This window comes from Silene latifolia, chromosome 10, assembly GCF_048544455.1.
Source record: "Silene latifolia isolate original U9 population chromosome 10, ASM4854445v1, whole genome shotgun sequence".
Classification (NCBI taxonomy): domain Eukaryota; kingdom Viridiplantae; phylum Streptophyta; class Magnoliopsida; order Caryophyllales; family Caryophyllaceae; genus Silene; species Silene latifolia.
This window is the reverse complement of record NC_133535.1, coordinates 58,950,679-59,019,600: the sequence shown is the minus strand read 5'-3', so window position 1 is coordinate 59,019,600 and position 68,922 is coordinate 58,950,679. Positions and strand designations below refer to the sequence as shown.

At 39.1% G+C, this 68,922-nt stretch overlaps 1 protein-coding gene across 2 annotated transcripts; it reads right to left on the bottom strand.

Moving 5' to 3' along the window:
- Nucleotides 1-11,573: 11,573 nt before the first annotated feature.
- On the bottom strand, nt 11,574-43,248 carry LOC141605646 (uncharacterized). Of its 2 annotated transcripts, none has more exons than XM_074424526.1 (18): nt 42,686-43,248; nt 31,825-31,904; nt 30,015-30,065; nt 28,574-29,092; nt 28,187-28,435; nt 27,666-27,731; nt 26,243-26,422; nt 25,872-25,923; nt 25,510-25,791; nt 24,570-24,680; nt 23,339-23,530; nt 22,523-22,798; nt 19,250-19,870; nt 18,699-19,171; nt 18,534-18,594; nt 18,355-18,423; nt 17,312-17,888; nt 11,574-12,113 (listed from the first exon to the last, which is right to left on the bottom strand). In XM_074424526.1, the coding sequence occupies exons 1-17, from the start codon at nt 42,953-42,955 to the stop codon at nt 17,802-17,804; spliced, it is 3,639 nt and encodes a 1,212-aa protein (XP_074280627.1). In that variant the 5' UTR covers nt 42,956-43,248; the 3' UTR covers nt 11,574-12,113; nt 17,312-17,801. The 2 variants fall into 2 exon arrangements, with proteins under 2 accessions (XP_074280627.1, XP_074280626.1); XM_074424525.1 differs by having other exon boundaries at nt 28,187-28,441; nt 42,686-43,195.
- Nucleotides 43,249-68,922: the final 25,674 nt, after the last annotated feature.

Here is a 68,922-nt window from a genome sequence, read left to right as displayed (position 1 = left end):
GCACCCACAACAAGAAATATTATGACAATGACATGATGATGCAAACAAGTTTTTGAACGAAATAAAGCTGTAACAGTGCTACTCGATCGAGTTCGTAAGGCACTCGATCGAGCTGGACTTACTCGATCGAGTTCATCAGCTACTCGATCGAGTAGACTGAGATCATAATACTCCTCAGGTGTCACACCTGCAGTTACTCGATCGAGTAGCCACAAGTCATATATCCCCCAATTCGTCACTTGTAAGATTCAAGACAACAAATATACGAGTCGGAAACATGTTCCCGACAACAAAATCCTGCACAAATGTCTAAAAATCATCTAAAATACAGCCTTATGGCCGAATTACAAACCCAAGTCAAACAAAAGTACCAACCAAAACAAATACTATCAACTACAAATCCATGAAACGATACAGAAACAAAAGGAGTATCATCACTCAATTGCCTGCTCATCCATCACCTCGTCTCCACCACCACCACCTCCCGACATGCCTGCTCCAGCTACATCCTAACCTGCGACTCCACCAACGCCTGCATCGGCTCCCACCCGCCATGGTGCCAAGCAACCATAGGGGTAACTCATAGGCTCTCCCCAAGTAGACTGCTCCACGCCAAAGGAGTGAAAGACTCCGCTGTCGTCCCCAACGCCCCTCCACCACACCGGCTGAGCTGCCTCGGTCCTGATGCCCTGCACATATGCCATCTCGTGGAGGTTCCGGAGTGTCAAGGTCGCGGACACCCTCTCCGTGAGATCACTCACTCTCATCTCGGGGCTGAAGTAGGAAGGGTAACCGGGAAACTGGTACCGTGGAGGCACAGGCTGCTCTGACTGGGTCTCAGCCACCCTCTCCCTCACCCGACGTGGTCCTCTCCCCACCCTGGGCTGCCTATCCTCAGGTCTCTGATCCTCCTTCATTGGCTCAGGCATCACGTCCAAGATATCTGGGTCAATAAGGTAAAGCTGACTCTCAGGAACCTCCTCCTCCTCATCATCAGAATTGGCAGCCACCACCGCTGCCGGTAAAGGCTCGGTCACAGGAACGTGCTGGGGAGCAGGTATCCGCATCCAACTCATCCCCTAAACTCTCCATGCTAACCCACCACCCTCCAACTTCCTCAACCACTTGGTGTCAAGAAAGTACTCTTGGTCCAAGGTAGGCACCGCCGGGGTCAAGGGTGTATAGGCCGAGGAGGCCTCAAAGGTGGCCAGCCTCTCCGCCAACCGAGTGGCAATGGTACCACAACTCATAAAACGAGTGTCAGAAGTGGCCATCAAGGCTAAGCTGGCACACACTATATCTGGGCCACTGAAGGTGACTCTCTGGGCTCGGGTGGGGTTAAGGTACGCCGCAAGCAACATCACCTCGTGTGAGTTAAGCTTACTCCCATCTTTCCGCTCATAAAGCACACAGGTCAAAGCACGGAGAAAGATCTTTAAGATGACATGTTTAACATCATTAATCAACATGTTGCTAGAAGTGGGGGCGGGTTTGCCGGTAAAGCAAGGCATAAGGCTACTAGCTCCACACTCAGTCGGGATGTTACTAAGAGCGCCCTTTGCAGGTCTAGCAAGGCCGAGGTGGGTGGTAAACATGTCCATGGTCAGAAAGAAACTGGTATTCATGAGGCGGAACTCGACGGTCTGTTCCACCGCATCATACTTGAAAGAACTCATGAACTCTAGAGTCAAAAAAGCATAAGAGTGTTTCCGGAGACGGTACAACCCGGTCATGCCCAAGGTCTCAAAAATGTGTCTCACGTCAGTCTCAATCTCCAGGTCAGTCAAGAGAGTGGTGTCAATGCAACGGGTGGGTCTCATACGACGTCTATGCAACGCAACAAAAGCATCTCTTTGCGTAAAGTCCGCAAAGACAACAGAAGGGTACTCAGGTACTGCTGGGAGCGTAGGTCCCCCACTCCCCTCACCTACCTCGGGCTCAGAAGCCCTCCCCCTCTTACTTTGGCGGGTTCCGACAGTTGGTCTCGGCATCTGTTTCAACACATAAATTTGATATACAAACAACACTTACTTGAAATCATATAAACTTCCATATATATGCATAGAAAATATTTACTATGTACACACTTTCACCAAACAATCCGGAAATTGCGAGTATAAACTCTCAAATTGTCATCAGACGGTCTCTACAACTAACAAATTATGACAAGTATGGCATCAATTAATAACCCAACTACAAAATTTAAAGATTGATTAAACTTTAAAAATAGCTTCACAAATAGACAAATTTCATAAGAATGTGGGACGAATTTCAGTTTGGGGCACTTTTAAGACGGAGTTTCAAAGCAAAATTTTGAGTAAAAACCATCAAAATCAACACTAAACATGATGCCCATAACATACGTTACCCAATTTTCCCCCTTTCATTTGCAAAAGACAATCAAAATTCAATTTAAAATTCCAAACCCTAGAAATTTCGGTACATACATTCCCCCAAATTGATTCTATTTTTGTATATCTAGCATCAATACTCAACAAATTAAAGCAAATAGATCATGTTACAACAATTACAAGTAAGATTTTTATGTATATAAACCGAATTTTTTTTTCAACAAACACCAACTATTATACATGTTTTAATCAATTAAAAACATAAAAAGAGATGAATATTATCACCTTGAATGATTAGCAACTAAGGAGGATGAATTAAGCAAAGAAAACACCAAGATTCAAGCACCAAAACACAAGGATGAGAGCAACTTAGAGAGAGATATGTAGAGGAATTAGGGTTTAGATGAATGAAGAAATAAGAAGAAAAGAATAGAGAAGAAGGGTTATGAATCCCGCAAATCCTCGGGTACTGTTCACTTACTCGATCGAGTAAGTAGGTTACTCGATCGAGTGGCCTCTACTCGATCGATTTGAAGCTACTCGGTCGAGTTTCCGCTGGCAAATCCAACTTTTCGATGTTATAGCTTCCTAACTAGATCGAATGAGGTCTACTCGATGGAGTAGATACCCTTACTTGGTCGGGCAAGATTAAGAATAAGGTCAACAGTTACGAGTTTGGTTAACGGTTTCTGCAAAACAACAACTCGTGTCGATTCCAAAATAAATTCGGAAATCGTCACAGATTATTTTATTCATCCACAACGCATTATTTCTACTCAAATGTAACGCAACGGTTTCATTCAACCAAGATACATATTACCTCATTTTATAACGAACATTACGTGAAACGTTTGACCACACTATTAGTTTATTCATGTATACATTCAACACATTATTTTACTTCTAATCATACATTTGTAACTTCAACAATACAATTTATACTTATGCTATCGTAGTCATTCATCTAACATTAGACCATCATTTATCATCCAAGTTTGCTAACAAATTAACCATGTCACAACAAATTACCAACTAAATTACTCAACTTAACTATGCCATATAATAAGAGTACTCAACAAATAATCTTTTGCAATTCTAATGATCACTTGACAAGCTCTACCACCCGACATAAACTTACCATCCCTTGACGTACTCACACGCATACCAAGACATACGACTCCTCAGTATCACACATTCAAGACTTGCAATTTTTCTTTATAAGCTAGAACGCATAGAAAAATTTAGAAAACATTACTATCGCCACATCACACAACACTGTCACGCACTATAAACACTTCACCACTTCCACTACTTCCTTACACACTTCTACTCAACCACAAACTTACACAGTTCCTCATCACAGTTACACCTGCTAACATTCATAGAGACTCTATCACAGACATTTCTAACGTAACCACAATACACACTAGGCACATAATTCCCGACTCGATATCCCCACAACCGGTGACTGGCTTAAGCACAATGCGGCCATGATTTTGAAATGAGGGCGCCTACTCACCCAAAATCTAGCATCAGCTGGGGCTCCCAAGATACATACACCAGGTTCATTTTATTAGACTCTCTACGTTCATTAGGTTCATTTGTTACAGGTTCCGAAATCGTCACTCTGATACCACTTTGTAACACCCCCATATACCAAGGAGCCTTGACAAGACCTTCTCTAGCATATAAAGGCGTTACCATCTCGGTTGCCCGAGGACAGTAATAATCAAATGTCGATAAAAGAACAATTTATATTACAAGTGATTACTAACAACAGACGATATAGAAAGATACAACTCAAAACCACTATCTACTATGTGAACTACCTCTGTCGTGACTCATGATAGACTCAACCCTCCAAGGACCCAGCTATGATACAAACGACAACTTGCTAAGACTGAATGCTCACCATAGTGGATCACGGCAGACACAACAGAAGCAAACAACAAAACAAAACCACATAAGGTCAGTAACTGAGGTAATGAACATACAAAACAGACAAACACAAGCACAATAATACACACACCACATCTTCTCCAACCAACCACCATCACTGACTGTCCACTGGACCAGCCCTGCCAGTGGGGGGCCGCAGTTGTTCCCACCTAAGCCCCGCTCATCTATCCGAGCGATAACTCATGTCCATTAATGTGCACATCCCCTCCCGTGGCGGGTTCCACGGAGGGCGAACTACGAGCGTGAAGCCACTCCCACAAGTGACGCCACTCAGCCGAGGACGCACCTCGAGAACCACAGACAAACAATCACAATCAACTGTACCACAACAACGATTATCAAAACAACACAAGTCCAACCAATTACCACAACCAATCATGGATACTGACACTAAACCAACCAAACAACATCAACAGACTCTCTAGATAATCAACAGTACTGAGTAGGCGAACCTACCTTTAGCGAATCGCAGCGATCCCGCATCCAACCAAAAGATACCAATCAACCAAGCAAACCACCTATACCAACAGTACAATCATCTATCACTATTACTACCAACCTAACTGAAAACAACGATGACGATGATGATGACGATAACATACCTATACATAGAAAACCGGCGTCAAGATCGCTACACGACTCAAGCATCCCATCCCCATGGTGTAAGCATCCTCAAGGACCTCAAGAGAAAGGATTATGGTGAAGGAGAAAGGAAGGTGACGGCATCCAGGTTTAGAAAGAAGGTGCGAAAATGATTTGAGGTTTCACGATTATCGATTTATAATTCCCCGCTGCAAACCCGTTACTCGATCGAGTAACTAACTTACTCGATCGAGTGACCTTTACTCGATCGAGCTCCCAAGCTACTCGATCGAGTAGCCTCAGCTAGATCGAGTAACGCACAAACCAAAGCTCACATCGTCACCAGACATCATTTGTAAGATTCCCGAAGGTCATGATAGGTGTCTAAGGTCGGTCAACGTCGGTCAATGGGTCCCTAAAAGGATGGGTATTACATTAACAATGTTATTAATATTATTATTATTAATTAATATTCATGTTCATATTAATAATAATATTAGTAGTAGTATTAATTATATTAATATGAATATTATTGATTTTAATAACCATAATATTCATAATAATAACAATAATGAGGATGATTAATTAATAATAAATTAATAATAATAATAATAATAATAATAATAATAATAATAATAATAATAATAATAATAATAATAATAATAATAATAATAATAATAATAATAATAATAATAATAATAATAATAATAATAATAATAATAATAATAATAATAAGCTTTACTATTGCTAAGGGTGTGGGAGCCCAGATTGTCTCTCGGCTCCCCACCAATTTCATGTAAACCTTTTATTTTTATTATAATGAAAGCTGCGCGCATTTTATAATAAAAAAAAAATAAAAAATAATAATAATAATAATAATAATAATAATAATAATAATAATAATAATAATAATAATAATAATTGTTAGAATTAAGTCCCTCCATTATGGAGGAGATGTTTCTTGTTTAAACATAATGGGGATGAGTTACTAACTTACCCATAAATTACTTCTACATTGATAAGGTATTGAGTATAGTAAAGTTACATGAGAGTTATAGCTTGGTATTTAGCTATAAAAGGATGACAAATGCTATGTAATTTTTATCCTCATATTGAGTGATCAATAAAATTCCTAGTGCGCACTATAAGGAGGATGTAGCCAATTTGGTGAACCTCGTAAATATTGTGTCCTTATTATTTTTCTGATTCTTATATTTATTATTGTGTGTGTGGTCTATACCAAAAATCCCTACAAACTGGTATCAGAGTCCGGTTGGGCGAGTGAGGGAAGAGCGATCCACTAAAATTCACAATAATGGAAGGAGGTAAAATTTTGTTCGATAAATTCGATGGGAAAGATTTTGCTTTCTGGAAAAATGCAAATAACGAATTATTTGTATTCAAATCTGCATCTTCATTTGGAAGGCATTAAGCCGGATTCCATGGAAAAGGAAGAGTGGGGAAAATTGGATAGACAAGCACTAGGTGTGGAGGATGAAGGTGATCATTTGGCAGTGAATGTCGAAGATCCTATTGAGTCTTGAGTGATAGACTCTGGTATATCATTTCACACTTTTCCATATAAAAAAATTTCTTTCATAAGTTTATTGGTGAAAGGTGTGGTATTACTTACTTGGTAAATAGTAAGGCAATGCTGATTATAGGAAGATGTGAAGTAAAAATCCGAACCTCGATTAGGGGTAGGTGGGAGCTAACGGATGTCATGTTCATCCCGAACTTGAAAAAAAAATTGACATTTGTTGGAAAGTTCAATGAAGCAGGCTACAAGATTGTCTTTGAGGAAAGTTGTTCCTGGAAAATAATCAAGGAAGCTATGGTTGTAGCTCGTGGGACTAAGGGTGGAACTTTGTAAACCAGTGTAGGGTGTAGTGACATGTGTAGTGTAACTGCGGGAGGGATGAAGAATGAAGTTGTTTCACGAGACTTGTTGTGGGATCCGAAAACTATGCATAGTGGGCCTTACACTAAGCATCGTGGGAGTAAAGTCGGTGGCTTGAAGGCAGAAGGTGATCCGAGAACGCACAAGGTGAAACTGACTGACACGTTGAAATGTGTGCGGAAATTCAAGTAGTTCTAATAAGGCAAGAAAGGGTGATTCGTTTAGGTAGGAGTGCACGCCCGGACAAACGATGAGTGAAGCCCGACAAGTATGGTTGCTGCTGGGAACAAACTTGAATGTTAAAGGGTCGAGGTTGGATAGTACCTTGGCTGGACTCTTGCGTGAGGCATGAGCGGAACATGGTTGCATTAGGTGAAGAATGTAAGTTTTGGTGTTACCTCCATAATTGTCGGGAGGTGGGAGATTGTTAGAATTAAGTCCCTCCATTATGGAGTAGATGTTTCTTGTTGAAACATAATGGGGATGAGTTACTAACTTACCCATAACTTACTTCTACATTGATAAGGTATTGAATATAGTAAAGTTACATGAGAGTTATAGCTTGGTATTTAGCTATAAAAGGATGACAAATGCTATGTAATTTTTATCCTCATATTGAGTGATCAATAAAATTCCTAGTGCGGACTATAGGGAGGATGTAGCCAATTTGGTGAACCTCGTAAATATTGTGTCCTTATTATTTTTTTGATTCTTATATTTATTATTGTGTGTGTGGTCTATACCAAAAATCCCTATAATAATAATAATAATAATAATAATAATAATAATAATAATAATAATAATAATAATAATAATAATAATAATAATAATAATAATAATAATAATAACAACAACAACAACAACAACAACAACAACAACAACAACAATAATAATAACAACAACAATAATAATAACAACAACAACAACAATAATAATAATAACAACAACAATAATAATAACAACAACAACAATAATAATAACAACAACAACAACAATAACAATAACAATAACAATAACAATAACAACAACAACAATAACAATAACAATAACAATAACAATAACAATAACAATAACAATAACAATAATAATAATAACAATAACAACAACAACAACGACAACAACAACAACAACAATAATAACAACAATAACAACAATAATAATAACAATAACAATAACAATAACAATAACAATAACAATAACAATAACAATAACAATAACAACAATAAGAATAACAATAACAACAATAATAATAACAACAATAATAATAACAATAATAACAATAACAATAACAACAATAACAATAACAACAATAACAACAACAACAATAATAACAATAACAACAATAATAATAATAATAATAATAATAATAATAATAATAATAATAATAATAATAATAATAATAATAATAATAATAATAATAATAATAATAATAATAATAATAATAATAATAATAATAATAATAATAATAATCTGGTATTTCTGCAGGGAAGGAGGTTGATATCGGTTTGGTTGATGGGCATGGTGGCTCTCTTCGTCCTGCGGATTTATTGTTTTATTCTTGGGACAGGGGGCGTGATGTGTGCGGCGACCTGACAGGTTCTTCACCTTTGACTCGGATCGGGTTGGCGATTTTGTGTCGGCCGGGTTGTCGGCCCGATTTGCTCGGCGAAAGTGTGCTAAGTATGGGGATTTGTGCGCGGATGGTTATGGTTTCCTACCTTTCTCTTTCTCTTCACTTGGGAGCCGAGTTCGGATGTCGTAGCCTTGCTCAGCGGATCCGAAATTCTCGGTATCTCAGGATGCTGGGGCTCGGGTAGTCGCTTACATTTTTACTCGTCTTAGCTTTACTATTGCTAAGGGTGTGGGAGCCCAGATTGTCTCTCGGCTCCCCACCAATTTCATGTAAACCTTTTATTTTTATTTTAATGAAAGCTGCGCGCATTTTATAAAAAAAAAAAAAAAAAAAAATAATAATAATAATAATAATAATAATAATAATAAATTGAAAGCTATGTTTTTATGGAATTGTGCATAAGAAAAATTGGTAAAATTTGTGTCACCTTATTTGGTATGTTGGTTATAAGCTCCCTAATTTATAGTGCTGGAGATTCGACTCAATTGAAGTCATGTGCTTTGATAACTGAACTTCAAAACAGCAGCATCAACCTAAACTTTTTTACCAGCAATACACAAAGGCAATAAACTTTCATTCGGACTTGAGGTTGGGTAAAGATGATGCATTTCAAGTAAAACCATGCTATAATGAATTAAATTTTAAAATTTCAAGTTGGATTGAGGTGGGATGCTCGAGCTCAAATAAATCATTGTGTTGCTTGCTGGAAGTTTGAATGTCATATGTGGAATCTTTGACAGAAATAAACGTCATACTTCAATGGGGTAACATGGGAGCCTATGAGAAATATTAAAGAGGAAATAATTACATTCTATGGAGGCCATTTTGATGAAATTTACTAGAGAGTTTATTTCCGCAATTTTTTCCATACTTGGGGTTGTTATTGTTCAAATAGCTGATACGTTTAGGGAAGTTTGTGGCTACCTTGAACCATGTCAAAACCTGTCCTTAGAAAACAACCCCCCCATCACCTTATTGTTTGATCAAGGAGGAGTAATGAGTACATCACGGCGTCATGATCTATATAAGCTCGATGGTGAATGGTCTCACCTACAAACTAGAGTGAGCGCGTCGCATTTTGAACATAAGGTCTCTCACTTTCTTATGATATTTGATCCTGGAGAAACGGACAAGATATCCGACTCTTGAAGTTGTACCTGGTCTTTTGGTTCAACAGAATTTAAGGGCAAATTATTTCTAACCTAGGGAGGTTGCAGCAAGAGCTAAGGGTATGGGCCTCTCATTGTATACCAAGCAAACATGTCAGATAAAGGTCCAAGCATTCATCTTATCTAAATGCAAATTCAAGGGAAAAAAGTGAAACCAAGTGTTGGGAGGGTGGACACCGGAGGTGGCTGAGGCGAAGGCGTTGTGTTTTGGATTGGATATGGCGCTTAATGGAGGATGGGGGCAGTTGGTGCTTGAAAGTGATGCCAAGGTGGTAATTGATGCAGCGGGTTTAGGGTCTTTAGCTATAACTCCGTTTGGTCTTTGTGTTAGGGATATTTGTAGTCGTGCCCGTTTATTATCTAGGTGTAAGTTTTCTCATGTTAAGCGAGAAGGGAATACAGTAGCTCACCATGTCGCTAGGTTGTTACCATCAGCGAATATGGAACTCTTGTACTCTGAAAATTTTCCGGATGCTATCATTGCATTGGCGAAAATTGATTTAATATAAATTTCCTTTTTCCCCAAAAAAAAAAAAAAAAAAAAAAAAAAAAAAAAAAAAAAGTTGCACCTGATCCAACAGTTTCAGCATTTCAAATCTAAGTTCAACCGCTCATATCTTGAGTTTTACATGACCAAATTTTGTGTTCTTTATATGGTTAAAATCTTGAAGAAGTCCTCTTTCATGGCTTTGGAATCAACAAGATTCATCGATTAGATTGGTCACAAAAAGCTACAAGGGTCGATAAAGTTGATTGTATAAAAGTAGCGCGCCCCGCAAAAGATAATCACTTCGTTGACCATCCGACAAGACGCTTTTTAATCTTTTCTTCCAAAAGAGAGAAGGTATTGCGGGTAACCCGTCCATTTATAATTGGGACGCCCGAATAGATACCAAGATCATCAGTAATACGCTTCGAACCCGAACACATTACTCACGGTATTCTGATCTCCATTGTAGTATTTCCCAAGAAAAAAAAATCTTTGATTTTGCTACACTTACTTTTTCTCCAGATGCTCTACAAAAATTATCAAGCACTTTTTTGATTTTAAGTTCTTGCTCAGTCGAAGTTTCACCAAATAAAACCATATTGTTGGCAAAAAATAAATTGTTAAAGGCTGGTCCATTTCGACAAACCGGTATGAAACACCATTTATTAGCTCGAAATTCCATGTCAATTGCTTAGTGCAATTTTTCCAAGCACATAAATAAATAGGATGATAAAAGGATCACCTTTCCGAACTCCTTTAGTAGGGGAAAATGCTTTGTCGGTTCGTCATTCCATAGAACTTGCATTCTCGGAAAAGTCACACATTCCACAATTGTATCACGGAGAGTGACCATTTTGATTTTACTCAATCATATAAATTTGAAAATTGTACCCAAAGATGTAGTGACCATTTTGATTTCACTCTTTTATGTACTTATTTTACACAATCATGTACATTTGACACTTTAAACCCTTTCATTTTCGTCAATCATCTACGCCCCGCTATTAATGTTAAATGGACCAAAGAAATGGTCATTGTGGTATTTACTTGCACTAATTTGAGAGGGCAATTCAATTGTTAATAATCCTACTGCAGAACCGCAAAACCAAACCCTACTAAAGTATAAAACCCAAACCTTGCTAAAGAACCGAAAGAAAGTGGAAGTCAATATTGATTTCATGATTAAATTTGTTATGAGCAAATCCAATGTTGTACTGTTGAATTCGAATCTACTTAGAAAAAAGTTGGTATATTTTAGAGGTTATTTGTTGAGAGACAACTCTTAGTTTTTAGCTAAGGGAAAATAATGGAAAGTATTATGAAAAATGTACTATAATGAGTAAAAAACGTTGTACTGTTGAATTCGAATCTACTTAGAAAAAAGTTGGTATATTTTAGAGGTTATTTGTTGAGAGACAACTCTTAGTTTTTAGCTAAGGGAAAATAATGGAAAGTATTATGAAAAATGTACTATAATGAGTAAAAAACGTACTACAAAAATAAATTACGTTTTACTATACACTTAATTATCTAAGAAATACAACATTCTGAGATATATTTGAGTCAAAATTTTGATATGATACAATTTAGATTAAAAACGGCAATTTATAGGATCAACACTAGCGGGGGAAATGGAGAACAAAATAACACATTTACAGCACACTTAAATGATTACATTCTTATACGGCAAACCATACAAGGCAACGCCATACTGGGCGCAGCAGCCCCTTAAAAACGGAGCTGGGCACCTTCACATACTTGGGGCATTCTGACTGACTAGCTTCAAGACTGAATAATTTAGCCGAATAATTAGATTGAAAGGTTAGTGTTACGGTTATCACAGGTTTCCCAGTGAGATCTAGCAATATCTCCAGTCAGGGAATCCCACGCATAACACCGAGAACAAAATGCAAACAATGATGAATATGGATCTATTTATCACCTTCTACTATCAAATCTAGTTAAATCGCCCAGCCACCGCTCCTTGATATGAGTAACACATATATGTTTGAATCCTGATATGGGAAGCCTGAAAAATTCGAGATCACAGATAACATTAGTAAGACATTGTATTAGCATGTATTATTGTATTGTAATATTAAAGGTTGAAATATTGCAACAACCGTAGCTGGTACCATCTTTTCGAGCAGGTTAATGGCATAATTTAAAATTTTCTTCACATATTTTGGAAAATGTAGTGAACAAGAGCGAATGGAAACATTGACAGCAGAAAGAGAAAAAAAAAATCAATTGGACAGATGAATAATTTAGTTACTACATCCATTTCATTTTTAGAGCCATCGTATGACTTTGATGGTCACTTGATGTCAACTTTGACAATAATTTCTTGCACAAATAAACAATTATACAATGGAAATATCGACAACTTAAATTTATGAAAAAAAACAAAAATTCACGTGATACACCGGAACTGTGGCATTTTGCATGTGGTACCCAACTTTTTAAGTTCATACACAAAATACTCTTGAGGTTTGATTTTCAAGCATGACGTGCCCTTCTTATCGTTCATAAAAATTTCAATTGAGCATAAATTATAGACCATAAATCGGATTTTGACCATTCTTTTCTTCAAACTGATTAACTTTTCGAGATCTAAAATTTGACAAAACGAGAATAGTTATTCGGAAATTTAAGATTGAAATTACGGTTGATTTGAGATTTTTGTACAAAAAAAACCGACAAAACGTCAGTCGACATTTTTTCCCCCTCAAATCATCGAGTATGACGAGATAATCATTTTAGAACAAAAATTGGTCGATTCTGAATTCCGGTCTAGGAGTTATGTTCAATTGAATTTTTTTATTGCGACAAAAAAGGTATGTTATGCATGAAAATCAAAGTTATAGGGTATTATGTGCTTAAACTTAAAATATTGGGCATCATGTGCAAAGTGACAAAGTTCAAGGGTACCACGTAAATTATCCGGAAAAAAAAAACAATATTTGGAGACAATGTGTTAAATCACTTATCAGCGTACAAGTTACCATGAAACGAAATCTTAGACGACTCTTATCTTTTCAGTGGAATCATTTGCCACTATGGGATCCCACTTCTACAGCTATTTTTAATATTTGGTCTGCACTACACAGTAGGCTGTATACAGAGATGGAACTTTTTTTTGGGGGTAAGTCTAGCAGTCCCACACTCACAGTGATGCAGTTGTAGAATCCAACAAACAACTCTAAGGTCAGCATGCGATCTAGTCAGATCTGGGAACGACTTCTTACTGGACCAGTCATTACCACATTAGCTACTGCTTTGTCTTATGCATGGATACAAAACTCCAATATGATTCGAAGTAAGAGCTTTTTTTTTGTCGTTTTCATTGAATATTAGTTTGAATGACAAAATTGGATGGGAAAAGGGGAGAGAAACAGAGACAGAAGCCAAAGCTTTGGCTGAGTCCATCTCTCGTAACACATTACTATAGAAAGTGTCAAGGCATGAATACTCTCAGCATTGACAGTTTTAGACATACAATAGAAAATGTTAAAACATGAATATTCTCAACATTGACAGTTTTCGAATTAGCATAATATGTTTCACACAAACCTAAGATAAAAGACACTTACAATAGGGAAAGAGTATTTTCTTCTGATGCTTGAGTTTTCAGTTAATTAACTTTACAACCGTGACACTTCACTCATTTCTCTTTAATGATCTAAGGTTTGAGATATTTCTCATTTCAATAACGGGCGTTTGGTTCGAGAAAGGGAAAGGAAATGGAATCAAGAAAGAGTAAAGGAGGGAAAGGAATGGGATAACCCCAAATTTAACTTCATGTTTGGTAGCAAATATGAAAAGGAATCAGTTATCTAACCCATTTGTACTATCACCATAGTCACAACCAACAAACACCAATTTCTATCAATACTATCATCCACCACCGACCAAAAAATGTCACCGGTGCCAGCGACAACTTCCGATTTACAGCCTTTTCTCACCGTCCTCCCCTCCTCCATGCGAAACTCCTCCCGACACCACTATAGCCACCACAAAAAACCCCATAAAACCCTTCCCTGACACCGGAAATCTTCTTCCCGGCCCCAAAAAGCAGCAAATCTGGAATATTCGAGGATGGGGGATGACATTTGCGATGTTGGAGGAGGTTTTAAAGGGTGTTTGTGGTGATGGTTTCATTAATGGCGAAAGGTCGTCGGCGCAAGGGATAAGGTCGTTGGCGCAAGCCATTGGCAGTGATGATGAATGTTAGGAGTTAAAGGTTGGTGGTTAGTTGGGGTGGCGCAGAGGGTGTTCGTAATTGTGGTGGCGATGTTGTCGGAGACTAGGTGGCCTGATGGCATGTGTCAGCCCTCACATGGTGATCGTGGTTAGGTTTGGTGTTAGTAGCTATGGTGGTGGATGGTCAGTGAAAAGATGAGTTGAAGGGGAAAGGGTATGGCATACCTTGGGGGGGTGAACCTTGGGGGGGTGAGGGGTAAGGATCTAAAGGAGTTTGAGGGTAAGGAAGGGGGTAAGGGAAAGATTGTTTTGGTCAAACAAACAACAACAAAGGGTATCAACCAATTTGTTTCCCTTTCCCTTTCCTGAATACCCCCAACCAAACGCCCCCCCAACACATTACTATAGAAAGTGTTAAGGCATGAATACTCTCAGCATTGACAGTTTTAGACCTACAATAGAAAATGTTTTTTTTTTGGTCTAAATCATCCGGTAATCCGAACCACATTGGGCCGACTAATCCGGATTTCGGGGCTTGTCCAAGGATTACGGTATTTAAACCCCTCCCAATCGCAGTTGTGGGGGATCGATCCGCAGACCTCCCTACGAAGCGCATGCCCATGCTACCACTGCGCCAACCAACGATTGGTTACAATAGAAAATGTTAAAACATGAATATTCTCAACATTGACAGTTTTAGAATTAGCATAATATGTTTCACACAAACCTAAGATAAAAGACACTTACAATAGGGAAAGAGTATTTTCTTCTGATGCTTGAGTTTTCAGTTAATTAACTTTACAACCGTGACACTTCACTCATTTCTCTTTAATGATCTAACGTTTGAGATATTTCTCATTTCAATAACCTAAATGTCTAAAATGTACTAAAATGTCTTCCAAATATCAAACATTTTTAACCACATAAATAAAAAGTTGCAAAACAAAGAAAATTTATCATCCTTAACAATATTTATTCTTCCCTTCAGAAGTTTAATTAATAGCAGCAATTTCCCCCGACAGGTTCAACAATTATGGCACTAAAAGAATTTCCCTTTCCTTCCCCTCTCTTCCCTCCCTTATCTCTATCCAAACAATGTGTGATAGTCTCCCGATCATGAAAGTATGCAATTTATGTAGATTCCAAGACAGCTAGTACATTGCCAGGTCAAATTTTGTTGATCTAACTAGACCTTCAAACGGGTCGGGCGTGTCGGGTCCTGGGTTGGGTCATGCGGGTTGGGTCAAATACGGGCCGGGTCAGATACAAGTCGGGTCATACGGGTCACGGGTCGGGTTATGGCCAGAATACGGGTCAAGAAATAATTTTTAACGTCTTTTTTAAACGATTTTTTTAATTTAAAAAATATTTTTTTAAAAAGTAAAACATCTTTAAAACTATTATTTTAATCATATTCAACATTTACATTAATTATATTGACATAATTATTAAAATAAAGTTTTTTTAATAATTATTTTATTATTAAATATTATGAAAGTTATAACTTTTTAGTTGAATTTGCAATTTTAAGTAATAAAAAAAATAATTTTTTAACTATATTTTCAAATATAATATATAATTATTAATATTTTTAATAAAATTCATGATTTTCCCTTGACCCAACGGGTCGGGTCTCGACCCTAAAATAACGGGTCATTTCGGGTTCGGGTCAACCGGGTCACGGGTCGAAAAAACGGGTTTGTAACCCTAAGAAAAACGGGTCGGGTTTTCGGGTCGTATCAGGTCGGTTTTGACAGGTCTAGATCTAACCCATTTTCATCCTTCGCTTTCAAGCAAAAAGATCATCTTTAGCCTTACGAGAGTGAACCTAATCCAAGTGGAAAAGAGAAGAAATGACAAAATGACAGGATCATACGACAAGAGAGTAAAATATGATCAATGGATTCTACATTCTCATTACATCAGGAACACAGGCTAGCCAAATTAAAATTTCTTCTCTTGAAAATGTCTTTTGTTGGGATTCTCTCATTTTCTACAACCCACGCCAAAAGACAAGTTTTTGGACATTCTTTGCATTCCAAATTATAGTGCCTGGGAAGTCAATAGAGTCAGGATTTTATAAAAGAGTAAATAGATGTTCAACATCTCAATCAAGAAATGCTTTGATTTATTATGTAACAAAATCATCCCTTCATTTCCATGACAAACTAAATTTAACACAAGAACATGACTCCACAAGCCTCAAATCAAAAAGCCCTTCGATCATTAGGGAGCCTCAAAAAGAGAACATTCCAATTATGATGATTGCCATCCCATAAAACAACTTCCCTCATGGAAGTTTCTTTGGAGAAAACAATTCTGAAGAGATCGTGATATTGGACTTCAGAAGGTGAATTCCGATACAAAATATCATACCGAAAAAAAGGGACGTTGAGCATCTTCAACCTTAAGATTGGAGATAGGATTAAAAAACTTTTAGGTATCATGCATCCTCTTAGGATTCAAACAAAAACTCAAGTTCTTTTAGTAACTTTTATTCATTGGGTCAAAGATTGGAGATGCCAAACAGCAGAAATAACCCAAACAAAAAAGGAAAAGAAAAAGGAATAAGATTAAAAAGAGAGAGATTATGTCTACTAATAACCAAAAAATTCTTAGTCAGCGGCCGCATGACACTTAAGGCTATACTATAATGTCAGTGTGCACTATCAGTATGGATTTTCTGGATGAAGCCAGAACTGATGATTGAACCAACTGGTCCCCATAGCACGTTCAGTATTGACACCAGGAAGGGCAAAGGTAACTATAAAAGGTTCCACGTGTGATACTACAAACCATGCACACTGTAATTGTTATTCAACACATTACCAAGTGGTATAACATTTGACTCTCACGAATTGGTTAGTTTAACCAGCAACATCAATCCCACGTCTATTTGATGAAAGACCAACTAAGTATACTCAGAAAAAGTACTATATTTTACCAAATGAGAATAAACTGAACCTCTGACAAAGAAGCAAGCAATACGTAACTAGCACAACTAAATGCATAAATAATGCATACCTGAGCAGATGCTCTCCTTTGAGTAAGAAACCCATCGCAGATTTGAGAACACGGCTTCTGCGACCAAAATGCAAACTTAGGCATATTTTCACGAGCAACCGCAAGCTAAATCTGGGTCCACATCTTAAATGTCGACTGAAAGAAGAGCTTCAGGCTAAAGTGTGCATATCAGCCTCACAATAATACCCTTTCAATAAGTGTCACTCGAGATGCAAAAGCCAAAGCATCTCAAAAGCTTACGGCTTCCCAAAAATATATTCAGAGATTCACAAGGAGATCAGCCAAGAGTTCCACAAATATCAGTCAGGAATGCACTTTGCTGAATGCAGATGGAATAACTGGATCAAGCACTCATCTATCATGACCTTATTGCAGTTTTATAACCAATATTGATTTGTGTATCCTTTATAACTTTCAGCTTCACCCAGGTAACAAGGAAAAAGACCACGGATACGGAAGGTATTAAAATCTCTAGATAACAGTTCTGAGATTATAGACCACTTCCAAGATCATTTAATAACTGAAGTATTCCGCGCATTTGGAGATAAGGATTCTCCAATAGTTTTTCATTATTGCTCTGCATTGTAGAGTTTGAGGAAGAATTAACTATTTATTGCTGTAGCCATGAATTCTTAAACGTACAGTCACATACTAAAACATTACCTTGGTGCCTGAAAAGCTCCCATGAACCCTAAGTGTTTAACATAGAGATTGGTCCCAATGACTCATAGCCATATCAAACAAATGCATTGAGATTGACATCAAGCAACTAATACTTCAAAATATAAAAAGTGCTAACAATTTTAGCCATTTTGCTTAAATAGATCATATGTCGGAAGGGGCTGAGTAACAAAGGCATGTTGCTCATATTATGTATCTTCCATAGGGAAAGCAAGGACTTATTGTTCAATTGCCCCATGGGCAGAGGACTAGAGGGAGATTAAACCATACATTAAAGTAGTGGGGATAATATTATGAAAGCAGACACCAGAGAAACATCTACTGGTAATCATAGTCCAAAACATTTTACAATGAAAGGATACCTGCTGCGCTCTAATAACAAGTTTTTGAAGTCTGCGCTGGTAATTATCAAAATCTGCCGTCATCATTCTCTGTGTTTTACATACATAGATTTCTTTGTCAACATATATCATACCATTTAGAGGGTGAATCATACCACTAAATAAAGCTAACATCCACAAAAAATGATAAAAATACATGCCTTCAAAAGGAAAGCCGACGAGTAATAAGCCACCCTTGAGTCCGTATCATCCAGGAGTTGTCTACAGAAATAAAAGGCACCCATTTTACACCTTTACCATAACAAAAGTGAGAGAATAACTAATCAGAAAGAGAGAAAGATAGGTTAGTGAGAGAGAGAGGGCACCTAAAAAAATCTTCTCCATCGACTTCTTCAAAAGCAGTAGGATCGGCCGTGCATTTTGCAATTAGAAGTAAAAGAAGAGCGGCACGAATGTCTGATGTGGCACCTGGTAGGTTTCCTCTACCCTTACTGCCAACAGAGACTCCCAAAGCAATGTTATCAGTCGCAGCGCCAGCAAGTTGAATCAAAGGCCAATAAAACAAAACAGCGGGAACTCGTGAAACCAACTGTAAAGGAACAATTACTCTTCCTTGAAGAAGCAAGGCAGCCATTGATGATGTCTCACAAACCAATGTCGTATAAAAGTTATCAGCATCCTCTGGTCCTCTACGCTGAAGATTCTCTTGCAGGGGAACACAGTCACCTAGCTCATTGTTATTTACATCTGAGCCACTTGAACCTCTTTTACGCTGGCTTGCATCTGTGGATGCAGGAGGAACTTTAAGACACAACTGGGAGAATAAAATGTCACACATCTGCAAAAAAATTCAAGCAACTCTTAGACCGAATTTAATTTTGTTGTGTAACCACCAACAAGTTATACACCCAAATACCTTCAAAATATTGAAGTGATCTGTCTCATTTAGTTGAGTTACCAGTGACAAGCAACAGCTCATGATGTCTATCACTGAGTTTGCTTTTTCAAGACAATTATCCCCCTGAGGATCCTCATCTCTATTGACTGAATGGTCCAGCTCATTCTCATCCAACAAAAATTTACATCGCATGAGAAGAACTTCCAGAACAAATAGAAAGCCTGCTCTAATGGTGTTTTTCTTCGACTTCAACAAGCCACACATTAGCCAGACGGACAGAGGAATCTCAGGGAGAGCAGAAGGATCTTTCAGGTCAACTAAATTGATCTGCTGCTGCAAGCTACATATATTTGATAATAACTTGTCACCACCCTCCTTGCTTACTTCCAAAACGAGCAGATCACCCAACCATATATACCCATTCTGGCGACAAGGAATTCGATCAGAATGAAGAAGAGAATGCAGAGTTGCCCATGACAACTTAGCTTTCTTAGCAATACTCCTCCCTAAATCTCCATCATCAATACTTTTCAAAAGTCTGCATGTTTTCGTGAGCTGTCTTGAATCAGAGAACTCTTTTTGAAGATGAGTAAATGAGTTTATTATAGAATCAAACTTGGTCGTGATCTTCTCAAGGATCTGGACAAGCAAACACACCACAGACAGACATAAGCATGAGAAAGTCATAACAAATTGTCCATGAGTAGGTAACTAGAAGTGGCTCAGAAAGCAACAATGGGTGGATGAGGGCACTCCAGGCACACAAACGGAGGATAAACAAGCTTCGAATGGAGGAGGGCAAGTACAAAAAGCATTAAATTAATCCCATAAATGAATCATCATCATCACTAGAATACACGCTACTTGGTGACAATCCTAAATCCAAAGTTACAATGGAATTACATGGTTATAAGCGCCGACGAGTATGTTGTGTGACATTTTTACGCGCTAAGCCCGTGTCAGTTAAAAAAAGTGCCAATGACATCAGTAAAACGTAATTGGCTACTTTCAGAATCATTTTGCTACAAGTCTATATCCTTCATAAAAGTAGACCACCTGTAATATCTGTACTTCCAATAAATGATAAGATTCACATTGCTGGCAGAGCGGAGTGTCTTCTAATAAATTCGTACGATATTTCAACAATTTCAGTAACAAGCTCTGCCTACTGGGATCAAGTGGTCCATTATCGATTACCAAAGTCGCTGATGCCGGAGAATTGTAATCTAGTCCATACATATTCATATCATGGCATTGCTTAGAATATGTTACATATTAATACCAAATCAGATAACCCTGAGTCCTTGTTTATTGGCTCAGAAAGGAGGGTCTCATCGTAGTGTTGGGTGACAAAGGTAGTAAATGCGTTGAATATTAACTCCCTTTTTTCTACTCAAAACTATTTAAAACTTGGATATTTGCCCAAATCTACTTGCTAAAAACAACCTGACAAATCCTGAATAAGGTTCATGAATGTCTAGAAGAAACTCAAATTTTGTCCACTTTCCATATCATATAGAGTGATGCGTGCCTTTATATGCGATTATTCATCTATTTTGGCACGCATTTCTATGCATTTTAGATGCTACTTTGGGTACTTGTTATGACTTTTGCAGGTTATTTGCCCAAGTATGTGAATGCAAGCCAAGTCCCTTCAATAAGGGTGAAATAAACTTCCGTCCCTAGTCTCGATACAAATAGAGCATGGAAATCATTCCTCTGGAGTCTGTACCAAAGTAGGGAAGCTTAACTAAGATGTTCAATTGATTAACGGGCTAGATATGTTGACCATTGCCCATGGATGATGGTTTGTCGAGCAAAGGAAGAGCTTCACACTACGTATGCCCACTTTATGCCATAACTCGAGTTCTACAATTGATAATCAAGTGATTGGAGATGAAAGCTTATCCTGTTAGCTTTCCAACGCCACCGAAAACGCTCGAGTAGGCCAAGTAACAAAGAAATGGCAGTCTTGTGAAGTTCAATGCGCGTTGCAGGAAATGCGGGACGGAGGTCGACCGACCTGAACCTGGAGTATAGGTCGACTGACCTATGGACTGGGTCGGTCGACTTGCCTGCTTGGTCGATTTACCACCTGGCTCGTTTTGACTCCGTACTTCGTAATTTTTAAGTGTAATTTTCGTTTAAATAGCTCGGAACATAAAAGAGGTGAGAGACCTAGACTACCATTACGTTAGACTACAGAGTTTAGAACCCTAAATAGTTTCCTCTTAGTACTTTGCATCTTGTTTCCTTAGATTGGATTATTCTCCCTTGTTATTGCTACTAGTTCCTTTCATTTGGTAATTTAATTAATCCCTGTTCTTTCTTCCTCTTTGTTGGTTCATATATTCTCTCTTCCCTAGTTCTTTGTTTTACGCTTAATTATTCATATTGTTCTTTAGATATGAAATCATTCGTTATTGCTCTTATCATTATTGCTTTTGTTATTAATCAAATCATGAGTAGCTATTACATCACTAGGGTTTAGAGGATTTATGGATTAATTGGGTATATGCATAAGGTTATTAAATCAATCATCTTTATTAATCTAAATCGTTAATTGCAATCTCTAATCGCAAATAATTAGTTAAAGGCCTTAATTGCTTATTTGAATTGGTAATTCCTGGCCTAAGATCAAGAGCCTGAAACGAAATAGACACGGAATCGACCTGTTGCAATTGATAGGGTAACCTAATACGTAGTGAGAGCCCGTTAGGTGCATTCTAGGGCGATTAGCAATCCGAGAGGACCTTGTCATTACCCTTTAGACCGATTTACTAGATTGATTTATGACCCATATCTTGCCCTATGACATCCATAATGAACCGACGACCCTAGCTCTTTCTCTATATAGTTTTATCATCATTTACATTCTTCTCATTTACTTATTGTTATAGTTTAGCTATCAAAATCAAACAACCGAAATTGTGACTTGACAAACTTGCTTAATTGCATTTAGAATACGAAAAGTCTCTCCCTGACTGCATTAGTTAGAGACCGTAGGGTATTTTTAAGAGGTGTGTGATAGCCTGTCACAGAGCCAGACCAGAGTTATTCTTTTGACATAAGATGAGACATTGTAAAATGAGTCAGGAAAGCATTTTTTTCTGTTAAGTAATCGTCAGTCAAGCCCTCAAGACAATTTCATTGTGGATCATTACAATACGGTCTATTTATATTTTCATATGAAGCATTTCAGGCACTAGGGTAACGTTGTTATCTAATGGTAACCATTTTCACAAATGCACCCAACGAAGAGAGGAAAGGGAGAAAAAACAAGAGACTCACATTGTTCAATCGTTCACTATCTGAATATCTGGATAATGTGGCAGAGACTGATCTTCTCAGAAGTTCGCCGATACCTTGCACCCCTAGCTTAACTGAAATATGAAAGGCTTCCGGAGCATTTGCAAGATAAAGCAATGTTGCAAGAGGTTGAATTTCCCCAATGCCATGCTCAGGAACTCCAGAAGCAATATTTGCTACATTTAGTTGATGCAGAACATGGTCAAAGAGCAATGAGTACAGATTTCTCCTTTCGTCAGTTGTTCTTGCCAGTGAATACTACATTACATGGTAATGACAAAAATTAAGAGAACAAACTTCCATATACATTAAGAAAAATAGCATACTACATCAACATTTATGATTTCCATACACATTAGCTAGATTTGTTGCCAGGCTCACTTTGTTAGTTGAGTAGCAAATACCTTTCCTTTCATTTCTTCCACTTCACCTCTACGATGGTCGGACTCATGCATGAGGATCCGACGCATTTATAGATCCGAGTGTCAGATCTTTGAAATCTCAAAACACAGGAACTTATTTTAGAGGGATCCAAAATTTGACGTCGGACTCCGATAGTGCTCCCCCCCCCCCCCCCCCCCAAATAAATGTTACTACCAGTTGAAATTCTACAGGAAAGGAAGCTATACATGAAAAAGTACTAATAAAAAAAAGCTGGACTTAGAGACTGAAGAAAAAGAGAGAAACAAATAATCACAAATCACAATTACCCTATAGGTATTTGCCCAGTGGCCCCACTTCTCCATAAACAAAAAAAGAGGCAGAGTAAATCCTCTATAGGCCATATAGTAATCTTACCTCCAAGAAGATGAAATCAATTCCTCCAATCATATCAACTTGATCAGCAAGAAATTTAAGGGTAGCATGAGAGGTTAAGCTATCTTCATCAGAAAAATCATAGAACATTCTCACTAATATTAAAACGAGCTTGGAGTGAACAATCTCAGCCCATGAACTACTCCGACTGATTTCTATCAATGCCTTAACCACCTGAATTAAGAATTATAAGATAACAAAAGGTTCAGATCAATAGGCACTAAGGAGTATGCCATGGGCTGCTTGAATATTTTGCAGCAAGTGAAGATATAATGCTGAAGAGAACTAAAACTTTAAGACCTCCAATTAGACAAGTCAATTTATTCAATTAATTTAATTGTGTTCAGCAATAAGTCCAGAAATAAAATCCAATAAAATAAATAAATAAATAAACATAATCAATAGTCCACACAGCAGGTTAGAGAGTAAAAGTAACATATAAGCAAACAAAAAAGGCAAAACATTCTTCGGTTCTCATAAGCGCGGGTCGGCATTCTATTAATGAATTCTTCCTTTTCAAAAAATATACTGTCAAAATATTACGAGTAAAATCTTAAAATCCTAGTACCCTAGCAGAAAGAACAAAAAAGGCAGCACTACCAGATAACAGACAGAGGCAAGTTCTGAGGTAATAGGGAGGTGGACTTTTTTTATTAAGTAATAAAGGATACATGTGGATTTTTAGTATTTGATGTTTTTCTGACATATTTAGTGTTTTTATTTAATTTAAAAAAATTAAATTATTTGTTCTTCTCTCCTTTATTACACTTTTTTACCAACCACTTTCTTATATATTTTACTTGGTTTACTTTTAAGGCATTCCGGATCCTTAATTATATTTCGGTTTTCTAAATCGTTTTAATCTTTTCTCTCGATTTAAACTTTAAGTTTTTATAAAAGAAATCCGGAATTCGATTTTAAAACCTGTGAGTTTAACTTGACTTTGCATTACTTTTTCGCTCTCCCTTTGTTTTTCATTTCCCCCTTGTCTATTCGCATTTTGAGGTGTGCGTTCACCCTTGGAAGGTTCTAAAGGATGATTCATGTCAGCCGACCCCAAATCATTTTGGGATTGAGGCTCTGATGTTGTTGTTGTTGTAATAGAGGAAAGGGGGGGGGGGGGGGAGGAGGTTATTGCTATTAATCCAACAGTCACAGTGCATAGTCAAAGTATGCTATGCATCCAAATAAAAAATGGAAGGAAAGTACCGACCCGAATGTCAAGGCCTTTTAATCGGCTCCTTCGTATTTTGCCTCGATCGCAGACAAAGTAAAGCAAACAACTCAAAGCAGATGCCCAAACAGATTCTTCTTCCTCTTCTATCTGTGATTTATGCACCACAAAAGATTAGATTGGTTGTAGATGAGAAGTTAAATGAATATAAACAGTCTGCAGTTGTTACCAAGTCAATAGAAAATGTTCTTCCTTTCTTGTCTGGTCTTTCAATTTTATTTTTTTGTGTGGGGGATGGGGGGACTTAAAGGATGGAGGATTGAAGCTATCAATATAAGCGATAAATATCTGAACTTAGGAATTCACGCTACAAAAGCTACTTAAATCACCAACAAAATGCACAAATTATATATTCTTTAGTATAAGAAAAGAAAGATCTATGAACACAGGTATGCATCCAGGAAAGAATCAGAAAAAAACATTGCGAAAGGGATAACTATCTATTCGATCGTAGACTCCATAAATCTTGTGATATAAACCTGTGGTAAGAAAAGAAAGATCTCTGAACACAGGTAAGCATCCAGGAAAGAATAAGGGGAAAAACATTGCGAAAGGGATAACTATCTATTCGATCGTAGACTCCATAAATCTTGTGATATTAATTTTATAGATTCATTTGTCCATATCGATTCATTGTGTGGTGCTATTTAATTATTTTAGAGGAGCGAATAATCACATATTGACAAACGAATCAATAAAATTAATATGTGAGCATAAGCTAACTTGTGTAAGTTCGAAAATATTGGCCATATTGTCATCTATAAGGAACTACTTCAGGTGACTTCACTAGAAAGAGCCTGCATTATCTGTTACCTTGACTAGAACTATTGCACTTCATTAATCTATTATCCAGAGGAGCATGATAAAAACATTGTCAAATTGCTAAGGCAAAGATGTTAAAAGTCGATGATTCATTTACCTGGACAAGAAGCATAAGAATCTCATACAGAATGTTTAGAATCCAGGACTCAAACTTGTCAATAGCCGAAGAGAGTCCTGCCTTATTACATGAATCTGATTTCTTCTTTTGTGTTTCAACATGGGTCTCATTGTCAAAGGTCAATTCTTGTGAATAATCTTCTTCTATGGTTGAAACATCATCACGCACAACCGGCTCCAATAGATGAGCATGAACAGCCAGATTGAGAATCAAGTCAAAGGCACGAGTTCTAGAAGATAATCTGGGAGAACAAACCATATCCTGTAAATAGACCCTTGTCACTAAGATGCTATGTCAAATTTCTAACATTATAAGAGGAGAGTATGGATTCAAAATAGCACCTCCAACATAGAGAGAGTGAGAGGAGCAGCAGATTCAGAATCCAAAACGTACCTAGATATAGAGATGAGGAATATTTAGCAATGATCGACGCCCATTATGGTAAAACCACATCATGTATCATACCGAAAGAAAAACGCAGTTTAGTTACAATCTTTTTCAAGAGGTCGCCATAGTTATAGAATTTGAAACAAGAAAAATAAACTGATAAAAATAATCATGGGCGATATTTCAAAAGGAAGGCCATTTGATTAAGGTGAGTTTAGCTTTCATGTATTTAAGACCGCAAAAGTCAAGGTTATCAATGAACACATTAAGATAGACTTCACAAGATAGGAGCCACTAACATTCCAGATGAAATCATGGAACTTACATGTCAATCACAAGTTTGATAAGAACACTAACAGCCACATCGATTGATGGCTTCGAACGATGACTGCTTAACCCAGTTGAAATGGTCATAAGATTCAAATTTGGAGTTAATGTCTCTGAGCACACAGCTGCAATCACCTCGCCCACCTCAGTAGGATTTAATTTCAGAGGCTGTTGTTCACTAGATCATTCAAACAAGAATGTGTCAGAACAGGACAGGAGTCACACGAAGAGCAAGCAGCATGAAGATTATTTTTAACATCCAAACCCTTTGCAGCATTTTCATACGAGAGGGCCATGGTGTTTCCATTTTCAATGTTGCAAAGATTCGGTAGTCTTTGGTTTGGATAATGATGAATTATAGCAAAATGTCCCACTAAAGAAGTAGCAGTCATCAAATGCAATTATCGACGCAATTTTCATCTGGGTTCATTTGGAAATCGCCCCTCTTTGTTGTGTGTGTATCCAACCTCCCAGGCCCCACTGTTTGCGGAACCCTTGAGAAATTAAAGTAATGTAGTAAGAGTGGTAGTTGTTGGAGGGGAGCAATTGAATACAATCTTGTATGTGGATTTGAACTTAGAATCAGTCATTGTCCCCTGATCTTGGTTGTTACGCCACAAAGAGAAGATTGTCTATATACGCGGCTACCTTCAAAACCTTTTTAACACAGTTGTGATACACTATCAAAGCCGAAATTAAATACCACAGGAGGATGCCATTAGATACTTATCGTATATACTAACTTTCATTAATTTCTTAATAAGTTAAATGTGTCTTGGCTACCATTTACTTCACAAGGGATTACAGTCTCAATGTTTAAAAACTTTTTGGTAACAAAATATGGTGTAATAAATACTCCCTCGTATATACTAACTTTCATTAATTTCTTAATAAGTTAAATGTGTCTTGGCTACCATTTACTTCACAAGGGATTACAGTCTCAATGTTTAAAAACTTTTTGTTAACAAAATATGGTGTAATAAATACTCCCTCCATCACATATATAATGTCAAACTTAGACTTTGGCTGTGAACTTTGACCACTTTAGCCTCACGGTATAGAAATAGTTAACTTTGTTAGAAAGAGAATATGAAAATAGCTATTTTGATAAATCAAATGTGACAAATTTGACATTGTACCTGTACATACATTTGGTGAAAGTCCAACATCAAGGTCAAAAGGGTACAATACAAAGGGGATATAGGTAGTATTACTAAACAAATGAAGATGCAGGATTCCAACTAGTAAACAATTGCACATAAGTTCAATTTTGTTGGATAAATGTTGTTGGAATACACAGAAACAACTTCATTCAAGTACCTATGGCATTGGTTGCGCAGAGAGATGGATCAAACAATAAGGATAATAACCAAGCATTAAGTAATTATTTTACAAACAATAATGTATTAGATATGTCCTACCTATAGTGGCGGTATTGAAACAACGGTCGAGCTCGTGGTCGAAATGTGCTAACTGAGCAGTCCTCCCTGATTAAAAAGAATGGCACAAGCAGTGGTCAAACACCAGAATCCTAACGAACTTTATATAGAAAGTAAAAATAAAATAAAACGAGTTAATATGCAACCAGTTTACCTGATTATCTAACGACAGCAACTAGCTAAATATTAGAAAGGAGTTCACAAGGATTATGAAGAAAATCAACTCAATTTCAGAACCTAAATTGAACCTAAAAGCCACCTACATATTTTACTTAGTCCATCTAGCAGCCAAGTAGATGTAAAGAGAATCCCGCCCTTCACACCAGAAAAATGAATCGGAGATAGAACTTGATATTAGGAATGTGGACCCAAATTAAACCTAATGGTGTTTAAGGCAGGAAATGTCAAATTCAGCACACTGAGTGATGCCTAACTGAGATCCTTTTACCTGAGTGGGCAAAAATACAGAGATGACGAAAAACCAAGCACATTCATAGACTTACCATATCTGTTGAGATCCAGATTTAGTACGTTTAGATGCAGTAATAATTCTCAAGTGGTGACGCGCTGAGGAATTATTGTTCCCTGGTGACATTGATGGCTGCAACAATTGATCAAGATAAGGCATATCAGCAGTACCAAAGTGTTTCCATGGGCCTTTTTTAACATCTATGTCAGCAACAAGTAAGGCAGCTGCACCCACTTCAAGCAAATTAGATCTCATCAAATCTTGAGCATTCAAATTGTGGCCACTGCAGCTTGAAACAATTTAGATTAAGTCTTCAGTCAAGTAAAGAGCAGAAACGCCAAATCAACTACAAACAGTGACAAATTGCAGCAATTCCTGGAAAGGAATTGAGACAAACAACAAGCAAAGTCAGAGATATTACCCATCTGCTAAAGCAACAGAAGAATGTTGATCCCCAGCCCAACGCCATTTCAGAACATCAGAGGTGATGTATTCTGTATCATCTATTCCCTCACAACTTTCAATCTTTCTTTGGCTTGGCACAGACACAGTGGAATCTATCCTTCCCGGTGGCTCCAAACTCTTAGCAGGACTTAACTGAGAATTAAAAGATCTACTTAATAAAGAAGACAAAGAAGGAAGAAACTGCTTTGATGCGGTAGGAGCTCCAGCAAAAGCAGCGGGCTGAAATGACCGCCTTGGAATATGTTGTGCGACCAGGGAACGGACATATTTCAAAGATTTGATGAGTGTAGGAGAAGCAAAGCTAGAAACAGGTACAGGAGTAACGCTATTTGACAATGTTGTTGTAGTACCAGATTGTTGGTTCAAGGAGTGTGACCAAGGCAATAACTTACGGCTTAGACCAATATCGCATTCCGTAATAATATGCACGCAGAACTTATCAATCTGCAACAATATTTCTTCGCTAGGCTTATATCTGCGCCCGCAAGAAACAGGCATGTCGACTTAGAAAGGATATCAAATAGTTGCAATTGATTGTCATAAATAAACTATCTGAAAATACTAAACGAGAAATAGGCATGGAAAGGTACAAATAACCAAGTACGAAGCACATCCAAGATGAGTTCGATAAATTTTACGTTCATAATTACAGTAGCGATAGAACTCCGCCTGTGAGAGTTTTCGGGCATTCACTGCCGGTCCCAAGCCCGGAGAAAGGAGGAGGGTTGCGGTAAGTCTGTGGCAGCCAGTATAAAAACTTCACATTTTATGGACATGAATCGGAATTTGAACATCGTTGGGGCGTCTCCTCAGAAGCGACGCGCTGCACTTCTTAGTGCGTTCACTCATGGACGGTTCTAAAGGATGATTCATGTCAGCCGACCCCAAATCATTTTGGGATTAAGGCTATGATGTTGTTGTAATTACAGTAGCGATAGAAAGTAATGCCTACCTCTGGAAGCACAATAAGTTTTGCTCGCAGTAGAGTTTATATGGCAGGGTATAACCACTACTGCGGAGGCATTGAAACAATGCTAAAGAAATATTTACAGGAATACCTCAAGGATTATTTGATCAAAAATCATGTTCCCTTTAGCGGAGCAAACTGGCCATTAAAGGAAGGGGAAGACTATGTATAAAGGGACATCAAAAGCCTGAATTCCACGATAATTTTAAGACGAGAAACATTAAGAGAGAGACTGAAACAGAGGTCCCATCACCCACAAGCACAAGAACAAGCTTTCACAGCTATAAAGACTAGACAAAAATCCATAATTTCTATCATTCAATGTATGCAGCATAATCCTGACTCTTGACTCCTAAGTGCCACATTGAAATTATACCACACATTTAAAAAAAAAAAAAAAAAAAAAAAAAAAAAAAAAGGGCAAACATACCTTAACAAATAACGTTTTAGGAGTGCTATACACCTTTCAACAACTGCGGGACTGCACAAGGTAAAAATATAGTCAGAGCAATGCCAGAAACTCATCAACTCATACATGCCAGTGTCAGTAAGATTTTAGTAAAAAACCTGACCTAATACCAGTGCCCTTGCAACAAATTTTAAGAGAAGATGAATACTCCATAGCGTAAATTCCAAAAAGATCACGTTTTCAACAATGTTTACAACTTATAATGGGGACTCAAGCAACTATGTTCAGAAGCCACGCATATGTAACCCTTCTGTAATATTTTCTTCTTCCCACTTTCCCAAAATGTATGTTATGCTTTGTTCTTCCCATTTTTTTTTATTTCCATTCTTCGAAAGTAATTTTACCAAATTATACTTATAAAAATTAAGGAATTAAGAAGATTTCCATTACTAAACTTAAGTTAAAATCTCTTAATATAGTTTATTAACTAATAAACATAATGAAGTTTTTTCTTAAACCAAATTAATCTCTTCACTCTATCTCCATAACCACCAACCTCACTCTCTCTCCATAACCACCAACCGTAGCTAGTCACCCATTCAGCTCCCAATACAAACCACGCCCTTAGCCCCCAACACTCTCCCCCATAGTCGATGCCCATTCGTCTGCCAATCACCACTCTTCTCCGATGTCCACTCTTCCACAGTACATCCCAATCTCTCCTCCCCTACCTCCCACAACAACAATCTCCCCCTAAAATACCTGCCACAAGCTCCAGTATCCCTGTCTGATTTTGTACGACGAGTCAACGACCTCTCGCCCTCATCGATGGTCTCCTCGACAACGTCCAGAGCTTCAACAACCCCTGCCCCTAATCTGTTCACTGTACCCAACCTAATCAACCCTGCAGCCAAATCTCCTTCCAGTTGTTGTGGGCAGTGGTGAGGGTAGGTGTGAATGATGGATTGAGGGATGAGAGGAAGTCTGAGTGACGGGGGTTGGATAGAGTTTTGAGTGGTGGGCTGTAGGCCTAGGGTGAGGGAAAGGTCTTAGGGCTGTTGATTCGGCGGAGCTGTTAGTGTGAGGGTGGGGTAGCTGTTTGGATTACAATTTTAGTGGTATTAAATTTAGTTCTAATTATCTAACGACTTGCACATTTTAGAAGTATAATACTCCCTCTTTAAAATAATGTGCCCAAAGGGAATAATAAATTGGGCCACATCAATGTCTGATAGAAAATGCTTGTACAAGTGTACAGCTGTAGGAGAAAACCTTGACAATTCAAAACTTGCACGAGAGGAAAGCGGGGGAAGTATAGCATACATCTAAGCTCTCAGACAGTAACCATTAATAAGGGACACTATGCATTTTGCTTGGTGCATTAGTGAGCCTTGCCCGCTTTTAAATTTACAGAAGAGCTAAGATACCACCCATATGGAGAACTTAAAATTTCACGAGGGAGCAAATACTTGAAGGCAGCTTAATCTATAAGCACTGACCGAGAGAAATATCGACAAACTTGAAATTTATAATTCAACTTTAATATTCAAAACCAATTGAAAACTGCTTCTTGAGTGTTTGGAGATAGCTACACATTGCAACTTACTTCTGTGTGTGCAGAGCTATATAGACTAGTCACATCCACTGTTAACTACTTCGCAACAATCATGAACACATAATCAATCAAGAACATACGGAGTATGAACCACTAAACATCACAGCCAACGATAAATTGATTGAATTTACACATCTGATATGCAACAAATTCACTACACCAGCAATAATGAACACAACATCGACAAGAGATTTTGTGGGGAAGAAAAAAGTGTACCTGCGGTCCCTCTCAGCAAGAGTATGTTCTAAAATTACACAATATGCAAGGTCAGTTGTTGAAGGGGCTGCCAAGTAATCCTGTTAACACATTAATATCAACTGTTTAGTCCAACAATGTAAAATATTACAGAGAACATGCTAAGCAACAAAGTGGATACAGCATCAAAAGAAGACAAACTTTCAGTTTGAAGATAGCTCTTAGGAAAGCTAAATCAAGAATGTGCCATTATGCTTCGAAATGACATACCATTAAAAAGTACATTCCTCAAAAAACTACAATGTTGAAAATATCAAGCAAAGCATAGAAGTCTGCAGTCTGCACTAACACCAACTGTAACACACTTTCACTTTCTCTCAAGATAAGATAAAAATCAAAATTTCCCAAGTGAAAAACAGGATTCAAGTAACCTAAAAAAGTTCAGTTAATATATACATAAATAGTTTTTTTTTTTTAAAATTGCTGAGTCCAACATTAACTCCACGGATCCTCGTATCCGATTCCTTGATTTTGAGATTTCAGGGATTCGGCACTCGGATTCGTATCCAGAACCGTACCCGAGGTCCAAGCATCACAGGCTACAACACCTTTTCATACTAGAATGGTTTTTGGCCCATGTAAAGATATCTGTGTGACAAGGTCCCTGTAAATATTTCTTGACCCAAGTTATTCGTGAACCACTTAGAGCAACAGTTCAATCCCTTAGTTCCAATGAGCAACAGTAAGTGATATGAAATTTCCTAGAAATGAGATTCCTGTAATACTCCCTCCGTACCAGACCAATGGTAACACTTACCTAATACGGCCGTACCACACCAATGGTAACATTCCTTATTTGGCCAACAACATCACCAAATTATCCTTATACCCATTTGATATTTACATAAAATGCCACTACATACCCCACCTACTAACTCACAATTAAACCCACAATTACATACCCCACCTATTTTCTTCCCTCTTTACCCCTTCTTTTACCCTCTTTTCTTAAAAACCCCATTTTTTACTACGTTACCATTTGTATGATACGGAGGGAGTAGATGATAGCACTACTCCCTCCATTTTTCGTATCAAGCCTGGTTCGGGTTTGGCACAACTTTCTAGGAAATGGAAAAGGTAGATATTAGTGGCGTAAGAGAGGATGGTTCATTTAACTGCACATGGAAGGGATGAGAGAGGATACAACGGTCATATTGTGAACAAAAATTTGCAATAATTGGAAAAGGGAATAAACAAAAAAAAAGGGCACAAAAGGAAATGGGAAATTTTGGAATTATGAAGGGAGTAATTGTGCAGTGTACAAAATAAGGAAAGGATCCAACAGTGTGCAATATACCAAACGCCTACTATAATCTTTTGCATCAAACAACAGTGGGGTAGCAAAAAAATGTTAAGAGTAGGGTCTATTTTATTATGGGGTCTTAATAATTTTGAAATTATATCAATTTAACAATAAAAAAAACATCAGTTATCCAAAAAAACTGTGGGGTCTCAAGGCCCACTAGCCACTATGTGGCTACGCCTCTGCAACTAAATCACTTCACTGGTTCATTCATTAACCTTAAACATTCAATCATTAACCTTAAACAGAAAGTGTTCTAAATACACCGATTTCACTCCCTTCGTGAATTACTTCTGCAATGCAACAAATTTCCTCGTACCCAAAATCACAGACTTAATTGAAACAACAATATGAAGTTCAATGACATTCCAGTGTTTCACATGTAGACTATCATAGAGGCAACAACGATTCAGATACTCTTCAACTAGGACTGCATGTTTCCATTTAAAATCATAACTCTTTTATTAAGAAAAAAAATTTATTGATTATGTTTGGACTATTTTAACTCTGCCTGTGATAGTAACTCCCGTGCCGGTCCCAAGCCCAGATGAAGAGGGAGGGTTATGGTAGTCAGCGTAAAAATTCCCGTCGCACTTTATGGTCATGAATCATAATTCGAATTTTGTTGGGGCGTTTCCTCATAAGCGTTGTAGCTCCGCTGCACTTCCTAGGCCCGGGTGTAGTGTTTAATCAGTCAAGGTTGCTAAGTCATCGCCCTGAAGCGCCGCTTCTGCACGGGGGGTGGTGTCAAATGGTTAGGCTGGTAGGTTGTTGGAAGTGACGCGCCATCCCGACAAACGACAGTGGAGTCAAATGTGCAACCACATTCAGGTCGTGTGCTGGCTAAGAGGTCAGCTCATAAGCTAAGGGTAACAGAATGCGATTTGGAAGCGATTTGGAACTTGGAACATTGATTTGTTGACTTAGAGATTAATTGAAGTTAAGGAGAGGGGCTCATGTAATGGTATGTGTTTACCAGAGACTAAATGGAATAAGTTGGAAAGAAGGCGAGAGAATTAGCTGAATTACCTCCTTAGGGTTACTATAGTATTCGGAAAGGATAGAGGAAGAAATGGTGTAGGGATAGTTGTCGATAAGAAGTTTATTGATGTAGTTTATGTGTCTAGGAAGCGTGACAACGTTATGAGTATAAAACTTGTGGTAACGGGTGAGGTAGTAACCATCATTAGTGTTTACGCACCACAGGTGGAGGTGGAGGTGGAGGTGGAGGTGGAGGTGGAGGTGGAGGTGGAGGTGGGGGTGGATGCAGCTAATAAACAACATTTTCGGGACAATTTAGAGGAGGTAGTTCGAGGTGTTCCTACTTATGATAAATTAGTAATAGGTGGCGGCGACCTTAATGGGCATGTAGGCTCTAAGGATGTGTTTGGATGGAGGGAGAGGGAGGAGAGGGGAAGGAAGTGATACAAAATTAGTCGTTTGGATAACAAATGAGGTAGGAGGAAAATGGAGGGGGAGGGATTTGGAGGGATCCATTTTCCCTCCTTCAAGCCTAATGAAAATCCTTCCACCACATCAAAGATTTGGAGGAAAAACTCCACCTCTCCCTTCCCCCTCCCCTCTATCCCCCTCCCCTCCCTTTCCTTTCGCTTCACTCTTACTATCAAAACACCCCCTAAGAGTCCGTTTTGGGGATTTTGATCTAGGGGAGAAGAATGAAGCAGGAAGTGGTATATTAGACTAATGAAATGAGATTTTAAGTCGGTCGGATAGACTACTTTTTAGTCAAAAATTCGTGGACAAAGGGCTACACGGATTGCAAGGTAATACCGGGCGAGAGTTACGCCACTAACATGAAACTTGTGGTGCTCCATTTTGAGGGAAGAGGAGAGACCTTTAGGTGATCAAAGAGATAATCAAGTGAGATTTGTGGCTAAAATGGTGGATAGTGAAACATGGTCCGATGACTTGGATGAAGCATAAGATTAAGGAAGTCGTGAGAGAAGTGTTCGGAGAATCAAAGGTGTGCGCGCCACCAAGGACACATCTTGGTGGAACGAGGAAGCAAGTCAAGTGATAAAGAAGAAAAGAGAGATGTATAAGCCATTGGGAAAGTGTAGAACTATGGAAAATTATGAGAAGTACAAGGAACCTCGAAGGGAAGCAAAAAAACCAGTACGGGACGCTAAAGAAAAGGTCAATGAGAAATTGTATGCGAGATTAGATATGAAAGAGGGAGAAGGAAATCTATAAACTTGCTCGGATAAAAGACAAGAAGACGCGCGTGATGTAGGAAGAGTCAAATGTGTGAAAAGGATATTGATCACAAAAGTATTGGTTGAAGACAAAGAGATAAAAGATAGATGGAGGGATTACTTTGATAATCTGTGTATTCGCCCTAACATAGTGAATTGGGAATTTATGCGGAAAATTCAAAAAGATGAGGTTAATAGAAGATGGGATTGAAGAAAGCGGAAAGACCTGAAGTATAGAGATGTTTACGAGAGAAAGGACTAGAATGGCTAACAATAGTTTTCAGCATGATTTGGAGAAGTAATAGGATGTCTTCGGCTTCAAGGAAGAGTACTTTGCTTTCATTGTTTAAGAATAAAGGTGATGTTCAAGAGTGCTCCAATTATAGTGGAATTAAACTTGATGAGTCATACCAAGAAGTTATAGGAAAGAGTGATTGAAAAAAGGCTTACGAGGATGGTGAGGATATCCTTAAGACAGTTTGGATTTATGGATTTATGCCTCGAAGATCAACGATGGAGGCGATCCATCTTATGAGATAATTAATGGAGAAGTATCGGGACAAGAAGAATGATTTACATATGGTGTTCAATGATTTTGAGAAGGCGTAAGATACAGAGTCAAGACAAGTGCTGTACTTTGGTGAGCATTAACAAAGAAAGACGTGTCGCGAAATATATTGATCTTATAAAGAACATGTATGAGGGAGCCACTACAAGTATATCGACTAATGTGGGGAACACAAAAAAGCTCCCTATTACAATTGGAATGCACCAAGGTTTTGTCTTAGTCCTTTGCTTTTTGCTATTGTTATGGACGAGTTTACAGGATCAATTCAAGACGAGGTTTCATGGTGTATGATGTTCGCACTAGATATTGTGTTGATTGATTGATTAAACAAATGAAGGATTGATTGATTAAACAAATGAAGGAGTTGAAAGGAAACAGACAAATGTTAGAATCTCTCGGGTTTACACTAAGCACAAAAAAGACGAAATATTTGAGTGTAGATTTAGTGGGGAGGTAGGGAGGCATATTCTTGATGGAGAGATAGTTTATGGTTCCGACTCTTTTAGGTCTTTTGGATCTATTAGCCAGAGTGATGGATAATTAGATTGATTTTCGCAGTACACATTTTACTCATCATAGTACACATTTGACAATTATACCCCTCTCATTTTTACCTCCCATTTTCCTTCTCTAACTTCTCTCTAATATATTCTCACTAATTTCAAACCTCCATTCAATGTTGGCTAAGGGATTTGTCGACCAACTAGGTTGCCGGCGGTGGGAATCCGGCGGTGTTGCACCGGTCGGTCAAGGTAGTGACACGAATGGTGTCGTTGCACTTAGGGTGATTGGGGGTGGCTTAGCGGCAGATTATACATTGCGTTATAGTGGTCGCCGGCGGGAAGGGAGCTTGTCGGACGACCAAACCATCGACAACAGGAGCGACAGTGGGGATGGGGATGATGGGGATGAACTGGCATGTCGGCATGGTTGGGTTAGGGTGGTGTCGTGGTGGAGGGTAAGCATTACAGACGGAGTACATTACTCTTTACTACATTGAGTACTACGGAGGGGATTTTTGTGCATCAGTGTATGTGTACTACGTAGTGTACATTACTAGTTTGCTTCATTGCTACATTACCAACACATCCAATCCTCACACAACCTCCAACGACCATTCTCAGGTCGCTGACGGACCACCATTGAACCACATCGGTGACGCCTGACCATAAACCACAGCCAACAAACCCACCATGACACATTAATAAGCCCTAAATTAATTTAGACATAAACCCTAATTAAAAAGGGTTATTTAATAGGAATAATCCATCCTATGCTCCTTCTTCTCATTTTAATCCATCCTACGTTTTAACCCATATTAATATGAGCTATGCATTCATTTATCTTTCAATGCACCGGGTAATCGACTACTTGTTTGACAGGTCATACTTAAAAAAAAAAAAAAAAATTAAAATCATTAAAAACCATAATAACATTTTAACTTCATCCCCTTCATTTTCATCACCAATCACCAAACACCAATAACCACCCTACCACCATCACCACGCCCCACCCTACCACCATCAGCATCACCACTACCAGATTCCCCATCAATGACAATGTTTCACCTACGACCACCCACTTGTTCCCACTCACCAGTAACCTCTTACAAGTGAACACGTGACTCGCCTGAGCCTCCTCCCGCCGGCGACCAGATGTGGTCGACCACAATTATGTGGGGTGTTGGGGCGAGATGGCGGGGTAGAAAGAAAGGATGATGGCAGTGGTCAAGAGCAGAGGAGTTGCACAATTGATATCTTGACATGGGATTTTTAGGTGATAGAAAATGGTGAAAATAAATACAGGTTTTAATTTCGGTGGATTAGGGAAAAAGAAACACAAGAAAAGAGGGGTATTAATGGTGAATGGAAATTGGGAGTTTTTGGAAGAAGAAGGAGATGAAAGATGTTTTAATTTGGGTGATTCCGTATGATTCCATCGAGTCTTCTCCTTTTCTCTCAAAAACCATCAACAACAATGGCGTCCTCAATTTCAAAAACATGGAGAATCGTATAGTTGATTGAACAAAAGGAAGGAGGAAAGAATGATGAACATGTTACTGTTTATCGAGGAAAGATTGAAGGAGATTGAGTCTGATTTGTGGTTGTATTATCAAACTTCTTGGTGGAAATTTATTTGATACAGAGTGATTGATTAAGAGATTTAAGGAAGTATGATTTTCTGGGTTTTTATTTTTAATTTGGGGAAAAGTTGAAGATTAGAAAGAAGAAATGAATTAGCTTAGTTCATCGAAGAAAAAAAAAAAAAGGGTCCACAATCTTTATGACCTGAAACCTTACCTATTGTAATAGGTAAAAATTAGGCTAAGTTTAATAAAAGATAAATGAGTACATAGTTCAGATTAATATGGGTTAAAACATAGGATGGATTAAAATGAGAAGGAGAGGCATAGAATGGATTATTCTCATTAAATAACCCAATTAAAAAAGGAACAAAATTATAAGAAAGAGTTAATTTAATTATTAATATACGATTAACAAAATGATTAAATAGCAGCTCTTCCCTCGAATAATCATTCATTACTGAAGAATTTTAAAGTGATTGAAGAAGGTTAAGATTTCAATAATAGAGAGAGGGTAGAGAGAATTAGATAGGTTTGATTTTTTTTAGTCAAGGGTAGACAAATGGAAAATTTGGTGCAAAAAGTACTGTAATGAGTAAAAATCGTACTGCACTTTTTGTTTTACAAACCCATTTTGCCACTCTAATTTTGATTCACATTTTTCTTACTTTTCTTTTTTTTTTTACATGCTCTTTTTGTTTATCTTTTACTCCCTCCTATTCTATATATTCTTCCCTATTTCCTAAAACGGATTATTCAGGTTTTCTTCCCCTTTCTTATTTTGGAAACTTTTACTCTTATTTTATTCATTTCTCTCTCCTATCACCAAACCCCACCCAACTTTTTTACTCATATTTTATTACTTTCCTTAATATTTTGGCCCCACCATTTCCTATTTAACTCATAATTATTCATCCCTCTCTCCTACTACAAAACCCCACCCAACTTTTTACTCTTATTTTATTCTTCTCCTTAATTCTCGTGCCCACAAACAAAGGGAAGAATACATAGAATTGGAGGGAGTGTCTATTTTCCTTTACAGGCAACGTTACTCACAAAAAAAAATCACGAGTTCCATCATCTATTCGCTTACTTAAGCCCTCTCTTGACAAATGTACCTTTGCATTTACCCTTTCCTTAAACAGGTGTTATTTTCAAAGTGTAATGGACCCAAACAAATGGAAGGACAACGACCTAGGAAATCAAGGACCGTAAAAGACTGTGTTTAAGATGTGGCCCGGCCCACTGGAAGGACATATTTGATACTCATAGGCTATCCTTCACTTTTTTTCACATAATTTCGTTTCTATTGGGCTATCCTTTTACTTTTTTTCACATAATTTCGTTTCTATTGCCACCAACAAAAGTACTATTCCAAACAAAGAGGAAAAATACAACTTCAATACCGCCTCACATTCCTATTGTTAGATCCACTTTAATTCTACCGGTTTGTAAACAATAGTCCATCACCCAATAGCGGATCCAGACAAAGAAAATTATGAGAACCATGACCCAAAATATAGTATATAGACTTAAATCCTTGAATTTTTTTCAAAATATTTTTGGAGAGGGGCAGGGAGATAGAAGACCCCTACCTAACTCTTCTAAAATCCTACATTGCTACCACCTTTCAAAAGAATTCACACTCAATTAGAAATGAACAAGAATAACTCTAGTTCATATAACTTAAACCAAACCAAAACCAATTGGAAAAGGAAATGCAAGTTGACACATTGCTTAACTGTTTTAAATAAGTAAACTATTGCTCCCGAGCTATTTCCACTTATAAAGGCCGTTGACAACACAGTGAACTTCCAAATTTGCATTTACCACAACTCAATTACACAGCTAACATATAAAAAATAAAAAGCAGCAAACTTTCACCACATTCAGTCAAAAGAACATTATCGTTAATCATTATCGCTGCCCGTTGTATTTGGCATTTACCTGTAGTGCATCACAATGCACACGAAAATACATACACCGAATGTTGGCAGCATTAATTCACTAACAGGTAAACCAGCCTCTCCAACAATTTGTTCCTATATGTGTTAGCAAAGGTGTAAGACAGTATTGATAAGTATCATTTTAGTGTCATTTTACTCATGTTTTTACCTCTTATTTGCCTTGCCAAACCTGCGTTCCAATTTCAGACCACCACGGCGTGCCTTCATTACCGAGCAGTAGCCTGGAATCGGCAAACACCACCCAAGTCACCATGGCTCGTTCCAATCGAACCCAGCCACCAGGAGGTTCGACGCATCTCCGGCCAGTCACCATCATTGCTCCACAAACAACCAGCTCCCTTGCTTCTCCTTTTACCTCATCGGAATTCCGAGCCCAATCCGAACCACCATCTGCTCCTTCAATTGACGGCCTTCGTTCAAATCGTACCCCAACAGCAGCAGCCTGGACCGAGTCCACTTCCACCAATCGAAGCCACCACGAGGGAGCCATCCACGAGCAAGCAGCAATAACCCGACTCCATGATCGATTCGAGCAAACCCGTCTCCACCGAGCACCACGAATTTGAGGAAGATTTGAATCACCTCCAGATTATCAACGGGCGTAAATGAAGAGATGTGGGGTGAATTATTTCGCGTCAGGTGAACTTGTGTGTGGGGTCTTGTTGTCAAAGCACGTGACCAGCTTCCTATCTAATTTGCAGTGCGTCGTTTTGCGGATTTCGTTTGTTGTTCATTTTAGTTGAGAGACCGTATAGAAACAAATGTAGATTCCAATTGCCAAGATTTTCACATTATATTTTTGACGGCAAGCAAGCAGTAGTAGGCACTACACAGTAGGGCAGAGTACGGATCGGGTATTTGATCCAAAGTGCTAGTTCGGATCGGATATCCATATTAAAAATCCTGAAGTTAGATATCCAATATCCAAACCAAATGTTTCGGATATCCAATGTTCGGGTATCCAAAATAATCGGATCGGATGCGGATATCCATCGGATATCCATACTTTTGAATTTACTTTAAAATTAAGTTTGAAACACGATTATATTCATAGTCTTACATGATGATTTTCATTAGTATTCTTATTCCAATGTTCTCGACATAAAATTTAAGTACCATCTAGATATTTCTCTAATATTTTAAACATTAATTAAGTTGTTGAATCAAATAAAATTTTATTTTCTCGAAATTATACTAGAAAACTATAGTATCGGATTGGATCGGATATCCAAATGTTTTAATTCTAATATCCATATCCAAACCAAAACCAAAGATTTCGGATCACATATCCAAACCAAACTTAACTTTCGGATCGGATATCCAAACATTCGGATCGGATTCAGATCGGATATCGGATCAGTTTGGATAATCGGATTTTTTGCTCTGGCACTAGGATTAGAATTGAAAAACATAGAAAAACTCTCTTATTTTATTTTCTGTCTTTTAGATTAATTACTCTAATTTAATTCCGTTAATTCGTACTCAAATTTCCGACTTTTTTTAATCTAGCTTCTTCTTATGTTCATCTATTGAATGTTACCTTTATTTTGGTATGAATTCTCGCCCTTTATTTATTTATCGTTATTCTCTCAAATCTATTGTTTTTATAGATCTAGTGTTTAATCCTATTTAAGTTTGAATCTTTATTACTTAATCGTGTTTATTTTATGTTTATTGTTATTTGTTAGTTTAATTAGTGTAGTTTTAATTATGTTTAGTGAGTAGATTAAAACTAGGGTTAAAGGGAAGCTTTTGTGGCATTAATGGGTTTGATTTGAGTTGTGATTGAATGCTAAATGTTTGTTTGCCTCTTATCTTGTGCTTTGAACATGTTTGTCGGATTGCTTGGACTAGAGTTTGGCTTTCCTTGTTTGGTTTGACTCGCCTACGGCGAGATTCGAGATTAGTTAGACCATACTAGATAAGTGGGTTAGGACTAGTTAGGACGAAAGTTTAACTAGGCTTGACCCATTGTTTCGAGAGATAGAGACACACTTAGACTTCATTCTCCGTTCCATCTTTTATATCGACTTAGACTAGACCCCTCCTACTTGGGTGACCCTGACACCCTAGTCTCCCTTCTCATTGTGCTTAACTTATTTATTTACTTGCTTGTTCATTCATTTCATGTTATTAGCTAAGACTTTTAGCATAGATAATCACTCCAATCTTATTGACCAAAACGAAGACCGAGACTTATAAACCATTTCTAACCCACCATCTTTGTGGATTCGACACCCTACTTCCCTACTACATAGTTTGGTTGTACGGTTAATTTGTATGATAGGCTTATGCGACAAAAGCCTCATCAAGTATACATTCGATCACTTCCTGCCATCTTCAGAAGCCCTCAAAAGGCACTCGGGTAATGTTATTGGCTACATTCAATCATTAATCAGTGAGCTGTTACTGTTGCATATATTCATCGAAGAATACAACACTGTCCTCCCAGTCCTCGCAGTAGCATTCAAAATTCCAACCATCAAAACGGCAAATCACACACCTCACATGATAAATCATCAAACTTTCACCAAATCCAAGGACACAAATAAAAACCCTCAAAATTAGACACTCAATTTTATCCATACAAATAACACAAGGAGGTACAACACTAGTAAAACAAAAGTAAAAGTTAAAAGTAAAATAATAAAAAAAAAAATAAAAAAATTAAGAGTAGAAAGAAACCCGAAGAGTGCGCGACGCCTCAGATGCATGGACAGAAGGGCTGCTGGCAAGATGATGAGAAGAAAGCGCAGAAATCGAAGAGAATGTGGAAGAAGACGCAGAAGAGGAGAGAGAATCAGCCACCGCGCGCCGAAGCGGTTCCGGAGGTTTCTTCAAAGAAGAAGATCGCAGCCGCGACACTGCGCCAAGCTGTAACCTGGCCGCCGCCGCTGCCGCCGTTGTGGAACCCCTACCGGGGCTCCTAGACGGGCTGTTATAACTGCTTGACATAAATATTTACTTGTAACCAAATTAATTGGAAACAATTGGTAGGAGTGAAATCAATCAATTAGGGTGGGAAGTTATGGAATTTGGGTAGATTACATTTGAATCTGTTTGGGATTTGAGAACAAGGAGGAGTAGTATCTGAGGTTTGAATGTAAGAAAGACAAAGAAGAGAGAGAGAGAGAGAGAGAGATGTAAAAATTCTTAAATTTCGGTGTTAGCACGTATTAGCTGGCAGGGGCCATTGGAAGATTTCTTGTCAGTCAAGTGGGAATTTAAGTGCGCTCGGAAGGGGAGCTAGGTAGCGCTAAAATAAATACCGATATGTATATGATCATTATCCGAATTATAGGTCTAAGGCCCTGTTCTTTTGGACTTAAAGTCAATCCTATAAGTTCAGTTCAGATCAGATCCTATAAGTTGATTGATTGAGATCCTATAAGTTAAGTTGATTCGATTCGAGATCCTATAAGTTGATTCGATTCAGATCCTATAAGTTCAGATCCTATAAGTTCGATTGATTGATTCGAATCCTATAAGTTGATTCGATTGATTCGAGATCCTATAAATTCAGTTCAGATCCTATAAGTTCAGATCTTATAAATTCAGTTTAGAAAAATAATGTACGAAGTATTATTTTTAAAAACCGACGGAAAAACATTTGACGTTATTAATTATTCGATACATATATACATTATTATTTTCAAAACAAAATTATCACTCTTCTCATTATTTTTTATCGTAATGTAACCGTGCTATAATGTATGAACAAACCAATGTATATAAAGCGGAAAAATGTTATTATTTTACCTTGTGTTTTAGACTATATTTTCTTATCAGTGTTCTCTCTTGGCTGCCCACTAATTTCATGTAAATTTTTTGTTGAATCTCACTAAAAGTTTGCGTTTTTTATAATAATAATAATAATAATAATCAAAAGTTGCGGTTTACAAGAAAAACAAAATAATAATAATAAAAATAACAACAAGAACAAGAACAAGACCAATAATAATAATAATAATAATAATATTTAAGTTAAATTAATTTAAGTTAATTTAAAATCGGATTCTATAAGTTCAGTTCAGATTCTATAAGTTCGATTCGATTCGAGATCCTATAAGTTCGATTCGATTGATTCGAGATCTTATAAGTTCGATTCGAGATCCAATAAGTTGATTCGATTCGAGATCCTATAAGTTGATTCGATTCGATTGATCCTATAAGTTCAGTTCAGTTCAGATCAGATCCGTTTCAATCCAAAAGAACAGGGCCTAATTCGAGTAATATCCCATTTTTATGTTGGTTTAGTTTGTTTATTTGTCACGCCAAATACGTAACATCTTAAAGGTCATTAAAAGTTCGTTAACCTTCCACAATTCGTATCAATTTGTGGTATTAGAGCTTCGGATTTTAATCCTAGACGGTGATCGATTTTAACGATCCTAATTTTATAACTAACCTCCGCGAAATCTACAGGAGAGAGACCACGATGGCAACCAAGGTGTGAAGATCCACCACGTCCAGTGGACGAATTCAAAATTATTGGACTTCCTAAGTTCATTGGAGGAACCGAACCTGGAGATTATTTGGAATGGGAGTGTAAGATTGATCGAATGTTCGATTTTAAAGATCTTGATGACGAGAAGCGGCATAAATATGCAATTCTCAAGTTAAGCCACGGAGCATCTTTTTAGTTCGAGATTCTGAAAGCCTAGAGGGCACGGTCAGGCAAGTAGAAAATCACTTCTTAGGACCTTTTGAAGCGTAAATGAAGAACGAGGTATGATGTGGTTCATCTTTACGCACTTTTAATCCCCTAATTAGCCTCGTTTCGCATGCTTTTTGTGTCAATTAGGGTCGTTTCTTATGTCTATAGCTTCCTATTTGCTATTCTACGAGATGTTGATATCGAGAATGTCTGATGAATAGTATTTTAGTCGTATTTTACCCCTCATTTATAGCTTATTCCGACTCGATTTTGCGTGCTTAATTGATTAGATAGCTCATTTAATTACTAATTCATAATAATTAGTCGTCTTAATTAGATTTAATAATTAGTCGATTTATTATATAATGTTAGTATTATTATCGTATTTATTAATTATAATTTGTAGGTGAGGCGGAATAATAAAGAGGAGATTCGAGCTAGAGGAAAAATGAGACGGAAATTGGTGAGCAAATTGGGTTGAGACGAATTAATTCATGTGAAAGCAAGTGAAGCATTGACTTTCATATTCATTTGACCATATACAACACAAACCATCACCATGTCGTTCATCAACAAGCAGCATAACCATTTTCACCATCAACAACTTCGACAGCCATGCACCATCATACACCACTACTGTAAACCCCCGCAATAACGCGGAAAATATAACTTATACAATTCAAGCGAAAATTAGGAAATTTTTAAAACTTTTAAAATTTAAAGCGCGAGTTCATTAAAATCTAAAACATTAATAAAGAATGCGGAAATAAAGATTAAATTATACAAACGTGATAGTCAAAGGTGAGGGAAAATATATCCCTCGAATGACAATACAATAAAAGGGTGAGTCTAAGCAATCCTACTAAACCGACTACTAGGCCAAAGTGCTCGCTAGCTCACACATGTCTTCACCCCCATAAATGCACCAACTAGTACCTGTCATTCATGTAAACATGAACGCCACAATCAGTGGGGAGTAACTCAAGGTTCTCCCAGCCACAAATTGTCAAAATGAACATAACAAAGAACTCAATTAGATAAATCATGTAAGATACTTACAAAAGATATGTACATCAAGTTTATATTTAAACATGGCAATTAAATGAGATTGAACAAGATAGATCAATATTAACATATAATAAAGATTCAACTATTCACATAAGATAATTAAATAGTATGAAAGACAAGAATACAGTCATTTAGACAAAAGCACACCTTTCAGGGAAATATAACATAGATATGAGGTTAGAATCTAAATCATGTGAAGTAGATAAATAAGGGATCAATCGATACAAATTACAAGAATGGAAACCATAGCTATTACTTGGAAACCTCTTAACAAACATTGCACGGGATGTGGCTACTAATGTCACATTCATACTTATGGCTTGCATCTCACCATAAGAACGGATGAGAACATCAATCCCGGCGATCATATCGCAACTAGGAGGCTTGCATCTCACCTCTAGTATCCGATAGGACCAAGACTCTTACATCCAAACAATTGACAATATCTATAACTAAGCAAGACTTTTACTACTCATTAAATATAATTCCCCTGGTAGGACGACAATGATAAAACTCACTTGCCAGGACATCACAAGTGACCAAAACCGTACTTGCCAGAACAGCACAAGTAGCCAAAACCGTACTTGCCAGAACAGCATAAGTAGCCAAAACCGCACTTGCCAGAACAGCACAAGTGACCAAAACCGCACTTGCCAGAACAGCACAAGTGACCAAAATCGTACTTGCCAGAACAGTACAAATAACTAAAACCACACTTGCCAGAACAACACAAGTGACCCAAAACCGCACTTGCCAGAACAGCACAAGAGACCAAAATCGTACTTGCCAGAACAGCACAAGTAACCAAAATCGTACTTGCCAGAACAACACAAGTAACTAAAACCACACTTGCCAGAACAGCACAAGTAGGGCGTAAATGTAAATCAAGCATATATGATAGTATTATGACATTTCTACAAGAATACGACTCAACCAAATAAATACACAAAATGACATGAATCAACTTGGAATGGGAAAAATAGGAGAAATGAGCAATTAATGAACCAAGTAAATTATTCCATGCCAATTTATACTCATAAGCGTGAATTAGCAACTTATTTCTTAAATACTTGTCACTTGAGTAAAAATGCAAATAAACGGAAATGAACCATTTATAATAAGCAAAACAAGAATTTAATTCTAAAAGACTCAAATGTAAGATTATCCCTTTATTACTTATAAAGTATAAATAATTAAATTGGACTCATTTTAAGATGAAAACATGGCATTCCACATAGAAATGAGTTAATTAATGAATGAAGTACACACTTATAAAACATGTGAGGAATATATAATAATGGACGATATTCAACAAATTACGTTTTATAACGCACGAGACGGGATTTAAATAAATCAAACACGAATATAAACCGACTCAATAAGGCACGCAACACGAGGCTAGGGCACGGCTCAACCATGGCCATACCTCTACACGTGACTAGGGCCACTACCGCCCAGCCTTAGCCACTGCCTAGGCCAGGCAGGCCACGGCCAGGCCACTGCTAGGTCACTGCCAGCCACAACAGGCCATCAGACTCGCTCAAAAGAAGCCATGAGCAGCCCTGACACAACTACCACTCGACTACCCACAACCACCCTTCACACTACTTCTTGTTCCGTCCCAAAACAGAGACAATAACAGTACCCGTCATGGTACAAAACAAAGCTTCAACAGCCTAGTAGTTCACGTTTTCAGACGGAAATCAAAGGGAAAAGTTTAGACAGAAAGGAGCACGACTATACAGGGACTAAACAGTCCAGACACAACATGAAGGCAGAGTTCCAGCAGCCAAGTTTTAGCTGAAAACCAAGACGGAAATTGAAGCAAAGTCGGGACAGAAACAAGCTCGATTAGAACGCAAATAACCAATACAAAATATACTACAAGGATGCTCAAGGAAAACCAGAAAACGGCAGCCCAAACATTCACGAAAACAGACGGCATAAACTCGAACTCGCCACCATAACCGAGACCGCTATGAAAACGAGTCAGGAAGTATTAAAAAAAAACCATGTAAGATGACTATTTAACCACATTTTCGACCATACATATGAGAAAGACTTAAAGGACTAAGCTTTACAACAGAAAAACGAGTGAAAACCGAGTAAAAGGAAAAATATCGACACTTTGTCGAGTAACCTATCACCGTTACCTTAAACGCTCCTTATTCTTCGAATAAACGGTCCCCAAAGCTTGAGTCTTCCACCGGGTCTTCGAAACCTTCATCAAGGAGCAAGAAGACAAAAGGATTGAGGTAAAAACCAAAACTTTTATGAGACGGCGAAATTCGAAACCATCACAAAAATGAGACTTTATTACCTTGAAAGAAGGAGGAAGGAAAGGGGAAGAGAATGGTACAAAAATTAGGAAGAATGGTGGAGGAATGGGCGGGAAATCTGGGTTTTAAGCTCGTGGGAATGGTGTAGTAAGCTCTGTTGGTGTTTCTTATTGTTGCTGCACTGTCAAACGAAAATAAAGAAGAAGATAAAAAGGGCGAAAACGAGTTGGGGTTGGTCAGAATTAAAGAGTGTATATTTTAGTTGGGTACTAAATTTGAGAACTGAGTTATCAACACGGGATAGGTCGAGAATAGATTAGTCTAGTCTCACATGTGAATATGTGACGGTTTTGCTAGACGGAATTTCGTCTTAAACCTACTATAATTTAAGACGGAACTTTATTATCATTAATATTATTATTATTGTTACTCTATCCGACTAAAATACTTTTTTTTATATAAATTAAGCTTTAAAATATTACTTTTATAAAATCATGTTTAAAATGAAATTAATTAAATTAAATAATTCAAAAATATAAAATAAAGTAATTGGACAGTTAAATAAATTATAAATGTCAAAATGAGAAATTCGCGGGTGTTACAATCACCCCACCTTTTAAAAAGTTTCGTCCTCGAAACTTGAAAGTAGAAAACGAAAGGTTATAAAGATAAAACCGGACTTTTTGAAATCGATAACTAGAACTTAAAAGGTTATTTGTTGCAAGAATTAAAAATTCCTTCAAAATTTTCAAGTAAAATTTTCCAACAGCACCCGATTCTTGTCAAAGGAACGGAAAGGTTCTCGTTGCGCATTCAAGAACATCAATATTCTAAATCGAAGATAAGGTCAAATACCAAATCATTTGCAGAAATCAAAAATCAAATTACTTCTAAAACATTTATGGAGAGGTTTCAAAAGTATAAGTCTCATTCATGGAACAAAATTGCTCTTATCGTGCACACAAGAGCGCTAACTTTCCTAGTCAAAGACAAATTTAAAACAAAAATCATTCACCGATAAGCGTAGAACAAGTTATTAGACGCCTTTAATAACGAGTCCTGACGCCTCATTAACGCTAAAACCAATTGAAAATGATAACCCACTCAAATTTTCTTTTGTAAGAGCCAAAATAAAAATAAAAGTTTCATTTTTAAACTCATAAAGGAGTCAAGTTCTTGAAATTATAACATTAAACTTTGACAAAGAATCATAAATAAGTCCAAGTTAGTTAGAAATTGAGCAAAATTAAAAGTAATCTCGGGTGTAGCAATTAAAAATCATGGTAAAGGAGTCTACACTCAAAGAACAAAAAGGGAATTAAATCAAATTTTTATTTTCAAACCCTTAAAGTAGGTAGAGTTTTGTAAAATAACATAAAAATTTTAACAACGAACCAAAAATGGTAGTTTGAATTGTTTAGAAATTGCACAAAAGAAATGTAACTTAGACATCATAAATACAAAGTACGCTAAGGGAGCCCAAACTTAACTAACAAAAGAACTCTAATGAACTTCCTAGGGGTAAGAATCGAAGTCAAATCGACAAGGATGTCAAAGATTGAGTTTTATAGGTTACCAGCATCGAATTTAAAAGAGGAGCATGATGAAGCGAGGAAGAGGGGTATGAACGGTAACACTTATGGTCAAAGAAAAAGGAAAATTAGGCAACAAGGAAACGCCAGATACTCAAATCTCAATTAACAACATCATCCTAAGCAGTTCCGAAAACTTCCTAACAACAAAACTCATAACCACATCACTCCCAAGGATTTCTTCAAAACACTTACGTTACTTTATCCTAAACTATTCCATGAAACAAATTACTTCACTATAAGTATGATTTCACCACTCTAAATCCTCAAACATATACAAACAACCTCCACGAGATCAAGGTCAAAGCTTCTAACAAAGCTATACTCATATCCAACTAGTGTCAACCATGAGTTTCTCAAAATGGTAAAACTCTCAATCAAAAATCCCAATTCAAAAGTCCTTTTGCATATTCTATCATCTCAAGGAGATCTTGTTATACTCTCGAAACCTAAAGCATAGATGGTGTCATTCTCCAAATCACGAGACAACCACCCAAAACATCTAACTTATCTCAGCTCAACATCTATCGATCCCAACTTATAATCACATCTCAAGAACTCTGGCTACTAATCCTCATTACCGCAAAGTGGATACCCAAATGAGATTCCAAATCTAGCAACAACTCTCACCTAACATGGTTCCCATGTAATCATCATAACATTCACAAAAGTATACCGACTATGCTAACCTCAACTCAAACTTCCTAGTGACACTTTCATCACCAATGGCCAACAACGTCCTAGAGGTGTTTCTTTCCAAGCTCTCATCATACTCTACTCCATGTTAAAGCCCCAAGCAACAATACTCGAGTTACCAAGTTCTCAAATTCCAAGTATAAACAACAAGGCTAAGTTCCATAACCTTAGTATCATAGGCGGCTCACACTTAACACACAGAATCCACCAATCAAATATACTCACTTTATCAAGGAACTAGGTATAAGAATCACTAAGTATGTCTCATCACACTACCTAAGTCTTTCCAACATCACAACCTCTCAAAACCAGGGTTATGGGTCAACCACAAACAAACTCCACAAAGCCAAATTATCCAACCAAGATTAACATCCCACAAAAGAAGGAGAACTATCAACAAGGCGTCAAGGGAGGATAAGCAAGGAACAAATTACAAGTTGGGGGGTACAAGAGTAACTTCCAAGGAAAAAGAAAAGAGAGTTTAGAAGAAGGATAGACACCAAGAGGTAAAGAATAAGGCAAGGTACACAAAGAATGAGGAACATCTTCGAGGGAGTAGAAGCATCCTTCAAAAGTTTGAACAAATCTTCAATTCTCGGCAATAGGCACCAAGTCTTGATCTTCACGTAGGTAAGCTCACGATCATTAATCCAAGGGTACAAAAATAATTGACAATCAACAAACATGTTAGAACCTACCACGAAGCATACACAAAGAGACTACCAACTTAGGTCCTTATTTCTACCCATCTCTCATTCATTATTCAAGGTCAAGTTAAAATTTAAGTTTGGGGTACACGTGTGTGCGTCGGGAGCAACATAGGCTCTGATACCAAATGTGAACCCTCGCATAACGCGAAAAATATAACTTATACAATTCAAGCGGAAATTAGGAAATTTTTGAAACTTTTAAAATTTAAAGCGCGGGTTCATTAAAATCTAAAACATTAATAAAGAATGCGGAAATAAAGATTAAATTATACAAACGTGATAGTCAAAGGTGAGGAAAATATATCCCCCGAATGACAATACAATAAAAGGGTGAGTCTAAGCAATCCTAATAAACCGACTACTAGGCCAAAGTGCTCGCTAGCTCACACATGTCTTCACCCCATAAATGCACCAACTAGTACCTGTCATTCATGTAAACATGAACGCCACAGTCAGTTCTCACATGTGAATATGTGACGGTCTTGCTAGACGGAATTTCGTCTTAAACCTACTATAATTTAAGACGGAACTTTATTATCATTAATATTATTATTATTATTGTTACTCTATCCGACTAAAATACGTATTTTTATATAAATTAAGCTTTAAAATATTACTTTTATAAAATTATGTTTAAAATGAAATTAATTAAATTAAATAATTCAAAAATATAAAATAAAGTAATTGGACAGTTAAATAAATTATAAATGTCAAAATGAGAAATTCGCGGGTGTTACAACTACGCTGCTCTCCTCGGCCTCGCACAACCTCCCCGGCTCCGTTTCACGTGCTCCGAGCAGCTACTACAATGACCACCATATCTCCTCACACTAACAATCGTCAATTCAATTCATCACCCTCGCTTTATCATTTCGTACCAACTCCGAAATAGTGTACTTGTTATTCCTCTATCACCATAATCGTTTCTCTGCTCCCCTGCAACATTCACATCTCAATCACCATCTCCCTGAGCTCATCACCAACGATTCGACACCAACCTCATTCCCACCATTAAACCATCATTGCTTCTCCTCCGTTCAGGCGGTCGTAAAGCTCACCACCGCTCAGACAACCGATAGTCACCACCATCACATACTTATTTCAAATACCATCCAAACCCACAAATCGACCAGCTGAACCATTTCGAAAACAAAGCCCAAGTTGCAACTGTCACCTGCAATTAAACCTGAAACCCGTTGCTCCATTCATCACCATGGCGGTCAACAACTCAACATCACCTATCCCCTTCTAATAAACACCACCATGCTTTACCACTGTGAGGCAACAACATCAAGCAGACACCACCACCATCAAATTTGAACCCGGATTTGATTACAAATTTAATTCATCACAAATCGCTCTCCTAACCGGGCCACCGGCTGCTGCCCTCACCACCATCCCAGAGCACATCAAAAATCCATTCCAAAGTTCCAGAAACTCCCCAGCCGGTCGAATCACTGACGACCGACTAACTGACTGACGAACACGAAAGGAAATCAAAGAAGACTATCAGTCGGCCATCCAGCTGCCGACACCCTAACTGTAATAGCTCAGATATTTGAGATGTTGGGTACTCTACCGAGTAAGACTTACTCGACTACTCTGTCGAGTAAGTCTTTGACGCATTCTGGAGTGCGTTCTGCTTTGTAGTTACTCGATCGAGTAGGGGCAACTCGATCGAGTAGGTGGTACTCGGTCGAGTACGTTAGTTACTCGATCGAGTAAGTCGTGTTTTACGGTTTTTCGGCCGGGTTTGATAGTAAAACAAGGAGAGGTATTTAAAGTTATATCGACAGTTCTTATCACTTTTACTTCTACTTTTGTAAAACCTTTCACAAAAGAAAAAGAAAACGATGTTCAATCATCTTCTGAGATCGTCATACCTTCGTGATCGTCATCGTTTGGGTAAGGTTTTTATATTGTTTTTATGTCAAATAGTTAATATTGGTTAAATCCTAATTGGGTGATTTGGGGGATTTTAGGAGTAATTATGCGGTAGATTTGTAATTATGTGATTATTGTTTATAGGAGGTGATTTCGTAGAGGAAGCTTTTTGATCCGCTGCATTTGATTTATTGTTTTTGATTCTGTCTCAGGTAGAGTTTCCCTACTCGGTTGACTGCGTAAATGTTAGGTTCATATACCTATTATTGGACATATCTAATGGTGAACTAATTAACATTTTAATATGTGTTCTAAGGATCTAGTGCATGCATAACTAAATAAGAGATAAAATAAGAAAACAATGTTCTTACTATTGTTATTTTCGGATTTTTGAGCACAAGGAAGGTCTTCTACCTTCACTTGTTCTTGAGCTTAAATGTTAATGGAATATCCTCCAACCTTGGTATCAAATGTAGAAACCCTCCTCAAGAGATGCACCCAAGATTAGCTCTTATCACTACTGTTCCGGGTGTAATTCCGAAGCAGAATTTGTGACCACGTAAGCTTGATGAATGACGTCTTTTCTTATCTCTTCCTCTCGGTCTCTCCTGTAAAGATGAATAAACTGAGGGCTCGGCTTGGTACCGAGCGTACTCACTCCGACGCTCAAGTCAGTAAACTTAAAGAGATTAAGTTGTGTGTTACTTGGCAAAGTATTTTGTAGAGAGATAAGGGAGTTAATACCAGATTAATAGTGAGTTTTATGGATGAATTGTGGATTATTCGATCGTTTTCTCAATGAGGATTGAGGAGTATTTATAGACTTTCACCTTTTGTCACGTAGTGGCCAATTGGCCAAGTGGCAGAGCAGGTGGAAAGATTGTTCTACCCTCGGCCGAGGGACCCATGGCAGGCCGGCTGGCCTGGTTGACTCCATGCCGAGGGGACTTGGATGTGAGTACGCGGATATGTCTCCCGGCTGGATAGTTGCTTAGCCGAGACCCAGTGACAGCCGACAGCCGAGTGAGTCGGTTAGGTTTGTCTAATACGTTGACTTCTTTGTCTTTTGACTTTGACCTTGCTCAATATGTTGACTCGGTCAGCGGGTGCAGAATATGCCCCATCAATTTTCCCCCAGCGTAGTCTATGCCGTGGTATGGACCTTCGATGAGTGTTGAGCGTATTCTGCGCAAGTTGAATTTCTTCCCCGGCTTCTTCTTCCTCGGCTTGGTTCTGTTCAGGCCGTACCATATCCCCCCTCCACATGGATGTGTAATGGACATCCTATGTGGAAAAGAAAGTGGCGCTGGCCGAGACCAAGGTTGAGAGTGCCGTTTATACTTTTGATTGCCCCCGGCCGGTGCTGTCTTTGCTTTGTTGATTAGCTGGCCGTTAGCAAGTAATACCAAGGAGCGTGTTGAAGAAGATTTGTAACTGTATGTCGATTGACATTCCATGGCTGCATGCTTGACGCGTGGCTTGGCATTGATTGGTCGATGTTTCATGGGCTTTGCCCTGATTGGTCCGTTTCATGGGCTTTGCTCTATAAATAGAGCAAGTGTGCCCGCTTTTTGGCCATCAAACTTCATTTTCTCAAAAAAATTTCCTCTCTCTCTTAGTTTTTCAAGAAACTTCTCTCTAGTCTTCAAAGCGTTACTCGGCGTAGCACTTTTCCAAGGTAAACAAACAAATTTTTCCAACTTTTTAATTGTTAAGTTTTTGTTGTCACTATGTCTTCTGCGGATGCTCCACCCAGCACTCTGCGCAGGGGGGCGAACGTCGCGTCCGATGAAGAGGAGGCACTGGTTGTCACCCCGATAGGGTTTGGGGGTCCCAAGCCGCTTTCTCCTGAGATTGATCCAAAATTTTTGGAGGGTTTTGAGGATGATGATGATGATGAGGTGACCCCTTCTGCCGTAGAGAGGCCGCTTGTTTCGTGGCACGGTGATGCCTGCTCGATCAGTCCTGACCGTGCCTGGACGAACAAGTTCGCCAGTTGTTCCGGTTCTGAACTTTTTGAACACCATTACTCCTTCGGCAGGGGGTATAGAATTGTTATCCCTGAGGAGGGTCAGGCCGTCTGTTGCCCTCCCGAGGGTTGTATTGGCGTATACATCAGACATCTGGAGTATGGGCTCCGGTTTCCTCTGAATGAATACGTCGTGGCCATAATTAAAGCCATGAATGTCGCCGTGGCTCAACTGCATCCGTTGGCCATCAGGACGATTATTGGCTTTGTATGGTTATGTCTCTTTAAAGGGGAGGCCCCAACGGTGAACCTCTTTCGCCGGCTTCACCACCTTCGACAGACTGTCCTAGGTGGCCCGGGGTGGTATAGCATACAGACTGAGCCGGGTTATATCACCGTCTCTAAGCTTACTTCTTGCAAGGACTGGAAGGGGCGGTGGGTATACGTTGAGGTTCCGGAGGACTACTCACGCCGGTCCTTTCGAGCGCGTCAATTTGCGGTGTGAGAACCAAGGGGAGCATGACAAATATGTCTCCCGGAGTAAGCTTAAGATGGACGCCAGCAGGGTCTATCTTAATGAGGACGAAACGCGGGCAATGAGGCTGTTTGAGGCTGAGAAGGATGGCACGCCGAAGGGATGGATGCCCCCGACGCAGATCGTTCTTCAGGATGAGCTGCTTTGCCACGTCGGCCTCATACCGGCCCTCGAACAGGGTGAGTGGGGTCGGTGTGAGGCCCATCTTTGCTTTTTATGTTTCTGTATTTGAATTTTGGTTTATTTCTTTTACTTAACTCCTGCTTCGTTTCTTCTGCAGACCGATTTGGCCCGGAACTGCCTGTCTCCGTCCTCAAGAGGTTGGGACTTGATGAGAACGAGAGAGTTGTTGAGCTGCATCCTAAGGCCGGACCACGTGATCGCAGACCGGCTCCTCACGAACTTATGGAGCAGCAGTTGAAGGCACTGGATGTGACGGCGGCTCAGGCGCAGATTGCCGGTAACGTGCCGCACCGGAAACCAAAGACAACGTCTTCGGTGGCAACGGCGTCAGCTCCAGCTCAATCTTCTGTCCCCGTAATCCAAAAGGAGCAGGTGGTTATCGTTGATGTTGAAGAGGAGGTCACCGTTGCGGAGGGTCCTCCTCCTTCAAACAAGAGAAAAGAGGCAACGCCTTTCGCCGCTGCTGTTACCGATGCCGGGAAAGAAAAGGGGTCAGCCGGCCCTCCAACCAAGAAGGCCAAGGCTGATACGGATCTAACCTACGGCTCGGATTTAGCGGGCTCTTTAGGCATTCCTGATGACAGGCTCTCTGACATGTCAATGAATGTTGACATGGATGCTTTGTCTGAATTTTTTGTAGATCAACCGCCACCGGCTGCCGGTTCCACTGAACGGCAATTGGAGAAGCAGCCTGTGCAGACGGGCAATCAAAATGTCACCGTCGACTCCTCATCCCTGAAGGTTTCCTCCGCTCAGATTGCGGCAGAGGGTGCAAGGTTGTCCAAGAGGCTGGCGAAGTGGACTGAAATAGCCGACGCTCACATTATGGAGCAAGAAAAGCTCATGGCTGAGGCAGCTCCTGCGCTCGAACGGCTTAGGCTTGAGCTTGCTGCTTCTAAGGAAGAGGACGAGAAGGCAAAGAAGGACTTCGTCGCCACCAGGGAGAACCTCCTCACTCAGCGAAAGCTTAAGGAGGAAGCTGAGAAGCGGGTCCTAGCCGAGAGAACCAAGGTTGAGGCTGCGTTGGCCGATGCCGCTAAGCTGCGGGAGGAGAGAGAGAAGCTTCAGGGCGGTTACGATGCTTTGGTTGAGCAGAGGGCAAAATGGAAGTCCCTGCATCTGACCAAGGCGAAGGAGCACAGGAACACAAAGGCCATCCTTGCTCAGAGGGAGAAGGACATTGAGACGCTCCAAACTATCATCATCCCTAATGATACGTGCCTAATGTATAGTCTTTTTAGCCTATTTCAGCACGTATTTCTATGCTTTTTATGTAGCATCTGGCTACAAATGCCCCCGAATATTCTACTTTGGTCCGTTTATTGTAATTTGCAGGAATTGACCAAAGAGGAGCTAAATCGAGCCTTAACTGTCCCAATTGCACGCATTCATGGAAAGAAGGAGCTGGAGCTTGGAAACCTAACAAATTGGAAGACGTATGAGCTGAGTTTGGAAAGCAATCCAAGGTCTGACATGCTTATATAGCTCGATCGAGTGGTCTACTGCTCGATCGAATGCTCTACACACTCAAGACTGGTCGATCGACCAGTTTAAGGAGTCGATCGAGGAAGTTCCGCAAGCAGTGCTCGATCGAGAGGTTGTTCTAGCTCGATCGAGTAAATTGCGTTCGATCGAGTAATCTTTCTACTCGATCGAGGGGTTTTCGTGTGCTTTTAGTTTTTCTTCCGCCTAATCTTTTATGGGCTTTTGTAACCAGTCCATAGATTAGGTTTAAGACTACTTTCTAGTATAAGACTGAGGAGAACATCACGTTACTCCTATCTCTTCACTACGTACATTTCGACTGCTACTTCTGTCACTGTTCTTTGGATTTTTATCCTCTACATTTTGCTACTCGGATTCGGTATTGTCAATCTAGTTTTATTTCTTAATCGTATTTATTGCTTTTAATTCCTTTCCCTCCTTGCTTTATAATTGTTCAATCGTTCCCCCATAATATTATCATCATGCTTAGTTTTAATTATTTGATTATCGTAATTGTTAATCTGACGATTATGAGTAGCTAATTTCCCTATGCTAAGACTATAGGGGATCCATAATTTGAAGGGAGAGTAATCGACCTACTAGGTTAATGCCAGTACCGTCTTTGTTGTTTAAGTGCTACAAATAATTTTAAATGCCTAATTGAGTCGACGCAATTAGACCCTTATTCTTAGTGGACCTTGACCTGGACCGAAAGGTTGGAAGGGGCAGACTAGTAGCGGACAATAGAGCATTACAGCGAGGGCGAAAGTTAAACTGTTTACACTTTAGGGTGAATTAAGGACCGAAAGGTGACGTTCGCTACCCCTTAGACGCACTGCATTGACCTGGGACCTAGATTACTCGACCAGATGATTATGGTGAACCGTTTGTCTTAGCTATTCTCCTTTATCTGTTAAGCTCCTTCCCTTTATTTCACTTTTCCTTATTCTCTTAGTTTAGAAATCACTTTTTATAACCCCCCAAATTGGTTACTTAGACGAACTTAAATTCAGCCGACAAATTCCTACCTCTCTGTGGATTCGACCCGACTTCCCTAGCTATATTAGTTAGAACCAGTTGGTTATTTTTGACAGGTACGCGACAGACGTGTCAAATTTTGGCGCCGTTGCCGGGGAGGTGGCGCACATTTGTTGCTTTAATTAAGTTTGTCTCTCATCTCAGGGAATTTATTCCTTGAGACCGATCTCATTTATTGCAAAGTTTGATCAGCTGCAGGTTAACTTTTGCCTCGAAAGTTTATTTGCAAGATGCCTACAATTACAGAGCATACAGAGCCATGTGGTAGATGTGGCGAGGAAGGGCACGATCTTTATGAATGCATAGCAAGTATAGAGCGCGCCCTTGCTTACAAGAAGTACAAGCAGGGAGTTCCTTTCTCCCAGCTATATGAAGAGATAAAGAGCGTTTCTACCCCTTCTACGCCAGTACCACAACCGGTCTCTCCCTCTGCAAGAGAAGAAATTGCGGAGTTGAAATCCATTATGATGAGTATGTCACAGAAATCTGCTACGGTTATATCGGAATTGAAAGAGCAAGTCGCGCAGTTGACACACGCGACGGATCAAGCCAAGTTTCTTCCAATTTGCGATCCAGCCAGTGCGATGAATTTTCAAAATGACCGTATTCATGAAGAAAACGAGGTGTTGACAGCTGACGATGACTCAGATGATGATCTAGACGAGTTCTTGCAGGAAATACTTGCTGCGTGTGCTGTAACCACTCGATCGAGTGACTCTTCTACTCGATCGAGCGGTTCTAATCGTCCAGTGACTCGATCGAGTGAAAATGGTGCTCGATCGAGAGGTGCAGAATGCCAAGACGGTCGATCGAGTGACACTTCTACTCGATCGAGGAACTCAGCTGAAGAGATCACTCGATCGAGTGAAGAACATGGTCGATCGAGCGATCAAAGTACTCGATCCAGTGCGTTAAGTGGCGGAAATCCTAATTCAGTATCAAATACCACCACCGTGTCATCTTCCCCTGCTGTGGAGACGTCACACATTGATAAGGGTAAAGGAAAGGCTGCGGGACCGCTCATCGCTACCAGGGTACCCTTTCCAAGTCTTCTGAAGGACGCAAAGATCGAGCAACAGTACGGTAAGTTTGTGGACATCGTGAAGAACCTTCAGGTAACTGTCCCTTTTTCTGAACTTGTTACTCAGGTACCCACTTACGCTAAGTTTATGAAAGATATTGTAACGCGTAAGAGAAATTTGAGTGAATTTGAGACAATTTCATTTATGGAAGAGTCTAGTAATTTACTGTTGAATAAAGCCCCTCCAAAAATGAAAGATCCGGGCAGCTTTTCTATTACTTGTGTCATAGGCAATATGGTTATTGATAAGGCCCTTTGCGATTTAGGTGCCAGTGTTAGTGTCATGCCCCTTCCTGTCTGCAAGAAATTGAAGATAAGTCATTTCAAAGTGACTAACATTACCCTACAGATGGCTGATAGATCTGTTAGGAGACCCTTAGGTGTCTTGGAGGATGTGCCTGTGAAAATAGGCAAGCTTTACATCCCAAAGAGATTTCATTGTTTTGGATATAGGCGAGGACACTCGGACCCAAATTATCTTAGGAAGACCATTCCTTTGCACAAGTGGGCCGTTATTGATGTCGACAAGGGCGTCGACTCTTGCGATGAGGGGATGACGCTATCACATTCGGTTTGCCCAAGATTTACTTTAGCCCACCCAATGATAGAGGACACTTGCTATTCGGTCGATATCATTGATGAGTCTATTTATGACTTCTGGTCGGGTTCTTTCATGAAGGACCCACTGGAAGCTCTTATGCTTTTTGATGAGTGTGCAGATAGCCCAGACGACGATGACGCTGCGTTGGATTTGCTTGTTGATGATTTAGATGAGCATGAGGGAGAGTAGGTGGAACAAATGATTAGCACACTTTGCTCCATTGAGGTAAAGGTACCGGAACGTAAGCCTCTCCCTTCTCATCTTAAATATGCTTTTCTAGACGATACGAGCAAAAGATCAGTCATTGTTAGTGCTAAGCTTAGTGATGATCACCGTGGCATCTTTGTTAGTCAGACTTAAGAAAAACAGAAAGCAATGGGCTATTCACTGGATGATATCACGGGATTAGTCCCGATATTTTTGTATGCACAGGATAGAGTGGAGGAGGATCACAAACCTTGCAGACGGGGTGGTCGCCGGTGAACCGGAAGATGCGAGGATGTTGTGATGGCCGAGGTAATGAAGTGCTTTGGATGCGGTATTATTTATTCGTAGGTAATTCTAGATGGGTAAGCCCAATACGGGTAGTCCCGAAGAAAGGAGGGACAATCGTAGTTAAGAATGAGAAGAATGAATTAATACCTACTCGAGTAGTAATCGGTTGGCGAGATGTGCATAGACTACGAGACATGCCTAAATGCCGCCACCAAGAAGGATCACTTCCCCCTTCCTTTTATTGATCAAATGGTAGAAAGGTTAGTCTCTCATAAATTTTTTCGCTATTTAGACGGGTATTCGTGGTTCTTTCGGATCCCTATCCACCTGCACGATCGGCTAAGACTACATTTACCCGTCCTAAGGGCGTTTTTGCGTATCGCAGAATGCCTTTTGGTTTGTGCAATGCCCCCGCCACCTTCCAAAGGTGTATGATGGGGATATTTTCAGAGTATATTGAGTCTATCATGGAAGTTTTTATGGACGATTTCAGTGTTTACGGAAGTGATTTTTCTAACTGTCTGTCTAACCTTGAGAAAGTGTTGCAGTATTTGTATTGAGGTTAATCTTGTCTTGAATTGGGAGAAGTGCCACTTTATGGTCAACGAGGGAGTTGTCTTAGGGCACTTAGTTTCGGATAGGGGAATAGAAGTTGATAAAGCAAAGGTGGAAGTGATTCAAAGAATTGCCACCTCCCGTTAATGTTAAGGGGGTGAGGAGCTTCCTTGGTCACGCCGGTTTTTATCGCCGGTTTATCAAGGATTTCTCCAAAATTGCTAAACCACTTACATTTTTGTTGCTTAAAGATGCCCCTTTTGTGTTTCGATGATGCTTGTCTTTCGCTTTTAACAGGTTAAAGCAAGCCTTAGTCTCGCGCCGATCATCTGACCTCCCAACCGGGACTTGCCGTTTGAGATCATGTGTGACGCGAGTGACTATGCACTAGGAGCGGTGCTAGGCCAGAGGAAAGACAAAGCCTTGAATGCTATTTACTATGCGAGCCGAACTATGGATGAGGCTCAAGTGAAGTACACTACCATCGAGAAGGAGCGTTAGTTGTAGTTTATGCCTTAGAGAAGTTTCGTACTTATTTAGTTGGGTCAGAAGTCACTGTTTTTTACCGACCATGCAGCTTTGAGGCACCTCCTTGCTAAGAAGGAGGCGAAACCACGGACTCGAGATGGATACTCCTTCTTCGGGAGTTTGATTTGCGATTAAGGATAAGAAAGGAGCCGAGAACGTTGTAGGCGATCACTTGTCGCGGTGATGCGACAGAAGGGAAGATTCTCTACCTATTGATGATTCTTTTCCGACGATACTTTAATTCTTTGTTATATCGTCTATTGTTGACCAGGAACCTTGGTATGCGGATATAGCTAACTTCGTTGTCGGTGGCAAAGCCGCCCGACCTTTCTCATCAAGAAAAGAAGCGTTTTTCGTATAACGCTAAGATATACAGGATGATCCTTACTTGTTTAAGGAATGTGCAGACGGTCTCTACAGACGGTGTATTCCGCAGTGGGAGACCAAAATAGTCCTGGAAGGATGTCACTCCTCTTCTTATGGTGGTCACCACGGTCCATCGCGCACCGTGGCTAAGGTACTTCAGTCTGGTTTTACTGGCCCTCTTTGTTTTGCGACGCCAAGTCTTTTGTTTGACTTGTGATGCTTGCCAACGATCGGGGAACATTTCGAAGAGACATGAGATGCCACAAAACGGCATCCTAGAGGTTGAGGTTTTCGATGTCTGGGGCATTGATTTCCAAGGACCGTTCCCGTCCAGTAAAGGTAACAGGTACATCTTAGTAGCTGTAGACTATGTGTCAAAATGGGTCGAGGCAATTGCTTCACCTCATTGTGATGGTAAGACCGTGATAAAGATATTCAAAAAGATCATATTCCCCCGTTTTGGTGTCCCTAGGGTCGTCATTAGTGATGGGGGGATGCATTTTAAGGAAAAGAAACTCACTTTCCATATGTCTCAGAGTTGGTGTTCAACACGGCGTGGTTTGGGGTATCATCCCCAAACTAGTGGTCGTAGAGGTCTCTAATCGTGAGTGAAAGAGATCTTGTCTAAGGTAGTTTCTAAATCACGGAAAGACTGGAGTCTTAAGCTAGATGACACATTATGGGCTTATAGAACTGCCTTTAAGACACCAATTGGTGCATCACCTTATAGGTTAGTTTATGGGAAATCGTGTCACTTACCTGTTGAGCTGGAATGTAAGGCCTGGTGGGCAATCCGTGAGCTTAATTATGATCCTAAATTGTGTGGTCAGAACCGTCTTTTGCAGCTAGATGAATTAGAGGAGTTTAAGCTTAATGCCTATGACAGCTCGCGCATTTACAAGGAAAAGACGAAGAAATGGCATGACAAGAGAATCCTACCTCGGGAGTTTCATGTGGGCGCGAAGGAAGGTGTTCTTTGTTTAATGCCCGGTTGAGACTATTTCCTGGCAAGTCAAGTCCGGTGGAGTGGTCCATACACGGTGACAAATTTGTTACCAAATTTGGATCCGTGGAGCTTGAAGATTCCGAGGGTCATAGATTCAAGGTGAATGGCCAATATGTGAAGCATTACCATGAGGCGAGTAAAGCGGACAACCGCGTTGAAGTCTTGCGCTTCGACGAGCTCTACGCGCCAGTTACTTGATACCAGAAAGGTCGTGCGGGACCTCTTAAACCAGCGCTCTCCGGGAGGCAGCCCGGACAGTTTTATTTGTACTTTTGTTGAACTATTTGTTTTTCTTTAGCTTTACGTTAAACTTTGGACGCTGTTTTATGAACCTCCTTTGTATTCTCCCTGTTCTTAATGCGTCTTTTGCAGGCTACAGTACTCGATCGAACGATTTTGTGTTCGATCGAGCACTTTCTGATGCAGCTGTTACTCGATCGAGTGATCCGTCATTCGATCGAGCTCTTCCAATACACCGGTTCACTCGATCGAGCTGTGCCAGATGCTCGATCGAGTAGTTTCGACTTCCAGCTGCTGTTTTACGTCTATGGAGCTACTGCTTGACCTTTCTTTGACCTCCCATGTTCATGGTCGGTTTGGGGAGGTCCCTCCTTAAGACGTTTTGTAAGTTTTCCGACTCCGCCTCTCCTTTTCCTTTCAGTTTGCATCTCTTTCCCTATTTTTAGTACAATGAGGACATTGTACGGTTTGGTTTGGGGAGGTATGCATCCATATCTGTGTCTGCATGTTTCATTGCATTTCTGCCTCCATATTTATTATTTTCGCATGCATCGTTGTTTGTTTCATAAATTCAAAAATTTTCAAAAATTTCATGATTAATTTGAGTCGGAACGTTTGAACATTGACGCTACATTGAATCCTTACTTGAGCCCTGCATATTCTTGACATTTAATTAGCATGATTATGTGCATAATCTACGAGTTTTTGTTTCTTCCTTATCTGAACGAATAGACTTGATTCACTATGTCGGCAAGCTACATTACATTCTGAGGTTAGAGCTTATTAAACTGGTGACATTCATGACCGGTTTCATTTAGGATGTGAGTAGTACTCTCTTTAAGACATGTAACATCAATTTGCATAAGCATGAGTCTAGTCTTCTTAATACCTGTATGCATTCGGTTTGTGGATGGTGACACGTGTTAGGAGAGGCAGTCCCCTTTATTTCATTCTACCCATGAGCCTCACACAGCCAAATTGCCCTTTTTGTCCTATCAACTACTTTCTATAATACTTCCTACCCTAGCTGAGCTAGTAACGAGTAGTTCTGGGAATATTTTTGTTGCAATATGGCTATATTATCTGATTTCAGAAGAAGGTGGAAGAATTGAAGAAAAAAAAAAAGAAAGAAGGAAATTGTCGAATTGTTGAAAAAATAAATGATGAAAAAAAATAAAAGAACGAAAAGTGCGAAAAAGAAAAAAAAAAAGAAAGAAAAAAAAAAAGAAACAGAAAAATTCAAAATGAAAAAAATGAGAATTGCACAATGTTTCACACTCCCATGCTTTATTTGTATTTTATGGGGAGTTGACGATTTTTGGTGTTTTGTGAGTTTAGTGCATAATTTTGCACCGTTTCATCTTGCTGTTATGAGTACGAAGTTGGGATGCAGTCTATACTTGGATCCGTTGTTGCTAGCCTGGCTATTAACCCCACATATCCAATGTCACTTTAGCTCCTTCCTACCCATTACCTCACTAACCCAAATGTAAGCCCTCGGCACGTGTCTTGGTCATTAGTATGGTTGGAATGCATATGTACGGTTGTAGAGACTTTATTCATGTTAACTGCATGCATGTTCTTATAGGTCGAGTTAGGTGAGTGTCTTGCTTCCTCCTATCTTTCACATTTATACTCACCTTGTGCCTGATTTTGAGTGACGAGCGACCCGTGAGAGTCCGACATCTTTGAGTCTTGCAAGGTCGACGGTTCAGTAAGCTTGAAACATTAATTTAACTCGTTTGCACTTTTCAGTTGCCATTTTGTCATTTTGTTGCATTAAACTGGTTCTAGTGGATGATTTGTAGCTGATGCGTTGGTCCCGTTCCATTGTTCACCCTTAGTTGCATTCATATTTGCTTGGGGACAAGCAAAGGTTTGGTTTGGGGAGATTTGATACGTGCCTAATGTATAGTCTTTTTAGCCTATTTCAAAGACGTATTTCTATGCTTTTTATGTAGCATCGGCTACAAATGCCCCGAATATTCTACTTTGGTCCGTTTATTGTAATTTGCAGGAATTGACCAAAGAGGAGCTAAATCGAGCCTTAATTGTCCCAATTGCACGCATTCATGTAAAAAGAAGGAGCTGGAGCTTGGAAACCTAACAATTGGAAGACGTATGAGCTGAGTTTGGAAAGCAATCCAAGGTCTGACATGCTTATATAGCTCGATCGAGTGGTCTACTGCTCGATCGAATGCTCTACACACTCAAGACTGGTCGATCGACCAGTTTAAGGAGTCGATCGAGGAAGTTCCGCATGCAGTGCTCGATCGAGAGGTTGTTCTAGCTCGATCGAGTAAATTGCGTTCGATCGAGTAATCTTTCTACTCGATCGAGGGGTTTTCGTGTGCTTTTAGTTTTTCTTCCGCCTAATCTTTTATGGGCTTTTGTAACCAGTCCATAGATTAGGTTTAAGACTACTTTCTAGTATAAGACTGAGGAGAACATCACGTTACTCCTATCTCTTCACTACGTACATTTCGACTGCTACTTCTGTCACTGTTCTTTGGATTTTTATCCTCTACATTTTGCTACTCGGATTCGGTATTGTCAATCTAGTTTTATTTCTTAATCGTATTTATTGCTTTTAATTCCTTTCCCTCCTTGCTTTATAATTGTTCAATCGTTCCCCCATAATATTATCATCATGCTTAGTTTTAATTATTTGATTATCGTAATTGTTAATCTGACGATTATGTGTAGCTAATTTCCCTATGCTAAGACTATAGGGGATCCATAATTTGAAGGGAGAGTAATCGACCTACTAGGTTAATGCCAGTACCGTCTTTGTTGTTTAAGTGCTACAAATAATTGTAAATGCCTAATTGAGTCGACGCAATTAGACCCTTATTCTTAGTGGACCTTGACCTGGACCGAAAGGTTGGAAGGGGCAGACTAGTAGCGGACAATAGAGCATTGCAGCGAGGGCGAAAGTTAAACTGTTTACACTTTAGGGTGAATTAAGGACCGAAAGGTGACGTTCGCTACCCCTTAGACGCACTGCATTGACCTGGGACCTAGATTACTCGACCAGATGATTATGGTGAACCGTTTGTCTTAGCTATTCTCCTTTATCTGTTAAGCTCCTTCCCTTTATTTCACTTTTCCTTATTCTCTTAGTTTAGAAATCACTTTTTATAACCCCCCAAATTGGTTACTTAGACGAACTTAAATTCAGCCGACAAATTCCTACCTCTCTGTGGATTCGACCCGACTTCCCTAGTTATATTAGTTAGAACCAGTTGGTTATTTTTGACAGGTACGCGACAGACGTGTCACCTAACATGTGTGCCCAGTACCGGGATCAGGCCGAAGATGCTACCAGGGAAGTAATCAAAGAGCTCTTTCCTAAAGACCCCTTCCCGTGGCAAGATTTTGACCGGCTTCTTGATGAGAAGGCGGCTGCTGCGGAGGCAAAGGTCGCGGAGAAGGCGAGGCGGCAAAGGCCGCCGAGGAGGCCGAGGCCAAGGCGGCCCATCTTGAAAAGGTGAAGGCGGCGGGGAGGAAGCGAGAGGGCAAAGGCAGCGGTGAAGCGCCAAGTCGGCTCGGGTCGCCCATCGATGGTGATGTCTGCTCTGCTGCCCGGTGGCGAGCGAGAAACAAGCATAGGGAGACGGGCGGTCGTCACCGATTCACCGGCCCTTCGAGACGGCTTCACTGTTCGGGGCCAACTATTGAGCCTTTCCTCCCTGCCATCCTTTTGGCGCTTCAAGTTTTATGTCTGTAACCTTTTGCTGTACTTTTTGTTTTTGTTAAACTTTTGGTAGGTTGTGTTTAGGCTATCCCTATGGGGACGGCCGTCGTCTTTGTTTTGCCTTCACCTGTAAACATTTTTCAATAAAGTTTGTTTATTTTGCCTCCATCAAGTTGTCTTCTTGCGTTTCAACATATTGAGTGCTTTTTCGTTTTTACTTCCGGCTTGGCCGAGGCAGTTAGAAGGCGCATCTCAATTGTACTTAAACGTTTAAACATGTTGGCATGTCGGTCGCTTCCTCCACCACCCCCGGTCTTAGCCGGGGCGGTCAGATTTGCGCTTCCCAACCACCGTTGTGAACATGTTAGCGTATTGGTCGTTGTGTCCTTGTCGCCCCCGGTGTTGGCCGAGGTAAAACGAGGTTACGGCTCGACAGCGTTCGTATCTGTAGACATATTGATCGCTTCCTCTGCCAGGCCTTCGGTTGGCCGAGGCGGCTAGATTTGCATCTCAACTGTACTTATATGTTCCTATTAGCGTATCGGTCGTTGTGTCCCCGTCACTCCCGGTTTTGGCCGAGGCAATCGAGGTTACGGCTTCGACAGCGTTCGTATCTGTATACATATTGATCGCTTCCTCTGCCGGGCCTTCGGTTGGCCGAGGCGGCTAGATTTGCGTCTCAACTGTACTTATACGTTCCTAAGCATGTTGGTCGCTTTCGCGAGTACCAACTGCATTTGGCGTGACTGCTCGGCTTTGGCCGTGGCGTCTATTCTGGCATGACTATGGAGGGGACAAGTATTTTGATGGAAAACTTGGATTATTCTTCATAAGGTGTAATCATGCGTTGGGGTGTCCACAACGGTCTCTGACACCTCCGCCGTTATACAAAATATTTCCTTAAGTTGTCCGTGTTCCAGTGGCTCATCAAAGGAATACCCTCCATGTCCGTCAGCCGGTATGTCCCCGGCCTCATTTCTTCAACCACCTGAAGGAAATGTAGATTCATATACATATTAACATACTCATATATGTCTAAATTAATTTGTCATAAAATTAAAACGGATTTTATGCATGCAAACAATAATATAAAAGAGGAGAAATAATGTCCTTACATTGTTGATTTCGGATTTAAGGGCACAAAAGAGATCACCTTTCTCTTTTGATCTTGAGCTTTCCCTTATGGATGAACAAGATCTAAGTATAAGATCTCTCCCCAAGCTTTATACCCAAGGCTTAACACTTAATCTAATTAATATTATAAGTACTAGTATAATATTAATCTTAGTAGAAAATGGACCCAAAAATATTATGTACTCTTAATATTTTCGGTTTTTATGGGAGGAAGAAGAAGAGAGGATTTTGTCTCTCTAAAACTCTAAATTTTGGATGAACAAGTGAATGAATATTATACAAAACATTTTGTATATTATTAGGTAAAAATATGAGAAAACCATCATGGTTTCCTCTTCTCAAAAACCGGGTGGTAGGGGGGCTTTTGGGGTGAGCCAATGCATGAAGTTGTTGCTCTTAACAATGTTCATAGGCTTGCATGGCTAGAATAGTAGATAATCATTATGTTTACTTAATAAATTAATCAACACAATGTTAATCTAATACCCCATTATTTCTGTACATATCATAATATGGTGTCCATATTATTTTTGTCAATTTCTCAATATGTAACATGTCACATGTAACATAATTTGTGATGTATTTTTAACATATTAAAAATCAACGTATTAATAAAATACGTCACATACAAAAATTGATTTAGTAATTTCATAATTACTTGTGCCGAAATATTTTTACCAATTTATAAATCGCATTTACAAAAATTCATTCAATTCCGATTGTTTCCTTAAACAATAATTTCATCCGAGTAATGAAACAATTCGATTACTCAGACCGTATCTCATTTAATCACATTTCAATATGATACGTAAATTTTACTTCCAAAATTGTCCGTCAATTTTCAAGTAATTTAATCAACTCGTAACGTTATACGATTAATTAAATAATCAATTAAGTGTATTGCCCTTTAGGTATGACCTAGGGGGTCAACTGATCACCACCGTCACACGACAGTAATGTCAAACTCTAGTCAGCCAATCATTACCGATATATGTTGACCAGTTGACAGTAACAAAATTACTTCCCAATTGTATTCTTCAAAATGAGATTTAATAATGATATTTAAATCATGTGATCGCACTATTGTTGAGGACACATTTCCCAACAATCTCCCACTTGTCCT

Bases quoted from the DNA above. Each gene is read 5' to 3' on its own strand.
- LOC141605646 (XM_074424525.1), bottom strand. From the start codon at position 42,955: ATGTCAAGCAGTTATAACAGCCCGTCTAGGAGCCCCGGTAGGGGTTCC. The intron at 23,531-24,569 runs GTCGGTACTTTC...TTCTTAATTCAG, and splicing joins TAAAAGGCCTTGACATTCGG to GTGGTTAAGGCATTGATAGA. The intron at 19,172-19,249 runs GTATTTGGGTGT...ATTTTTTTGCAG, and splicing joins ATCACTTCAATATTTTGAAG to ATGTGTGACATTTTATTCTC.